At 36.2% G+C, this 72,089-nt stretch overlaps 3 protein-coding genes, 2 long non-coding RNA genes and 1 other non-coding gene across 13 annotated transcripts; 5 read left to right on the top strand and 1 right to left on the bottom strand.

The window, feature by feature from the left end:
- Positions 1-9,354: 9,354 nt before the first annotated feature.
- On the top strand, positions 9,355-9,426 carry TRNAD-GUC. The gene has a single exon. It is a non-coding gene; the product is annotated as a tRNA-Asp (tRNA).
- Positions 9,427-13,951: 4,525 nt separating this feature from the next.
- LOC113304826 (MYB-like transcription factor ETC3) lies at positions 13,952-14,822 on the bottom strand. The gene is made up of 3 exons (XM_026553970.1): positions 14,666-14,822; positions 14,473-14,566; positions 13,952-14,371 (listed from the first exon to the last, which is right to left on the bottom strand). The coding sequence occupies exons 1-3, from the start codon at positions 14,706-14,708 to the stop codon at positions 14,281-14,283; spliced, it is 228 nt and encodes a 75-aa protein (XP_026409755.1). The 5' UTR covers positions 14,709-14,822; the 3' UTR covers positions 13,952-14,280.
- Positions 14,823-32,860: 18,038 nt separating this feature from the next.
- On the top strand, positions 32,861-33,703 carry LOC113301207. Its single transcript, XR_003336094.1, has 2 exons — positions 32,861-33,107; positions 33,320-33,703. It is a non-coding gene; the product is annotated as an uncharacterized LOC113301207 (long non-coding RNA).
- A 7,310-nt stretch (positions 33,704-41,013) lies between these two features.
- Positions 41,014-42,675, top strand: LOC113304816. Its single transcript, XR_003338426.1, has 4 exons — positions 41,014-41,488; positions 41,812-42,097; positions 42,202-42,459; positions 42,585-42,675. It is a non-coding gene; the product is annotated as an uncharacterized LOC113304816 (long non-coding RNA).
- A 1,597-nt stretch (positions 42,676-44,272) lies between these two features.
- Positions 44,273-50,546, top strand: LOC113304815. 8 transcript variants are annotated; one of them, XM_026553959.1, is made up of 7 exons: positions 44,273-44,469; positions 45,304-46,153; positions 46,349-46,443; positions 46,814-47,737; positions 48,316-48,377; positions 48,585-49,795; positions 50,379-50,546. In XM_026553959.1, the coding sequence occupies exons 4-7, from the start codon at positions 47,715-47,717 to the stop codon at positions 50,382-50,384; spliced, it is 1,302 nt and encodes a 433-aa protein (XP_026409744.1). In that variant the 5' UTR covers positions 44,273-44,469; positions 45,304-46,153; positions 46,349-46,443; positions 46,814-47,714; the 3' UTR covers positions 50,385-50,546. The 8 variants fall into 8 exon arrangements, with proteins under 8 accessions (XP_026409744.1, XP_026409743.1, XP_026409737.1 ...); XM_026553958.1 differs by lacking the exon at positions 50,379-50,546 and adding an exon at positions 49,956-50,118; XM_026553952.1 differs by lacking the exon at positions 50,379-50,546 and having other exon boundaries at positions 45,304-45,888; positions 45,978-46,153; positions 48,585-49,937.
- A 16,367-nt stretch (positions 50,547-66,913) lies between these two features.
- Positions 66,914-70,262, top strand: LOC113301242 (ATPase ASNA1 homolog). Its single transcript, XM_026549999.1, has 7 exons — positions 66,914-67,275; positions 67,468-67,592; positions 68,587-68,737; positions 69,075-69,185; positions 69,306-69,444; positions 69,633-69,748; positions 69,838-70,262. Exons 1-7 carry the CDS (start codon positions 67,024-67,026, stop codon positions 70,003-70,005), a joined length of 1,062 nt encoding a protein of 353 aa, XP_026405784.1. The 5' UTR covers positions 66,914-67,023; the 3' UTR covers positions 70,006-70,262.
- The last annotated feature ends 1,827 nt before the right edge of the window (positions 70,263-72,089 follow it).

Raw genomic sequence — 72,089 nt, 5'->3', positions numbered from 1 at the left:
TGGGCTGTGCAATAAAGAAACAAAAGCCCAACTGGGCTGTAAGCTGCAGAAGGAGAGGAAATTGAACCAAGCCCAACTGGGCCTTGAGTGTTGAAGCCAAAGCTTAGGATGATCCAAAGCCCAACTGGGCTTTTGCAACCAAACTGAGCAGCTGGGCTGTGCTCCAAAGGTAAGCCTAAACCCATTAAGAGAACCCAACCTGTGGGCTTCCATTTTTAATTTGTGGGCTTGTAATAATTTTTGTTTTTCTTTATTTTTTTATTTGGGCTTGTAATAATTTTTCTTTTTCTTCTTTTTCTTTCTTTTATGGGTTTGTAATTATTATTGTTGTTTTTATTTTCTTTTATGGGTTGTGATAATTTATGCTAGGCTAAGTTTTAAAAAAAAAAAAAAAAAAAAAAACCAAATTTTCAAATGTCTCCCACCAAAACCAAATTTTTCCCAAAAATCCAAACCCTTTAAAAAACCAAATTCTGAGCTTTGTACATTCTTTACTTAGCTTTGGAGCCAATCATGTCTGGATTTTGGTCTGCTCCTGGGGATGGAAATAAAACTCTTAGAGAACTTGCTTATGGGAATGTGCCACATTATGAACCCTCCACGGACCATGATGTCAATAGTCATAGGAATTATTATGGAAATTTTCAAAGTCCCGAGCCGCAATACATGAACCCTAATGACTATTCATACATGCATCATTCATCGCAACGTGAAAATGAACATTTTTCTAGTGCCTCACTCACACAATCATCACTTATGGATCAAATAGAAGCTCGAATCACAGCTTTAGAAATGCAATCACATGAGGAATTTGTCACATCTAATTTTCTTAGGCAACCTGAAATCTATGCATGTCCCGCATGTGGTAGTTTAGACCACCCTGTTGAGAATTGTCATATTTTGCATAATTTTAGGCAATCTAGAGAAAATCCAATGTATGAAATGCCCATAAATTGTGAGAATGGTAGTCATTGGGACCATAATCAATCCTTTGAGGGTTGCGATCAATATTTTGTAAACCCTTATGACCATGCACACATGTACCATTCACCACAATTTGAACATGAAGAATTTTGTACTCCCATGAATTTAGACTCCCCCACAGAAGCTTTAAGACTCTGTAAGCAAGACTATGATAGATCTACAGCACGAATTCATGCACATTTAGATCAGATTTTGCTTCACCGACAAAAGGAGGAAATTCATGAGGAAATGTATGTTGTCCCTAATGAAGTGTCTAGTCCCAATCATGTAAATAATGTTGAATATGAACCCAATTTAGAGGAACATGAATCGACTAATGACACCACCACTGTTAATGAGGACCAATATGCATGCTACCATGATGATGATTATGATGATTATGATGATATGTTAGAAGAACATGAAAATATTGTGGAACCTGTTGGTTCAATAACATATGGCTTCTCGCCCTCGACCTTCATGAATGCTGTTTTTTCTAATACTCATTGTAATTCATATGATTTTGATATTGACATGGGATTCGTACAATTATTCTGTGAAGATGAGCATGACATAGGAATAGTTGAATCTTCTGTAGACACCAATATGCATAAAAATATATTTGATGTGTCTGATTCTCTACCTAGGTCACATTGTGATATTTCTCCTGATTTGCCGATGCATGAGAATAAATTTGTTGATGATGTTGATGATTCTGATTGTGAACTTGCTAAACTGATTGATGATTGTGAGCATGATGTGACATGTGTAGATGATTTAGGAGATTTTGATTTGATTAATAATGACGCACCTATTCTCCTACATGAGTCACAATCTGTTGGCCTTCCACCCAACCTAGATTTGGTTTGTACCCATATTGTCAAACCGATTTTTCTGAAAATTCCTAATCTAGGATTGGAACTGTATGCTTCCCAAGTCCTTTTGGACTATTTTTCTTCTAAGTATAATATCTTTGAGGAACCACAGTTGGAAATTGCATGTTTGCCCGTCCCTAGCACAGTTCATTTCGAGCTAGACCTTGTACATGATGAACCCCCAAAACTGCGAGATTGTGTTTCCAAAATTTTATACGTTGAAAAATCCAGGTTTGGGGGTAGCTCATTTTGTTTCACAGTTTCACTTGCGTTTCTATCATATTATTATTGTGTGAAGCTGTTGAAACCTTTACACTTTGTCTTTTGGGTTGATCCTCAACTCTTTAGATTGTTAGTGTATGGTGAATTTTTGTATATAATCCAGTAGCTAAAATTTCTTAAAAACCTTTTTGTTCCTTTTGTATATATTTTGCTAATCCAATATGATCTCGGCTGAAATATGTTGGATTTTTTGCCTTGAATAACGGAGTTTTAATTCTGTTTTCGCCGAAATCGGGTATTCTCTCTCCTTTTACTCTACTCAGCATGTCCCTTTCCATATGTTGCATTTTAATTCTTTCCATATTTTGAAACATTGAGGACAATGTTTAGTTTAGGTTTGGGGGTATAGAGTAGATACCACGATAATATGCCATAATTGAAAACGAACTCCTTCTTCTTTTTGAAAAAAATTGAAAAATCAAAATTAAAAAATTAAAAAATTAAAAAATCATAAAAATGGAGCTCATTTACCTTGAAATGTTGACTCTTGTGCAAATATGTATTTTTATTAGGAGTCTTAGTCTAGATATTTAGGCACCCTGATTCTAGCACAATTCACATAGTGATAAGAAATTTGCACGCGCACGATCTACCAATACATGTATGGCCTCGATCTTCAAGGTGTTTGATAGGAAGTTACGATTGCCAATCACTTTAGAATACTGAACGAAACTTGACTAGCTTGTTCTTTGGTTGGTTGGGATAGAAGGTGGAGGTTACATTAAGAAAGACAACCATCGAATTTAACTGGGTGCATCAAAAAGGGCTACCTCTTGCAAAGTGTCATGTAATTTTTTGTTTCCTTTTGTATATGTATCAAAAGTGTTTCCTTGTTCTAAAAAAAAAAAAAAAAAAAAATATCAGAAAAATCAAAAAAAATCAAGTATTTATCAATTCCATCATCTCTTGTTCCAAAAATAAAAAGAGAATAGTCAATGTAAATAAGAGTCATGTAAATAGTCATTTTGTTGTTTCATTGTAATAAGCAAGGAAGGGTGTATGTCATTGATGTACAACGCGAGTAATTGTGAAATACCTCCAACTCATTCACAATTCTCGTAAAGTCCGGACAGCTAGCTAGATTTCGACCTCAGTTCTTAGCCTGAGAAACTATCTCTTGGTGATTAGTAGTCATAACTTCAGATCTTTCTTTACACATGTGTAGATACACTTTACACTCTTATCACATGTCCTTTTTTTGTTATCAGTGCTAGGATTGTGCCTTTGATAGCTAGATTGACATCTCCATTTTGCTGTGAGCTTAACTGACTTGCACATGTCACATTTGATGGAATCTGAACTTATATTTTGTCCTTAGGTTTTGTAGGCACACCTCTGGTAAACCTTCACGAGACTTCAACTCGTCCACTAGGGACACTTAGTGGTTTAAAAGGCTTAGTGCAAACGCTATATGCATTCGAGAGACCAGCGACAGTGGTATAGTTAGGATTTCCTTAGTTTTGTTTTACTTGAGGACAAGTAAAATTCAGGTTTGGGGGTATTTGATGAGTGCCAAATATTGTATATATTTATCCCTTTTTGTTGGCATTTAACTCATCTTTTGTGCAGTAATTCTACATTTTATCCCATATTCTGTATTTTTATTGTTTTCAAGAATAAATATTTTTATTAATTAATTTTGCATTTTTAGGTAATAAATAAAGTCTGGATGACTTGCGGAGCAAAAAGAGCAGAAAAGTAGTGAAAAGCCGGGAGAAATCACGCAAGGAAGCCGCGAAGAATGGTGCGCACAACCTCATTTTCTACACACAAAAACGCCTCCGTTCTCAGCCATCAGATCAGTTCTCAGAAGCATCCGACGGTCGCTCCTTCATAGAGCATCAAAATCTGAAGTCTCTGCCGAGCACCACAGCGCTGAAATTCCAAGCCTTCAGATTAGATGGTAGTTGAATCCAACGGTTGATCCCTTGCTGTTCATCGAAGTTTGATATCTCCGCCTTACACTACAGTACCTAACTCCATCTGGCGTCGTTGATTTTGTTGTATTATATAATCCAGCGGTCGCTACAAGCTTCACTCCATCTCGCCGTCAGATTGTTCTATCAACTCCACATCCCACGGCTCAGCGTCGCAGATCATCAAACTCGATACGCCCGCTTAACACCATAGTACCAGAAACATATAACCCAAACAAACTACCCCTTCTTCTTTCTTCCATCGAGCTCTCCTTCACCACCATACTCTGTTTGCAGAACCACCACCTACTCTGCCGTACCAGTTCCATCGCCACCTCCTTCTCCATCAAAAACTCCCCACAACAACCACAATCCATCATATCCCTCAATACCCCTATCACCTATTAATCTATTTCAACAACTCCACCATCCTCATCACTGTTAGGGTTGGATTTGGTGAATTAGGTTGATAGATGAAGCAATTGGCGCGTGGGAATGGAGCAGGAAGAGATTACAAGGTATGGGTCGACATCAATTGGAAGAAATTGCATCAATTTAGGTGAGGTTCAACAACCCTAATTTCAACTGAATTTTGGGGATTTGGGGAAAATTGGGTGTATGAACCCTAAACTGAAATTGGGTATAAATAGATGGTGTTAGTGTGTGTTAGAGGGGGGATGCTGGGTTAGCCAGCTTCACTCTTGTAGAGAACTGGACTAGCCAGTTTCTCATTTGTTTCATGCTTACACTGTTGGTTTATTGTTTATCATGTTTTTGTATTTGCTCATTATATGTGTGTTGTCTGAATTACTTTGTATGATATGTATTATTGTTTACAAGATTAGCATGAGCTAAGCTGCATTGCTGAGGCTCAGATGATGCTTTAGTGCACTGAATGATAGTGGAATGCTAGGTTAGAGCCTTAGGATGCATTGTTTTTATTGAGTAGTGGGGAGAAACTAGTGCTCACTAGTGACAATGAGCAAGCTGGTTTTCTTCCCACTCTAATTGTATGCTTAAGATCCTAATTTCAACCTAGAATTGCATTGTTTGGCTAGGTCACAAGGGTGGAGTCAATTGCCTTAGTAACTTCTTACATTGCTTCCTGATCAGTTATTTCCTTCACTGTTTTTGCACTTCACATCTTGCTGTGCACTGAAATCAGTGCACTGCCTTCCCTGCCCTTGGCTCATAGCCTTGGTTCCTTGTTGTTTTACCATCTCTGTTTCACTGTCACTGCAACCTTGTGACCTTGCATTTAGTTTTGCATCAATTAGCAGCGTAGTGAAACTTCAACTACATCCCAAGTCCCTGTGGAGATGACCTGTTCTTGCACATACACACTACAATGACAACTGTGCACTTGCAGTTTAACATGTAGGCCTTCTTATCCTTTGTCTTATTTTTCTTACATCTTTGAGGCCTACCACGTGTTTCATCAAAAAAAAAAAGGAAAAAAAATAAAATAAAATAAATGTACATTTAAAGTTTGTTGTTAGTTTTGTTCAATAAGTCCATATGGAATTAGAAATCTATAACGAAGTTTCAAGCAAGAAATCGAAGAAAAGAGTTAATTGTCAAGGTTCTACGAAGTCCAAGAGTTTATCATCAATTGAAGCCGAAGAAGATGTTGTTTCTACTGAGCACTATGAGAGAGTCAAAGAGAGATGCATATTGGTTGCTTTGTCAATCCGCTTTCTATCTGGCACAAGATATTTCTAACACTGGTTCAACTCATCACACGTAATTTGTCCAGCTGTGTAGCAGATGTCCCTCTCATCTTTATCTCTCTCCTAATCTTATCCAGCTGTAAAGCGGATGCATATCATAATGTTTATCTAGTTGTATAGCGGATATCTCTTTATCTAGCAGTATAGCGGATGTGTCTCCACTTTTCTTTATTCAGTTGTAGAGCGGATACTTTTGATTTCTCTTGCATTCTAGTTACTTGGCAATAGGTTGAGAAACGTTATGTCCTCATAGCTGTTTGGATACTTGTTGGAGTAATGGTTTTGTGGGTACACCTATGGTAAATCCTCCCGAGACTATAACTCGGCCACTACGGCCACCTAGGGGTTTAAAGGCTTGTTGCGCGCGCTAAGTGCCATCGCGATGCCTGCGACAGTGAGTTAGGATTCTTATTTATTTTTTAGTTTTGCTGGAGGACTAGCAAAATGTAGGTTTGTGGTTTTGATAAGTGCTTAATTCTTATATATTTACTACTCAAATTTACATTTATTTAGTTCTTTATTTTGTACATATTTGATGGTTTTATTTATTTTTGCAGTTTTTAGTAAATAAAGCTCTATGGACTAAAATGCGGAATACGGCTGGAGAAAGGATGTGATTTAGTGGGTTAATCCCAAAAGGAAATATGAAGAATTATTGGGCCAATTATTTGGATATAATTATTTGGATATGGGCGTGTGTAGAAATGTTCCACGACGTGTGTAAACCATGTGCAAGATATTATGATAAAGGATATTTGAAGATATGAAGAAAATATTTCTTTATGATGTGGAATAATGGAGTATATGAAGATTTGAGAAAGAATATTATTTTTTATAGTTGAAAATAATAATTAAGATATTGATTGCAGTATTTGACACATGGTGCATTTTGATTGGAGGATTTTTATATTATTTGATAAGTGGCATAATTTCATTGGATGATGATGTGGTAGTGGATATGAAAAAGGAAAATGGTGTCCTTTGAAAACTATAAATACTGGTTGAAGTAGATGGAAAAAGGGAGGCCGGTTCCGCCGAGCAATGGCGTAGTTTTGTTTCTTTTTCGTAGCCTTTCTTCTTCTTTTGTAATGGCTAAATAATCTCTCTACTAGGGTTCACGATGAAACCCGATGATGTATATAAGAGAATTTATTTGATTTTCTATAATAATCCTTTTGGTCTCATATTTTCGTTTTGTCACGATAACAATTTTTCTTCATGTACCCTTGTGCTTTGATAAATGATTTTAATATTCTTGTGTAGAGACCAGCATCTTAAAATGAAGAGAATTGTTAGTATTTTGAAAATGCAATAGTTGGTTCAAACGTTTTATCTTCCGAGGCGTCAAATGTGTCCTAAATCGTCTTGAAGTAATTAAAAGAATTTTATAGAGATTATTATATTATCTATCGTATACAATTGTGGTGGAGTTGGAAGCCCTGGTATCCTTCATTATTTTCTACTTTTATTATCTTCTATTATTCTACTTATCATTTTATTTAGTTAGAAATTGAAAGCAACAATTTCAGTCCTTGTGGAACGAACCCGCGTCTATATACCGTCCAATCGGCATCCGTACGCTTGCGGTATAATAAAATATCCCTTCAATGGCTGATTCAAATTTTAGAGAACATTTAAATACTTGTGAACACACGAGTGATATGACAAAAAAAAATTCAGAGTCAGATTTTATATCGTTTGTTTTTATTTATTTTTTATATTTGCCTCAACACGAATCATACATCCACTCAAGTCTATATCATTTTGTGTCTGACTTGCTGAGCATATATTTAACTGAAAAAAAAAATATAAACAAGATAGTATAAAAAGTCAAACTCAGACATAATAAATCAAACTTAGATAAATCAGATTCAAATGAATTAGCTGAATCAGAAAAGGAAAAAAATGAAGGAAATAACAACTCGCTAGTCATCAAGGACGACCTCGATTAACTAGATAGTCTAGATTACAAGAGAAAGAAATAAAGATAAAATTTAATCTGACTAAATTGGGGCCTATAGATTTTTTCATCCACTCCATAAAGAATGATAAGGGGAGTCTAAGTTTGATGAAATTACCATTTTACCCTCTATCAAATATTAATACTACTAATTTATCCCCATCCAATCCTAATCATAAAATTAAAAACTAAAATCAAAATCATAAAACTAAAATCATAAAATTTAAAAACTAAAATCAAAATCATAAAACTAAAAATTAAAATTAAAATCAAAATCAAATTCATTTCCATCTCCACTTAAACTGATTCTTCTTCTATTCTTCTCAATCCAATCCTATAAACTAAGTTTTAGTTGCATAAAATTGCTCAAAAATTGAAAATTTTGAAATCAATTTTTTCCTGGTTTATCAGAATCGGTTAACGTTAATGTATATGTGATCCGATTGTAAATAGAAACGATTTATGTTCATGCCCACAAAGACCGATTGTTCTTGATATGTTTTCTGGTTCGAGAAATTTGAACCAGAATCGGATTACATTAGCACTTATAAAAACCGATTGTTGATGTATAATGTTAGAATCAGATTTTATATGTGTGTCGAGTAAACCGATTGTTGTTCTCAATTTTTCTGTATCTTTTTTTTGTTAGAATCGGATTACATGAGCATTCTTATAAACCGATTCCTGTTGTGCAGTGTTAGGAATCGGTTTTTACATATGTATCGTGTAAACCAATTCTGGTTAACCAATTTTTTTTCCAGTTAATACTCGATCATAAAATGAGTATGAAATCATACTCGATTTCATTTCATTAACTCGGGTATAGAATGAACTTTAATTTTATTTGATGTTTAACAACACATAATTCACAGATAAAAAAGAGAAAATTTACCCACGATCGGTTTACGTTCATGCAAATATAAACCGATTATGGATAATCGGTTGATTTGCATGTCCATACAACCTGATTCTGGGTAGAAGCTAGTTTCAAAAAATCTCTGTATGTTTTTGAGGTTAAAATCCGTATATGTTTTTGACAACATATACTGATTCTGAGTTGGTGTTCTTCAAAAAATTTCAAATTTTTTCATGTTCAGATGATTAATTAACACAAGTTAATTTCACATCTAACACTATACTTTACCATTAACCACTAATTATTTTAATCGGTATATGTTTTAGAATGCTGCCCAATTGATTATTTTCAATGGCAACAACTTTTTACATAAATCTCTTGGTGCAAAACTTGAGTGCCCGAGTCTGAAAATCATCGACACCAACCTTTTTATCGATGAAAAAAAGAAATTGGTTAGAGTTTACAGCCGACTGTCCTTGAAACCCCATGGGGATTCCGCTAGCAGGCATAAACCGAGTCATACCCAAGATTCCATATGGCTGTTAACACAGGTCATATGGAATCTGTAACATCCATAAGGAGTAATACCCAACAAGGAATGGCAGCACAAAGTATCCAATTCCAGCAAACATAGGTCAGCAGTAACTTGATCCTTGCCGTCCACACGAAGCTCCTCCAAAAGATTTCCCCACGAATACATGTAGTTACATCGGGGATTCCGTTTTCAAAGTGATACCTCTTTGAATATTCAGATTTAATTATTAACAACTGAGTCGTTGTAGTATAGTGGTAAGTATTCCCGCCTGTCACGCGGGTGACCCGGGTTCGATCCCCGGCAACGGCGCTTTTTTTTTTTTTTTTAACATTTTCTTTTCACAAGTTAAAGAAGCAATTTTAGTCTCAGATCCAGCAAAACAAAGTAGATAAACCATTTTATTTTTATTTCATTTTTACATCAAGAAAATGAGTAGATAAATATTCAACCTGAAACCAAGAATCTGATGAGATTAAGATCAAACTCCATCTTATTATTTTCCTCCTCTAGACACTGAATCTTCTCTTTCAACTGAGTGCATCCCATCTTCATCAAGTCTGCTTGAACTTCTAATTCCAAACATTTTGTCTTTAACCTTTCAATTTCCTTGTCTGCTCTTTCCTTCCCACACTTGCTCAGCTTACTTCTCCTCTTGTAGACAATTGTATTTGGTTCATCTGTTTCTCCATTCTTGAATTCCTCAAGCTGTTTCTTAACTTCATTACACTCATCTGCATTAGCTTCAAGTTGTTTTTTCAGCTCAATATTTTGGTGTTTCAGTGTTGAGTTTCTTCCTTTTTTGCGCTTCTACTAGTTCCACCCATTGTAAATACTCGGACAATGGTTCAAAAATTTCTCAAAGGCTTGACAGAATCAGAGATTTAAAATGAAACTCAAGTGAAATCAACACTTGGGTTAAGCCTTATTGACACATGGAGGATAATGCCAAGTTGGTGTTCCCTTTTTGCTAACACTTGTCAAGATGAGTTGGCTAAAAGAGATACTTAGTGGCTAAGGGATAGCCTCAGGTAAATGAATATATTGGTAATTGTTGGTAGTGGCTAAGGGATAGCCTCATCCGCTACCACCATCCATGTTCAAATAGCATAAAGTGGTCCTCCTAATAGCAGCCACCTCGAAGTAGTAAAAATACTACCAAACATCAAAATGTTTCATGCTCAGCTCTGCCTCTGAAACTTTAGCATACTATCAAAATATACAAGAAAAAGCAAACAGAAGCAAAAAAGAGAGAGAACGATCTTTTGGAGCCGAAACCAAAATTTTGATCAGATAATGATCAAGATGAACAGCACATACTGCTCTTAGTGGGAATTACTTGTGCAGGGCCAGGGACAACGATGTTCTTGTCAGCATGTCCTCGTAGTTCTTCTAAACACCTACGGATAAGATCAAAGCTTTGGCGTTTGGCTATGTCATAGACTAACACAGCCCCTGCGGCTCTGTAGCATGCACTTGTGACTGCTCTGTATCCTTCAAGAGCTGATGTCTCTAAGAAGAAAAGTTCTTCCTTTTGAGTGAATTCCTTGGCATCCTCGGTGGGGACAGCACGCTGGCTTTCAAGATCACACTCATCACTACCATGCAGAAAACAACCTAGGATTGGTGTAAACAACCTTATTTAAGAAGGAAACAACTTTCGTTATTTATTAAGAATGCTAGGAAACTAAATGAATATCCTACATCATACATTAAGTTAACATACCTAAATTTAGTCATAATCAACAGGAACCAACAAAAGGAGATACAAAGTCTAGTCATACAATTCTGACAGAATCCCAAACACACATCACTTGATTTTATTTTATTTTGGAATAGAAAACCAAACATGGCACTAAGATAACATGGAAATCAGGTAGTTCCATAGCGAACAACAGCCCTTACGTTGCAAATGACTAAAACTAAAAAAGTTAACATAACCTAGACAGATAACTCTACATAATCATTCAAAGGAATTTAAATAAGTTCTCCATTATACAAACAAACCGAAGTAAGAATTCTTCACTATATCATCATCATAAACTCATCAACCAAATTGCCTACTCCTAACATCATAAACCAACATTTATTTTGTCCAAAAAAAACAAACTCCCACAGTTGATCAAGTCCTAAATAAGATTCTACTGTAGTAATGATTTGATTCTGTAATCTAAGATCTTTACTTAAGAACTCAAGATTCACTGGTCCAATCAAAATAAACCTAGTTTTTATCCGAAAGTAGAAAGAAACAATGTGATATAGTTATGAAGAGAGTGTTTAAAAATTACCTTTCTTGGCAGCAGTATCCCAAATCTGAGCTTTAAGATTTTTATGTTGAATAACAAGTGTTCTTGTTTGGAATTCAACACCAATAGTTGCTTTAGAATCTAAACTACATTCATTCCTTGCAAATCTTGAGAGTATTTGTGATTTCCGAACCGACAGAGTTCAATGCCACATACTTCCATAAACCAAGACACATATCAAGTAGTGCGACCTCTTCAAAATGCTGCTTCACAGGACATCCCCTGATGATGCCAAAAATATGTTTATAGACAAAATAGAATGAGAGAACCTTGGAGAGGGGGCTCTCCCTGCTGTCTTCTTCTTCATCCACATGCATGTTTTAGTATCAAAACTGTAAAGGTCTCCTAAAGCTTTTTCACCATCATATCCACCAGACATAAACAAACCCATCCGAGGCCGTTGAATGGGAATGACGAGCAGATGGTAGTTCCTCTGGATGCTTACCTCACTCCACCGCCATTTTTCTACATCCAAAACATGCATGGTAGAATATATTGTTTCATTGTAAAGACCACCAAATACATATATTTGAACCCACTACTGCAGCGGCATAATGGAGCCTGTTTAACATGATTTATATTTTTCAGCTAATAAAAGTGAATGAGGAACAACTACAGTACCGAATTGAAAGGTGGAATGAAATATGCAATGGTATAGTAATTGGTTAATGATTATAGTTCAAATGGCTTTCAGACATAATCTGGAGATGGTAAAATGGTTACTCAGAATTTGTTGCAAGATATTACGCTACTATTGAATCATTTGACAACGAAAGTATTAAAAGTCACCTAGGATGGAACGTAATGACTGTAAACTCCAGCAATCTCCATTCGCTCTCCTTTCTTTGATAACAAAAATACATTCCAAAGATGTGTGTGAGCCAAGAGTGGAAAAGGAGACCCATCAATATTTATTGCCATCAAAGAACCAGTTTGGGCATCCAGAATTAGAGTATCATTTCTTCCAGCATGTCTTCCTACGCCACCACGACCACCAAATACCAGAACTTCATTCAGGTGTATGTCATTTAGAGTACACATTGAGTGACCCCAAGCTTGTCACCTGGTTCTCCAGCAATTGTCGTGTTGGAAACAGAAGTGCAGCAAGGAGCATCTCTCGGTAACCCTGCCAAAAAAAAGATTTAGACACACTAGTAGAGCAAAATTGATATGATACGGATAAATGATTCGCATTTTAGAGTTTGAAGTCACCGCCGGAGTTATATGAAAATTTACACCACCGAAAATGACACTTCACTGTCCACAGAAGTAAGTTCCTAATCTTCTCAACTATCATGTCCCATACTTGGATTCTTCTTGAAGTTACAGGCATTTCAGGCATCTAGTTTCCCCATCAAAAAATTTATTTGGAAACAACGAAATAAGCATGCATTATGGTAACCATTCCAAACCTCAAACATCACTTAGATTTTTTATTTTTTTTAAAGGACAACTAAAAACCATAAAGTTCTTATAGCAGAGACCAGTTGCACCAGATTGTACATAATCTGCGCGGCTGGGTCTGCAAAGTTGCCTAAAGGCTGGACAGTTCCCATGGGAATACATGCACACAAATTGCAGCACTCTTCCTATTCATAATACATGTTACTTGAAGACTTGAAGTTCAACATTATTAGCATCCAATAAATTTTCATCTTCATCAATATGAAGCTCCATTCCACCTAGCTATTACGTAACAAATCAATCCAAGCAATTCAAACAACATAAAGCAATACACCTCATTGTTACCTGAATGATCATCAAGTCCTGCTTGGCAACCACCATCAACCATCAATTCAGCCGCCTCAAAATTCCCTTCCAGGCAAATTATCAATCATCTCTTCTTCATCTTCATTACACAATCTTGATTACCCAAAAACTTAATCTCAAAAACCAGTAAAAACCCATTAATTCTCTTTCAATTAAGTTTTACTTTATCATTAATTAGCAGTCTTAACAAGAAACCCTAAGAGAAACTAAAATCTTTCCAATTGAACACTTCTAACCAAATTGAACATGATAACACGTTTTTGAGCACTTGGTAATTCCTAATTTCTAAACCCACAGGATATCGCCATTGGAACAACTGGTTGAGCTGCTGATATATCTTCTACACATTCAACAGCAAGTACAAAAGGTTTCAAACCTGAAAACAACTTCCCCTTCTTTTTTTTCTTTGTTGTTGAGTCTGGAATTGAAGAAGGTTAATAACTGAGTCTGGATCAACTGGTTGTTCATGTGAGATTATTAGAATCCATGAACTTCCTTTAGCTTCTTCGTACTGGTTGGTGTCGGTAATGGTTGGAGTAGGAGGATTGAAACAAGAACAAGAAGAAATGGTACTGAACTGAAGTAAGATGGGTGTAAATTTTAAGGTTTAAATTAGTAAAAAAAATCGGCAATGCTATTTGGCTCCATAATCTCCACCCCCTATTCTTCTCCCTACAATCTAAACCCCACATTAGATGAACGATGAAAACCTGAATACGGATCTCGATATGGATGTGAGGTTTAGATTGGGAAGTGAAAAATAGGGAACCAAATAGCATTTCCGGGAAAAAAATACCGCCCTCCAATCATACAAAAAGTACAACGGAACACTTAATCATACAACCAGAAACCAAGAGCTAGCAGAACATAGCTCAAAACAAATCCACAATCTGATGATTACATGTAGACTACTAGCAGTAGAAATGGTGTCAGTCAGTACTGTCACCCAGGCGATAACTTAGTTTACATGCTGAAGTAGCTCAGGAAAAAATTTAGGGAATTACATGTTTTATTGTTGTTCTCTCCCGTAATACATTTGTGAACCCATTAAAGAAACAAGCAAGTCCCCAGATTTTTGTTTGGGATTTTACTATCGATGCGATGAAGAATGTCTTGAAGTCCAATACTTCTCAATTTCTTCTGCTGTCCTTCCGGGGATCCTTCCAGCTATCAAAGACCATCTGAGTACAGTACAGTACACGCAACCATAATTTATTAATTTAACAATTAGCACTTATATATTATATATTCAGACGTAATTAAGCAATTTCAATAACCGAACCTGTCTCCGACTAGACTGTGCATTTTGGCAATCAGAATTTCTTCATCCTCCATGAAATCCTGCTTAGAATTCTGACTTGTGGATGATGTCGCATCTGATTCAAGACACCCAAAACAAATCATATAAGCACAAGTACTTTAACAAGAAATGAGAACTTGTAAAAGAAAAAAAATAATGAAAATATAAGTCAGACCTTTAGAATCCTGGGAACTTCTGGAGTGATTCGTGTCACTCATTTTGCTTTCTCCTTATCCTCCCTACAGAATTTGAAACCGACAAGCTGTTTTTTGTTGGATCCAAAGATAGATTTAAGAGTAACGTAGATGCAAGGCTAGACACTAGTATTAATAGGATGAAAGAAGAAGAAGAAGAAGACTTAAAGAATGGCAGTTGGGGTAAGGGAATACAAGACTGTTAGGTTTCCAAGTAGTTGGATTTTGTTGGTTCACTTTTGGGTAAAATCATAGGAAAAAATTGATTAAAAGTACACTGCTTTCTATGAATGATAACGAAATGATGAATTTCCCGACTCCTATGCAACCTTGTTTTTGCTTTAGCATTTGGATGAGCAGCTTCCAGTACTAGGGATCAAAGTTGTTGGTCAAACATACTACAGTCCCATAATCCACACTTCTAAAGAATTATGTGCACTGCACTCCAAAAAAGGCCTACGGGCCTTTAAAATTCTATATGATATGATAAAAAGCTGCTTCTCCAAAAAAGAGAAAGATGTCCGAAAGTTTGCGTTTGTAAGGGCAGTATATCTTATTTTAATTGCAAAATGACCCCAGTAGGAGGGAGGGTCTTCCAACTGGGTTGCAATCAGTTGGATTTTTCGGATATTTCATTGTTCAGGAGAGTTCCAGAGACATTGAAATATAAATATTGTGAGTTTATAATGGAGCTTTTCCGGTTCAACGGAGCTGTAGTTGCAGGAAATCCTACGACCACACTTTGTATAAGAATCTGAACAATATACTAAGAAAATATGGTAAAGATCATTTATTTACCCATTAAAATTTTAAATTGGATACAAGATGATACAAAGGTTTTACTTGCTCTTCAAATAAACTTTCTCTCTCCTGATCTCTTGTCTAACACACTTTAAGGATCTCTCTATTACATGATAGTCCTTCCTTTTATATAGGGTACTAAATAGTGGATGACAGCTAATAGATCCCTTTTTCGGAATCACCGTGCGATACAGTCGCTCATGTACATTCCTTCATCTTCGCACACTTTACACTTCGGACAGATCTTCACACTTTACTTGTGATTATGCTGACATCATAAAATACGTCACCTCCATTTTACTACGTGCAATGATCTTCGCTTACATTACATAACCTTTACTTCGCACGCATAATGAATGTGCGACATTTCACTCCTATATTCTGCCTCTTCTCATTTCGTTCTCTTTATAGAGTGAACGATATGAGAAATCTCCATCCTAAAATATCGCACATGTTCAACTTTTCATATTCTACTTTGCCGACACACTTCCGGAATTTGAGTTTTCTTAATTTATGCTTGTTTTCTTGACCATTCATTATCTGACACGTCCTTATAACTGTTTCTTCCTATCCGTTTATTATTCGCATTAAATGAGATAAACCTCGAAAATCGAGAGTAAATCTTCTTCGTAATCTCCTTATATTCCTTCATCTTCTTCTTTATTCTTTTTACTTCTCCTTTCTTTTTCACCTGTTACTGCAATTATCATCATCACCTTTTTTTTACAGTCTATCATCTCTTCCTCATCTTCTTTAATCATTCTCTGCTTTTTCCTCTCTTCTCCTTATAACTTAATCTCAATCTTACTGATTTGATCATAATCTTACTGTTTTGATCTTGATCAGGAATTTTTTACTTTTAAACCCATCATTCCCATTCTTATAATGGCTCCTGCTGGCAAAAAGATGGAGATAGGATTCAACAGACTCATCATTCCCATCTTGATACCAGAGGTTATTCGCTTTCCCTTCCTTCTGATTCTGATTATTCATCCAAAATCAATCTTGAATTAATCAATTCCGAACAATGGGCTAATCAGAAGGTCATCGTATCACTAGGACAACTTCTGAATAATCTTCCCATCCCACTGTATAATCCAAAAATTCCCTTGTTCTACGAATTCTAGCTGATGATCGATTCGCACTGGGAATATTTTAGTTAAGTGGTGATGTTATTATAATAGCTTTGGAGTATTCGTGTCGCGCAGCAGGATTAGGAACTTCTTATGCTTATGAGGTGCGAAATGAATTGTTCCGTGACAAAGCTATCAATCCTGCTGATTATACTGTTGATAATTTCTTCAAACATTACTATGTTGCGATCATGAAGAACGAATCCACCAAGTGGGCCATTCTCTTAAGAAGAAAAGATGGTATTGCTGAAGATGAGAAGATTATGCGAGACGTAGATTGGAACGAAAAATCCAATAGCACTGCTCGCAGGTCTAATGACACGTGTTGGCTTAATTGTCCTGTCGTCTTAGAAGGTCCTTTTATGTCAGGCAGAGCTGCTGATGGTAGCGATCTTCCCTTGCCCAAGAAACTTTCTGCTTATCAGCCTTGGAAATTGTTTCTGTCCGAAGATGAGATTAAGAAAGCGGTATGAGATCTTCGCAGAAGTATTCAAAACTTCGCATGACTCTATTTTCTTTATTACTTATTTTCCTACCTCTTCAATTCTAGGCTGTTAGGTCAATGACTATGGCTAAGAGGTCCAAAGTTTCGCACGATGCGTCATCTTCACAAAATGCCGAGGTAAGGAATATTCTTTCTAATTTTAACAATATTGTTGCCTCTTTTCCTTATCTTGGTTATTCGCGCAGGTTGAAACTTCTGGTGTTAAAACAATGGGTAAAGCTAAGAATCAACCCAAGAAACCTGTGTCTAAATCTTCGTCCAGGAAGCGTAAAGAACCTGACCCTTCTTCAAGTCCTGAATCCGAAGATGATGATTTTCTTGTTTCTGAAGATCCATCGACCTCCTCCTTCATGAAAGACTTATCCAGTCTTTTCTCTGATACCCTATCAGCTATTAATAATGATGAATTACAACACACCTATGAAATGGTTTCTAAAGTCTGCGATGCTCCCATTTTGGATGACCCATCTCTTCGCGGAGTTGTTTCTGCAATAAACCCAAGTTTCCAATATGCACTTGGTTCTATGGTAATATTTACATCTTCGCACTTTCTTTTATATTATTTCTATTCTTTCTCCTCGTTATATAATTCTTTCCTTATATTTTTGCAGGTATCTCGCTTATCTTATGCAGTTTCCTCAGATTACCAAAGGAAACTTCTCAAGGCGAAGGAAGAAAATACCAAACTTAAAGCAGAAAATACTTCCAATTCTGAAGGTATTCGCGAAATCCGAGAAAGAAATGATGAACTCATTGGTACGTAACTTTTATCATTCCAATTCTCTTTGCTTTATATGATAATTCACACTTCTTATTTTTCTATGTTCGCAGACATTTATAACCTTTCTGATGAGGCATCTAATTTTCCCGATGAGGAAATTCTTTTAGAACATCTCAGTTCTTCTTTACACAATTACCCTATTAAAGGAATTGAGAATATTAATTTGGAAGAGTTAAGGCTGAAGTACACTGCTCTTAGAATGGATCATATACCTCTATTGACTACACTCAATAACTTCAGACGCCGTCTTCATGAGAATAAAGAAACAATTCAGATTTTGGAGTCCAGGAAGAACAAACTCATTAGCGAAAAAGATGAGGTTGCTCTCAAGGGTGCGAAGGCACTAGAAAAATTCCAAGAATCTATCCTTAAAGTTCAAGTTGAACGTGACTTAGCTTTGAGCGAAAAGAACGCACTTATTGAGGAGAGAAATTTAATTCGCTCTCAACTTCTTATAGAAAGTGAAGCTGAAGTTAGCTGGGCTGCTAGGGTTCTGGATGATGCTAGGAAAGGTTTAGCCATTAACGTGAGCCTTCAATCTGAACATTCCGTACTGGCTAAAGACATTATTTCCAATCATGAAGGTCATTTGTTGCTCTGTCATACTTGTCATTTCTTGAGGAAAATACATTTTTTTAACTCTAACTTGCTTATTTGTTCTTCGCATAGAAAGAGAAGAATTATCTTGGGGAGATCGAAGAATTAAAAACACAATTATCTGCTCGCAATGTCAAGTATCAACAGTTAAAGAAGAACTATATCGTCATTATTTCAAATAATGGCAAGGATGCCACTCGTGCTCGTGATGCTTCTGTTAAGAAAGTCTGCGTTGATAATGATATTCCTCTCTCAAAGTATATATTCGCAGACGTTCCCCCAAATGAAGATGTTCCTGATATTGAGGATAATGAGGAAGAATATGAAGAAGAAGTAAGTGCTTCTGAGGCTGAGAAAAATGATGAAGATAATTTAGGCAAAAATTAATCAATTTGCTTGTTGTAAATTCTTTTTCTGCTCCTTATATATCTTCATGTTTGGAATTTCTACTTCAATGTACACCTTTTAAGTATTAGTTTTTGCTCCTTTAATATATGTTTCCCTTGTACACCTTTCTCGCATGTGCATGAGACTATCAGATGGGGCAAATAACATCCTTCTTATGTTTGCATTCCCATTCTTTCCTCTGTTAATTGTCGCATACTGATAGGCTAATGAACATAATGTCGTTCTCTGCTTTATTTCTGTTCTTCATCATACGAATTTATTCGCAGTATAATCATTTTCCTGCAAAATAAAGTTAGCATATATCTTATTTTTCTCATGAGGTCTTATTTTTCCTTCCTAATTAAAGGTCTTATTTTGCCCAAAATTTTATTTGCTCTTGTGCGACGAAATCGCAGGAAGTATTTACACTGTAATGTATCGACCCATTGATCTCTCCTTATCTTTATCCTGTATTATTACCTTTTCAGGTTTCTGATGTGCGTAAATATGACAAGCCTTAATACTCCCGTGAGTAAAAAGCCTCATGACATTTACGTCTTTTGACACAATTCAGCTCCCTAATGGAGGGTGTCGTCCTTATCTTCCCCTGGTTTCCCCTTCAAGGAAGCTTACCTCTACCGGGTTAAGGTTGGCTCCTCTCATCCAGTAATACAACAACCAGTTGATTTCGCAGCCTCTTATCCCTCCACCGATAAGGTTTATGGTTAGAAGACTGCACCCTAAGTGGAGTATCTTCGGACCGAGTGCATCATAGTCAGGACTTGTCAAGAGTGGCAAGGTACGCTCCAGACGCCACGGGCACTCTTGACTCAAACGCGTACCTCGACGCCCTGATCGAGTTTCTGCACTCCTTAAGAAAGATCTTATTACCCCAATCTTTCGATTTAGGTGTCTTTCCTGGATGGGCATTCTCGTTTTTCTCACCCCAAATCTCCATGACTCAAGTTCCAGGATCGATGTAGCTTTCCCTTGAGTCATGCTTACTAGGTTTTCCCCGACTATGACGTGTGATAGGTCTTACTTTTTGCCTCTTGCACTTATGCGAACTAGGTTGTACGCAACATTCGGATGCCTAGTCTCCCTAGTTAGAGTTTTTATTTCTGTTTCCTTCTATTAAGGTCTTATTATTAGGACTTACATTTGCCTTCTCTTGATATGACATCATCATATGCAAATATAATTTTTCATTCCATTCTTATGCTTGAGTTATACAACTCTAGTACATAAAATTCTTATTAATTTCTCACTCATGAAGAAAAACATTTGTGCCTTTCGTACTATTCACTTTCTTCATTCACCTTTTGCATCTCTTTAAGTTCGCAGATGCTTCTCAGAACATTACTTCACATGACTTCATCAGTCTCCACTGTGCGAGAAGCTTCGCACATTTCTTGAGAACATAACTTATGCCTATGCGTTCTTTCTCCTTCTTTAGAAGTACTCTTTCTGGCTCGTTTAGTATTATTATTCGTAGAAGGTTCAGCATCAGTACCCTGCTTATCTGCTTTTCTGTTTTTCCAATTGTAGACACCACATCCACCATTAATCTTTCACCTCTTTGACTATCTTTAACATTCTTCTTCCAATTTCTTCGTTTGCATTCTCACTCTTCACACTTGTCAATATCAATTTCCAGACAGTTTCTATCTTCATTAGTATCTCCTCTTATTATTCCAACACCTTGAGGTAAAGGAAATTTTATGCATTGATGAAATGTCGAAACCACACCCAAGATACTATGCAGCATGGTCTCCCAATCAGAGCATTATAAGGTGACTCCACGTCAACAACACAAAATACAATTTCTGTTGGAAGACTTTGTAGAGGAATTCGCACTGTCACTTCTATCTTTGGCTTATTCGCAGCACCATTAAAGCCATAAATTTTATATGTTGAAGGAATTAATTCGTCATCTCTTCCACCTATAGTCTTGTATGTATGATAAAAGAGGATATCAACAGAACTCCCAGGATCTATGAGTATTCTGTTTATAGCCCAAGTATTCGCTTCATCTTCTTCATCATCTTCTACTTTTTCTTTTGGGTTAATCCCTAACCTCACCACTAATGGACATTCATGTGGTTCTCCTGCTCCTGGTATTTCTTCCGTACTGAATGAAATAATTTGCTTTTTCCAATCCTTAAGTGGTGATACCTTAGCAAGGTTAAAGATATCTCTTCCATCACTATCTCTCGCATGCGCGCGACTTAAGATGTTTTCATGAAAGTCTTCTATATTCTTGAACGAATGTATAACGAATTACAGTATAAGCTTTTCGCCTTCGCACCAACTTCAATTACATATGTATTCTTTCCTTCCTCTGCACCATATGCATTTCCTCCTGGTGGCGGTGGTGGTGGTAAATTCTGTGGTTGCTTTGCTAAGAAGTGGTCCATTTTTCCTTGTTAAATCATTCGCAATATGATTTTCCTCACATTCCTGAAATTATTCGTTGTGTGACCATGGAAGCGATGGTATACACAGAATTCTTTGCTCCTTCTCCCATGTGGTGGCTCATCTCCTACATTATGTGGTTCAGGAATTTCTTCCATTAATATAACAACCTCCCAGATTTTGTCAAATATAGTATTCAACTTTGGCAAGTTTATCTGTTCCCAAACCACCTTTCCAGTTCCTTGTCTTTTATTATAATATGGTTGTTAGCCCCGTAACCTTCCGGTGGATTGTCCATTCTTTGAATCTTATTATTTCCTCCGCGATCTTGAAATTGTTTTTCTTTGTATTCTCTTTCAAATTCTTCTTGATCTGCACTACCCATTGCTACCAGCTTTTGTTCCACCTCCTTAATGTTCTTTCCTTGATTTCCTTGAGATGTACTCGCAACCGCATTTGTCATTCTTGGGAGAAAACTTGGGTTCCCATTATTCGCATGGGGTATCGCAACCGGGTAAGACTCCATATCTCTCTGATTCTCCTCAAGTTCTATATATTCCTTTTGAAATTCGCGCAGCTCTGACATTGTTATGATGTCTTTTATCCTGAAGATCTGTGTATATAATTAATCTGTAGGAAAAAGAGCATTGATAAAATCTGGTATAAGATTTCGTTCATCTACCCTTCTTGCCATTTCACTACACATGGTTCTCCAACGTGTGGTTAAATGACTCAAACTCTCATTGATCCTTCTGCGAAGTCCAAAGGCTGTCTCAATCCCGGGTCTTGACATATTATTACTGATATATTGTCCCAAAAAGACGTTCTATAAATGACGAAATGATATTATGGTTCCTACTGGCAGCCCTTCGAACCATTGCAAATCTTCCCCTGTCAAGCTGGAAGGGAAATACTTACACAACACTGCATCATTCTCTTCCCATTGCAACAAAGATCGAATGTAAGCTTTTATGTGGTGTACTGCACGTGTACTTCCATCAAATATACTTGTGAATACCGGTAAATTGCATTTAGGTGGTATTGTTGTGTTTTGAATTTTCCTTGAAAAGGGTGTTTTTCCAGCTTCCTCTACTGCTTATTCTAGCTGTCTCCTTCCACCATTTCTTCGTGCAGTCATCATTTCTCTTAGTTCTACCATTTTTCTAAGAATTTCTTCACTCATAGTTTGATCTAAGTTCTGTCGCATATGTCTTTTTAATCTCGCTTGCCTCAACCTATTCTCATGATTATTCTGTCGCATGGCTTCTTGGATATCTCTCTCTTTAGCTTATTCTCTTCTTCGCCTACTCCTTTCTCTTTCATCTCTCATGCGTTCACGAATAATATTATGTCTTCCATCCTCTTCTTCGCGTGCATATTGATCTCTCAATATTTCTCTGTCATGCAATAGAATTCTCCCTTGTTCTGTATCATTTTCTTCTTCATTATATGTATCATATGTGTGGGATGTCGTTCGCCTAGATTTTGACGTCTGTTATTCCTTTGGCCTTTTTGTTGGTGATGATGCTCACGCGGTTGTTCGTATCGATCATATTCTATGCGTCTCTCCTCGCGTTGATCTTGTAAGTTATCACCTACCTGTAAGTTATCATCAATATTATCTAAAGGTTGTTCTCGCCTAGCACCTCCTTGGTTGGATTGGCTTCATCTTGATGAACTTTTACTTGTCTAAGTTCTTTATCGTGTAGCGCTTCTTGATCTATGTTCTTGTAATCTAAGATTCTCTTCTCTCAGATCTTCATTATGACGTATCAAGTTCTCATGCTCTTCCTCTTATCTTCGTCGTTGTGCAATTAATCTTTGTCTAAGTTCTGCAATTGTCATAGTTTCCTCGTTTCCTTCAATCCTTCCTGCCTCTCCAGTTTTTTGTTCCTCTTCTTCGGTAGAATTTGTTCGTGCGGTATGAATACTCACTCGATCATAATCAATATCATTATTCTGTTCTTGTGTACGCTGAGGTCTAATTGGAGTTTCATTTCTTTGATTTTCTATTTCTCCTATCTCTGGTTGTTCGGGAATTTCACCTCTTCTTCTTTCAGCAATTCTTTTACTCCTCCTGGATGTCGCCGTTTGTTCAGCTGTAGATCCAATTCGTACCATCTCTATCTCTTTTAAAAATGAAAGTTTTCTTTAAAAAGAATTGAGAGGTTCTAATGATGAAAATATCAATTGTTCAAAGAAAAATATTAGATCTAAAATTCTGTAAACTTGATTTCTAAATGAATTCACCAACAGGGTATGTTTTCATCCCTATTTCTAGCGCCAGATGTAGTTGCAGGAAATCCTACAACCACACTTTGTATAAGAATCTGAAAAATATACTAAGAAAACATGGTAAAGATCATTTATTTATTCATTAAAATCTTAAATTAGATACAAGATGATACAAAGGTTTTACTTGCTCTCCAAATAAACTTTCTCCCTCCTGATCTCTTGTCTAACACACTCTAAGGATCTCTCTATTACATGATAGCCCTTCCCTTTAAATAGGGTACTAAATAGTGGATGACAGCTAATAGATCCCTTATTTTCAGAATCACCATGCGATACAATCGCTCATGTACATTCCTTCATCTTCGCACAGATCTTCACACTTTACTCGTGATTATGCTGACATCATCAAATACATCACCTCCATTTTACTATGTGCGATGATTAGAGCTGGCAAACGGGCGGGTCGGGGCTGGCTTGTTACGGGTTACACGGGTACGGGTTAACACGGTCCAAAGCTTGCGGGTTGATATTCTTCACGGGTCGTTATTTCTAAAACCCGCACCCATAACGGGTAAAGCTTGTGGACTCATGGGTTACCCGGCTTGTTTAACTAAAGTTAAAATTAAAGCCTAATTAAGTTAATTTGTGGCCATGTTTAAGCTTTGACAATCTTCAATCTCTATTCAACACAAAAATCAAATACAAATCATTCATTTTCAACACAAAAATCAAATGCAGATGAAAGATCTATTACAACTCTTAACAGATTTCCTCATAAGCAGCTTCATTACCAGCATCTCAAGCTATCTAACCAAATCAGATAAACATCAAAACCCCTTTCCATAGCTCAACCACATACGAATATAAATTATCCTCCCTTCCGCCACTACCAACCTGAACTCAAGACTATCAGAACCATTCTCTATTAGTAAATTGGCTAGCTTTGGCAATGGCTCATACTGAAATCAACAGTCAAGTGAAATGGTCACCTCGTATTCGACTGCCAATGGTTGGAAATACCACAAATCAACACTCAAGTACCTGAAAACAGACAACATCAGAGGAAAACATGATTTTGGAAACAACAAATGGTATAGAACTCAAACATGATTTTCGAAACAGCAAATGAAATTGAACGCATATGTTTGCTGAAATTGCTCGAATTCATTAACAACAACAGCAACTATAGCAGCTGTAATTCTCAAAAACCCTAATCTCTTCATGAATCGATCAAATCTTGAATTCTTGATTCAAAACAATTCAAACCCCTTAAATCATATAAAACCCATCTCCAATTTTATCCCAGAACTTCATTTTCTCTGATTTATCCACCTTCTTCAGTTCATCTCGATTTCATCAGACTCAACCAAATTCGCCTTTTCTTCACTGCTTGATTTCACTTAACAGTGTAATTAAATTTAACCTTAACTCTCTGTATAGGAGAAAAGAAGAAGATTAGAAGAAGAGGAAGGAGAAAGACGTGGTGATTGCGTGGTTCTAATGGCTGCCGCAGCCGCTGATTTTACTTCACAGGGTAATTAAATTAAAACCCTAACTCTCTGTATGGAGAAGAACAAAAAGATTAGAAGAAGAAGAAGAAAAAAAAGAAGGAGAAAGAGGTGGTGATTGTGGTGGCTCCAATGGATGCCGCTGTGCGTGAAGAAGAAGCCCGAAAATTTTAGATTTTAGGGTTAAGAAATGGGTAAAATTCTTTATATATGAATTCACACGGGCATACGGGTATAACCTGCGAATTTACGGTCCGGGACGGGTTAGCCCGTTTTTCTACAAGCCGACATTTCTCCAACCCTAACCCGGCTTGTTTAGGCACCAACCGAGCCGGGTACGGGTTTTTTACGGACCGGACCGGATAAACCCGCGGGTTTTGGCTTGTTTGCCAGCTCTAGCGATGATCTTCACTTACGTTACATAACCTTTACTTCGCACACATAATGAATATGCGATATTTCACTCTTGCAGGAGCTTTTTCCCACCACCGTTGGCTTTTTCACCACTGCCACCTTATTGAAGTCCAATCACTACATTATCGATAGAGTGGATGGTGGGGGAAAACCAATATCAATGCAAATAAAATTTGGTGGACGGTAAAATCTTAATTATTTCGGCGGTCACTATGCACTAAATGCCCCCTCTCTTCTCCTAGTCGTTCAATTTTACTCGGAGACTCAAAAAAGGATATCCAGTCTTCACAAAATACAAAAACAAAATCAATAAAAATGCCAAACGGACTACATATAAACCTTTTTCAAGGTATGAGAAAAAAAAAACAAATACTCAACTCAATTTAATCCCTAAGTCTTATAGAAAAAGTACCTGTTGTGAGAACATTTCAAATTCCTTTATCGTGGTACATCGTTATTTTCTTGGGGTGCATCATTCTCTAGGGCCTCCTGAGAAGCAAAATTCTCACTACTGGCGGATTCAGTGCCCGCAACTTGTATAAGTGATACCTCAACTAGTTCAGGGGATCGTACATGGATGGCATTTATAGGATTACCAGACATTTCTTGACCAACAAGTGGTTTATTAACCACAAGTACGATGCTGAGGGATTTCAAACGATCAGCTGGTCCAACACCACTTAACATTCACAATTGAGGACTTCCCAGTGCACCTGCTGGGATTATGGTCTCATTGATTTGTTCAAGTAAGCCCTGTGTTTTACGCCAGAAGTGTCGTTGAATAACAAGCCATGTTTTTCCTGCACTGTCACCCAAAATAATCATGTTCTCAAACTGTTTTGGCAACTTAAAAACTGAGTTGATTGGTTTGTGATGACTCAGACGTTTCTACCGAGTCAGCTCAGTTAATGGCCATGGTGTCAGTGACATGAAGGCCTTGTTTGGTAAAATTTATGATTATCTATCTATGATTGATAAATGATTTTGATATAATTATTTTCAAAATAAATTTTTCCAAACACTTTTTTAAAATAATTAATGGCGATCTCAAAAAGGAAAGGAAAGAACAATGATCTAGGATACTTTTTAGTCATACGTTGTTTTTTTGTCTCTCTCTTGATAGTTTAGAGAAAATAAAAAGAAAAAAATTCAATTTGGGCTCTCTAGACAAAATAATTGATTATAATAAATTTCAAAAACAACTTTTTTCTATTTATGAAAATAATGGATTTTTTCAATTATGATTAAAATAAGCAATTATTATAATGGTTACCAAACACATATAGAATCCATTATAATCTGCATAATGGATTATGGGTTGATAGTCCATTAAAATAATGGTTACCAAACAGCCCCGAAAAGATTGAATGAACCACCAACTTTAGTACGATCATAAGTGAATCGGTTGTTCGCTATTCTAACATTGGTGGCTCGATGCCACTCTCTGTTTTACCCATTGATATGATTCAGTAACAAGTCTTCCATCCCAACCAGCGGTCTTTATATACTCAATTCCAGCACGGTTTGTAGAACCCCGCATTCAAACAACTTCAACTACCTTGCTTTATTCCAAGTCTGATATTTACTCTAGTAGACTATAAATCAAGATATAGTTTTTGTCAACTAAATATGACAACAATCTTGATATACCAAAACTTGTGAGTTTGACTGAGCGATGCCCTAACAATAACGTTTGATGATTATTTAGATATTGATATCTTTTTACATTATAATATTACATGTAAATTATTGATATGTGCATGTAGATTATTGATATGTGTTAGTTTATGCTTGATTTGTCATGAAGATATGACTATACTAGAACTTTTGTATTATCTTGTGAAGAAAATGATAACTAAAAGAAAGGGAGAAAATTTGAATCTGTTGTTATTTTTGTGCTAATAAAATACCAAAGCATACTTTATACAGTGAAACAAGATGAAACATGCTATAAGAGAGGGATATTGGAAACATTATTAACAGTACATCGAAAGTATACATATCATTCTTCATTTCTTGTACATTCCGTCTAAGAAGTGATCCCATCTTTATTTTTCGACATGTATTTAACTTAAAATCTCATTAAATGCTTTTTTGAGGAAAGGTAGGAAATTAACGGGAAAAAAAAAGTTAGGTAATAAAACTTTTTTGATAAAAAAAATTAGTCTATGAGACGTGTCAAGATATGAAGATGGGAAAGTATATGGCCCGACCACATCGTAGCACTGTTTCTTCTGAAGCAATGTTATTTGGATAAATTATTCCTCTAAAAAACTTCTAGCTAATTTAGTTTATTTTAGTCGTTCATGGTATTCGGATAAACCTTAGTTTCGAGAAAGTCGGGAAGCGCAATGTTAAATATGTTTGGCCTTTCAGTTATGATAATGAACATGCCTTCACATCATTAATGTTTTGAGTGTATAAACCTCTAATTACATGACTCAATTTTTTTCATAACAGAATTGGTATCAGTGTATTTTTCTTCACTAGTACATTTTGGGTGTTTCACAGTTGGGGAGGTGTATCTTGATACCTTTTACTAAATTCCAGTTCTTTTTGTTATATTTCGCATTGGAATGTAAACAAACTTAGCTTCTTACCTATAAAGCCATACTGGTTTTGATACTTTCATGCTTTTTTCATTTTTAAAATTTTGTAAATGAGAATTAATATTAATTCGATACACTGTAACTTGTAATATGTATATTATTTTAATAACATTTGTGTTATATGATAAGAAATACCACAAATTTTCTCTCTGATTCCTTATGAAGGCATTACTGTTTGCGGATAAGTTACATACATTGAATTATACATCGTGATAAAAAATTCCTAGTAACTCTAGATTCAGAAAATTAAGAATCTAATATGTTGTTTAACATTAAGTACTGCTGATTTCGTCTTCGTTTCTTGTATCAAAATTAAAATCTAGGTTCCATATCAAATCAAAAGCTCTAAGAGTAACTCATTAGCTCATTCATGCTCTTCAACGAAATACATATTTAGAGAAAACACAACAAGAAATCGCATATTAACTTTAAACAACATTTATTACAGTAACTAATATGAGCTTCTTTTTATCGAATCAAGATCCGAAACAAACAAATAGAGAACGTAATTATCTGAATTATGAACTACAATCAAAATCAAATCAAATAATTCCAAGAGAAACTCGATTCTTTCTTGCATTCGGAAAATTCAGTAAAACCCTAGTTTTTCATCTAGATGTTGATTATAAGTGATAATTAGAGTAAATATCGACACAAAATTTTTTTTACCTGATTGGGAATTCTGATGCTACACGGCGGCTGGGCTAAGTTGTCGCTAATTGGACATAATCTTTACCGCGGTCGCCAATTTACGGATTGATTTGAATCTTTACTAGGCCTTTACCACTATACTACAATAAAACCAGAAAGAACATTCAACATATTCCGCATATATATATATGATATGGAGGAAGTATCATTTATAGTCAATGAAAATGTGTTGCATTGGTCTGTGGTAAAACTGGTGCAAACGTCCAAAGTTCAATTTTGTGTGGATATCGGGAACAAAAAGCGTGTCCCAGCGAAATAGAACAAACAAAAGACTAGACGCGAATTATATATATAAAAAACTATGCAATAAAAAATTGAAAGTGATTCGATTTTAAGTTTTCGTATGCACTAGTCTTTTACTAAACATTTAGGGAAGTAACGAAGTTATAGATGCCAGGGAAGTATGTCTACAATATACACATGTGTGGTTATAGTGTTAAAAATATAATAAGTTATAGTTCTAAATATCTAGGGAAAAAACTCTTGATAAGAGTTGATAAATATCAAAAAAAAAAAATCTGCATTATTTTTCATCTTTGGTGATAATAAAGTAAATGTTAAATGTATATTTTCAAAAATTAAACCCTAGGCCCTATCCCTTCTAATTTCTTATGAGTTGGGGGTAAAAAAAGGTGAAAAATGTAGCCGTGGTCGAGGTGAAAAAGGTAGCCCTGCTGATACAAGTGCTCGAGGTGTGTGGAGGTAAAAGGACTCCAATTTAAGGTGGCAGTGGAAGAGGTAAAAAAGTTAGAATTGTAGAACAAGTTGCGGAACATGAGAAAGAGGATGAGGATTTGGATGCGTTTTAGCGCTCGGATTCGGTGTAGTATGAGAAAGTTGGTATTTCTATTCAATTGATAGTGTGAGAAAATTTTGGTGTTTCTCTTAAAAATTTATAGTATGAAATAGTTTACAAAATATCTTCAAATGGTAGTGGAAATGTTTTATGCATCCCTGGTTTTTAGCGGGGTTTAAAATGTTGTTGGATAATAGTATGAAAAGTATTTATTGTTACCGGTTTTAGAAATTGGTTGAGAAATAAGACCGGGTCAAGAAGTAAGACCGAATTTAAATGAATGTTGGGTCAGTTGTGAAAAAACTTCGGACCTAGATATTTAGATATTGTAAATTGGTTTTAAGATGTTTTAAGTGGTGGTTCTGTTGATGAAAGATGGTTTTGAAAATGTTGTTGATGGGTATTGAAGATGTTTTCAGAAGATATAATGGTGGAAATTTTGGTTTCAAAGCTCATCACTAGTTTTGAAGTTGTTAGGGGGCCTTTCAAGTCGCTTTTAAAGAAGATTATTGAATGGATTTGTGTAGCTAACTGTTAGAGCATTACTCGGTCGAACTCGCAAGCGTTGCTTTTTTAAACTTGTTTGTCAAGTTTAGTTTCCAAAACTATAAGCCTTGATTTCTATACTACAGTATTATTGGAGGAAGAGGTTCTACAGCCAAGACAAGAGGACCACTTCAAAATATTTGAAGTTTTGGTTGTTATCTTTCACAAGTAGAACCCAAAATATTGATGAAGCTCTTAGCGATCCCTTTTGGGTGAATGCAATGCATGAAGAGTTCAATCAATTTCAAAGACAAGATGTATGGGATCTTGTACCTTGTCCCTCCAATATCAATGTTGTTGGTACCAAATGGATATTTAAGAACAAGTCTGATGAATTTGGCATCATTGACAGAAACAAAGCCAGACTTGTCGCTCAAGGATATTCACAGATTGAATGTATCGACTTTGACGAAACCTTTGCTCCTGTGGCACACCTTGAGTTCATTCGGTTACTATTAGCTCATGCTTGTTTTCTTAAGGTTAAGCTGTTTCAAGTGGACATAAAATACGCGTTTTCAAATGGAAATTTAAAGGAAGAGGTCTATGTTGCTCAACCAAAGGGATTTGAAAATCCTGACTTCCCAGATCATGTCCTTAAACTCAAAAAGGCATTATATGGGTTAAAAAAGCACCTCGTGCCTGGTTTGAAAAACTAACTACTTCTCTGCTTAGGAAAGGTTTTTCGAGAGGTGGAGCTTATAAAACCTTGTTTACCAAGTAGAGTGGGAAAGATGTTGTCATTGCTCAATTTTATGTAGATGATATCATTAATTTATGGATCAACTTCTAAGAAACTTGCAAAAGATTTTCAAGTCTCTCTTAGAAAGGAGTTTGAAATGAGCAACGTTGGTGAATTAAAATTCTTTTTAGGATTACAGATTCAACAACATTCGATCACTTGAAAATTGAGCAATATAGACCTTTAAAGATTCAGCCTCAAGACATTTTTCTCGAGCGAGAAAACCGCTTTCTCTGTCATAAAAACTTGCTTGCTCCTTGCTTCAGTTACCACATCATGGGTTTCAGGAATGCCAGGAAGTAGGAAGAGAAACTCATTTCTGAGTGTAACGTTCGGAGATTGGAGTTATTGCTACACAAGCAAGAAGGGGACGAACAAACTTCCTGGCGCTCCTGAAATCCATGATGTAGTACACGTTAAACAAAATTGGGACACAGTAGGGATCAAGTAACTGCAACAAATCAAGATTTCTTCAAAGTTGGAATAATGCACCCTGAAATTAAGTTAATAGCACTTTTTTATTTCTTATTCCTAAATCAAAACACCCAACAAAAAAACCCAATCCAATTTAAACCAATAGATTTATGCAACACTGTATACAAAATTATAACCAAATTATTATCTAATATAATTAAACCTCTGGATAAAATCAAATCTCCCTTCCAAGATGCTTTTCTATCCTCTAGACAAATTTCAGACAACATCATTGTAACTCATGAGATTATTCATACTTTCGAAAAGAAAAAAGCTAAAATTGGAGATTTAAAAATGAAAATAGATATTTCTTTAAAAATTTTATGATAAAAAGCTGGTTCTCCAAATAAAAAAAAAATAAATTTGGCAATTTTTTGTGTGAAAATGCTTTATACCCCAAAATGTCACCCCAAATCTTTTTGTAGAAATTGACGTTTAGTCCCAAAATTAGTGGGCTTTGGATGCTCTGGTCCAGCCTCCTCAAGCCTGGTACGCGGAGATTCAAATGTCACATTTTATAAACGAGTTAATCATTTTTTAACGATTCAATCCAAAATAACATTTTTCTAATCGCGAAAATGCCCTTTAAAGGAATCGCACACTTTTCTATTCTATTTTCATTCTTTTTGCGTTTCCCTGCTAGCAAACGACTGATTCTTCTCAAGAAAAAAAAATGTATCTGTTCCCTCAACAAATTTGATCTTTCCTTTGGTAGGAATTACGGGTTAATTTTTCATCAGTCTTCTGTTAGTGATGAAAATTGACATTTTTCTTGATGAGTTTTACGATATTATTAGTTGTGCTCATGGAGATATTCGCCTCAGAGTTAGATTTTTCTATTACGGTTCAGATTCAGATTTGATTACAAATGATAAATGGTTCTTCATCAAATCGTAACAATTTTGTTTTTCTCCGATTTGATTTTGCTGATCTACAACATTGGTAATCCCTTTTTAGTTTTCAATTCAATTAACATTTTTCGAATCCTTCTCTGTCTTCTATAATCGATCCATGGAAACATTATGACTAGATCACCGGGAACGGTGGGGGCCGACGGACGACTCAACTCGATAGCCCATAGTGATCCGATATTGTAAGCATGGAGCAGCTGAGTTGCTGTTACAGCCAAAGGCAATCAGCCACTTAAAAACTGGCATAAAGCCACGACCGCTATTATTATTAGAGGAATGCTACACTTACGGAATTGTCGGTCAACTTATCATTTATCTTATTATTGTTATTATTTTTTCAAGTATGGATCCACAAATATAAAATTCGGACTTCACAATCACATTTTTATTTAGCTTTTTTCATTTTAGGGGAGCTGGACGAGGATATTGTATATTTTTTTTTACGCAGTCGAATAATTGTCGTAATTAGCTTATTTTTGTGTATAGGTTAGCTTTTACTATTCAAAAAAGTGTTGGGCCAACCAAACTATGTATAAATCCTAGTTCTTTAAACTTATTACTATTTTTATTTATTTTGGTAAACCAAAATCATTTCATACTTCTTGATACTTGGCTGATACATAATTATTTTTGGGCCATCTGTCCCTCTCCTATCCACGCAATGGGCATAAAATAAGAACCAAAAAAAGTTCTTATTTATTTATTTGTTTGTGATTTTAAATCTATCTACTGAAATTTATCAATCAAACAAAGAACATTTATCTACTGAACTGAGCTGTATGTGATAAGTGGTCTAAGGTTAATGCTTCCTTAATTGTACAGAGCCTGTTTTTGGTGGAGAACCTGATACCTCTCCTTTGTGTGAGTTTGTTTCTCTCTTCTTTTTGCTTTTATGTGTTCTCTGTCGTTTTTGTTAACTTTAGTTGATTCTATTCTATAACTTTCTTTGAAGCATCCTTTTGCTTACTGATCTAGTATTGTATTGATCATAGGGTGGTTTTTTCACTTGATTTGTTCCCTTGAATCATATTTATGATTTTTCCACACCCATCTCATGATTTCCATTTTTACAGGTGAATCAAAATTGAAAATGAAAATTGCAAAAAATTTCAGTAGATTTGAGAAGCGAAAGGGGCCATGACCGAGTTGATTATCGAGCTGAGTTGAACAGAAGGGCGCGCATAAAAGTGTTGGGTGGAAATAACTTCATCTTCTTCATTCCAATCAACTGAATCAGTCCATATTCGACCCGTTTCTCTGCTAGTGCAATTCGTTTAGAATCCGAATCATTTGATTAATCTAGTGATTTTTTTTGTACATTCTTTGTGACTGACAAAGACTACATCTTCTCGTCACATAGAAGGCCTCCTTAACAGTCGGCCAAAAATTGATTAAACTGATTCACCTACTTCATCATTCAACTTCAATCTCAATTCATTTTCATTTTTTTTTTTAAATCCAGTTTATTTTCGCCTGCAAAATTTAAATTCTCCATAATTAGGTTTATCAATTTTAGTTAGCTAATTGGTATTAGTTACTAGATGCTTTCTCAATTTGAAGACCTAATGATGATTGCTATTACACTAGTTGCGTGTTTGGTTGTACTAATTGGTACTCCCTCGGGTTTTTTTTAATAGGCCCGTTTCTATCAATAAAAATTTCAAAAAATAGGCCAGTTTTCTAATTTGAAAAATCAAATATTATTTTAAGTTTTTGGACCACTTTTTTCTTAACTTTTTTTTGATGACACGTGTCATGGAGACCATTTCACTTCACTTTTTTTATTGACAAGTGTCATGAAAACCACTTTCAATGATTAGTTCTCTTAATTTCCTTAAATTTCGCAAAAAACAAAACTGGTCTATTAAAAAAAAAACGGAGAAAGTATTATTTAGAGAAGATGCATTCAATTGTCAAGCTTCCCATGTAGTTAGATATAAACTCCAAACAACAACTATGTCATATGTACCTAGATATAAACTCCAAACAACAACTATGTAGGTAGTTTTGTTTAAGAATATCAGCAAAGTAGCAAATCGCTATTTTATTGTCTAGTCTACTATACAATAATGTATATCCGCTGTATATTTCCTGCATCGGGATTTGACTTACTTGGCTTTTTTTCTTTTAATGGCACTGGCAATTATAACAAGGATCTGGTGGAGAAATAGACCAGAAGAACCTCCTCGTGATGAATTTAGTTCGGATGCAACAAAGTATGCACATAAATGAACTGAGATAAACACATCTATCTATTGTTTGTTGCCACTAACTGCATGTTTCTTCTCTTTAGTCCAACTGCATGTTTCCATATGTAGATAGTAACTTGGTGTAAGTTTTGGATTTGTTGATAAAATTTGCATATATAGAGTCAGACAGCCATGGCTAGAGTATGCAAATTGTTAGAGAGAGACACTGAGTTTTACGTACGCGAAAGTTGAGTCATCACTTGTCCCCACCATGCATGAAAATGCTCAACTTCTTTTTAAGGAAAAGTTGCGCATTTTTCAACCTAGATGCAAGTCATTGCGCTAATGAAATGTTCATCTTTGTCCCTTTAGGTTGAGACAAGAGACCCATTTGTCTGCCTCTTCTCCATGCCATATAATTCTTTTTTTTTTTTTTTTTTTTTTTTTTTGGGGGTCCTTCTTGTTTTATCTTCCCTTGTCCCTTCCTTTTCAGTATATATCCTGTAATAAATATATGGTAATTTTCGCTTGTCTTTACTGCTTCTCTATATCTTTGTGACCATTAGTTGATTTGTTGCAAGCATTTTCAGGATTCAGTGAGCACAGTCTTGCACTGCTGGTCGGGTGACCAGTAATTTCTCGGTACCTGATTTCCCATCAACTTCAGGACCTTACACTACTGGTTTGCTATAAAAAAATCCAACTTCTAGCTAGATCATTTCGATAGCAAAAGCACTTCTACGAAATATCAATTAATGGACTTACAAAAATGAATATGGCTAGAAGTTAGTAATGCGTTGACTGTAGAATATATTGAGTGTGAGATATATTCCGTTGACTGTTCTAGAGGCGCTCTGACTAGAATATGCATATTTTGTAGTACTTAATGTCTACATGCTTGTAGATATATTGATTCTTAAAATTTATATAATTATACATCTGTTTATTTGTTAATATGTATATAATTATACACATGTTGATTGTCGGTGTGTACATGCTAAATTTAATACTAGACTCACTTCCATATCTAACTTTTGTTCCCTATTTATAACAAAATATTTTCTTTATGGATTCCAGTTTAGGTGATTTTTTTTTTGGCATCATTAGCTATTTTTTATTTGAGTTTAAGTTACGTCAAGAGTCAATAATGTTATCAAGGGTAGTTAGAATACAAACCACTTTGTATCTCTCATTTATTTATATTTGGATGATGTGTTGTATATATTTGGTTCGTTCTCTAAGAAAAAGAGATGCAGTTAATTATACAAGTGGGTTTCATTTTATAATGCAAAGCCTTTACTAGATAGAAAGCTATATTTAGTCATATCTGATTATGGTACCCTGTAAAAGTGAAGAACCTTTTCCATGTCACCCCACCCCCCAGAATCCTACTGGACAACAAAATGTGAACTTTGGTGAAAATGGTCCAGTTGAATCCGTCAGTGTTGACGAGGAAGACGATTAGGAAATGTTTGAACTCGCTCTTGAAGGCTCTGATGCTAATGCCTGGAACACGAAAAGTAGATTACCAACAGATGAAAACGATGGTGATGATAGTACTATTTTAATTGGATTGGAGAACCGTATAAGATTCAAGGTATACATAAGCTTTAGTAATCTTAGATTTTTTTTTTCTTTTCTTAAATCCTGCATTGAGCTTTTATATTTTTCCTTAATCTGACATGGTAATTCTGTCTTCCTATATCTTATTTAATTTATGGTTCTTATCCAAGGATCACATTTGGTTCTAGTGAAAAGCATTATATGGAAACTATGGTGTACATACTGGCGCCATTTGAAAAAATGACTTTACTAGTTTACGCTTGATTAGGGTGTACAAACTGATGCACAAATAAAACTCATAAGCTTATGCTTGCATAAATAATTAGGGTGTACAAATTAATGCACATGTGAAACAATGTCTCTATAAGCTTATGCTTGCGTAAATAATTAGGGTGCATAAACTAGTGCCCGTGTGAAAGAAAAAATGACTCCATAAGCTTATACTTGCGTAAATAATAAAGGTGTACATATTTGTACACCTATGTACACCGGATGACCGTTAATGTATACATAATTGTGCAACTGTTGATTGTTACACGTATTGATTTTTAATGTGCACATAATTGTACATCTGTTGATTCAAGTATGTGCACAAAAAACGATAGTTTTTATACACGAAAAGTAGATTTTTTATAGGTGTGTACATAGTTGTCCACCAATGTGCTATCTCAATAATATTTGTATGTTTTGTGGGTATAAATGATGGATTTTTGTAAGTGTGCACATAGTTGTACATCATTATGTTCTCTCATGATTTATGACTATTTTTGTAGATATGTATGTTGGATTTTTGTTGGCGTGTACACCATTATACAATCTCAATAATATATATGACGTGTTTTGTTTGTATGGATGTTGGATTATTTGGATTTTTTAGGGGTTTACATAGTTGTACACCGTTGTGTTATCGCAATAACATATGGTCTGTTTTGTGGGTATAGATTTTATATTTTTGTAGGTGTGTGCATAATTGTACAACATCATGCTCTCTCAAAAATTATAAAAAGATAATTCTTGCTGAAACCCTAAGTTATTGGTTTTCGATATCATTTGATGATTTCAATATCATGCTTTCTACGTGTTTAGGTACTTTTCGTGGGAGCTTAAAGAGAATGGAGAAGAACATCGGACATTTTTTATATATTATTGAGGTATCAAATTCCTTCTTACTTGATGGTTTAACTAGTTTGTATTGTTATGACTATGATGGTTCAAATTAGATTAGATTTTCCTGGACTTTAGCTTGTTCTCTCCCTTAAAAGTAGTAGTCTCCTTTAAATCTGATTCCACTAAGCACTTTATTTTTGTTGTTGTGACTAATATGGTTCAAGTAAGCACTTTGTTATGACTCATGATTTCCTGGAGTAGTAAGATTATTAGACTTTTGGTGGGCTAGTAACGTCAAACATCTTCTTTATTTGTGGAAGCTTATTTTACTTTTGTTTCATATGATATCTAGAAAAATCATATACATGTTGTTGGTGATTGTTAATGTGCACACAGTTATACACATGTTGATTTTTATGTGCACACAGTTATACAAATGTTGATTTTTAATGTGCACACAGTTGTACAAACGTCGATGGTTAATGTCCGTGGATATGTCCTTGGTACACATGTTTTGGGTACACAACGTATGCATAGTTGTATTGTTACTGTGCACATGTATTGGTTATCTTTAGGGACTCATAAGCTCAAAATGGTAGAGCGCCCAAGCCTATCACAAGGTTTGCGGAGGTTGATGGTTCAAATCCATTTGAGTTTCCATGTTATGTTTATTTATTATGTATAACGTTAGTGGTGCATATGCGGACGATTCAAGTTGTATGTGGTGTAGAAACTGGCACATCTTGTCTTGTTTTTGGATTTTTATAGACGTGTACATGTTTATACACCAGTGTAAACCGAGATTTATTTAAAATGAAAATTATATAGTCATATGGGTACTCTTTTTGTAACTCTTGAATATGTGGCCTATTTTGTACTCCTTTTGTACTCTTTTTATATAGGCCACATTGTCCTGTCTCATGAATATGTGGCCTATTTTGTTGTGTGAATGTTGGATTTTCTGGATTTTACAGGTGTGTACATGGTTGTGCACCATCGTCCCTTCTCATGGATATACTATTGACTGTTATGTGAGTATGGATGTGAATTGTGTAAATAGTTGTACACCAATGTAAATTAAAAAAAATTAAAAGTGAAAATTATATAGTCATATGTGTACTCTTTTTACTCGTCTCGGAAAGGGCTTTCTGAATATATAAAGTTTTCTAATTTTGGACGAGCCGTTCGGAAGATAAATCATTTTTATATTATTTAAAGTTGATGACGTCATGATAAATCACTTTGGACTGAAATGTAAACATTTGGACTAAGTTGTAAATCAGGAAGGTTAGTTGTGTATTTTCCGTTCAACGATGAACTGTCGAAACTGCCCTTCCATGTTTTAGTTATTCACTGAAACTGCCGTAAATGTTTACATATGTAGGGGAAAAAACGAAAACAAAGTTGTAAAAAGACAGATAATAGATCTGAGAAATAAACTCGGATTTCATTCTCATTTTGAATCTCAATCTTCCCTTCACCTCCTTCAACCTTCCACACCACCACCACCAGCAACACCACAACGGCCATTACAGAAAAACATCATTATTATCATCAACACTTCCCACCTTCTCAATTTGATATATTTTCAATTTCATGCCCTAAATTGATATAACCATCTATTCTTCTTTCTTCTGTTGCCTTCTCCCATCATCGTCACCACCACCACCCTCCTCCTCCACCATTACTAACAAGCAACATCGTTATATAGATGTCTAGAATCGAAATAAAAAAAATTTGGTGTGGAATTGAAATTGGATTTGTCAAAATTGGTCTTCATAACAACCTCCATTTCAATTTATAATAATTTGTTTTTCGATTATACAGCAGATACAGCAGCCAATGCATCTTCTTTTTCGATTGTACAAAACCATGGAACTCAACTAATAAGTATTTCGCATCTCAAGTAAAAGCTTCTAATTATGTGATTACATTTTTTAATCATTTCAAATTTATACAAAATAAAGTTATTTTACAACTCACTGAAATAAGAACTTGAAGTTGGAAACAACAGAACCAAAAGTGGATCTTCATCGATATTTCCCAAACAATACCGACTTGATCATTATCATTCTGCGAAATTCTTGTTAATAGAAGATGCAAATTAAGAAATGAGTGAAAAAACGGAAGGAGACAGAGAGACGATAGGATAAGCTGCAGAATGCACATGAAAGCCAAAAAATTACCCCACCTTCCCTTACACGGTATACACTTGCCAGTAGGGCCGTTCATGGTCGGTTTTGGTTCGGTTTCTAGACAAACCGAAACCGAAACCAATACTATTGGTTTCTAAAAATCTAAACCAAACCAATCCATTAATCATTGGTTTGGTTTCCAAATGGTTCCAGTTGGTTTCGGTTTTTCCCAGTGGTTTTTGGTTAACCAATAATTATGTCAAACCAAAAAAAAACAAACACAAATTTACAGATAAAAAAATCGTAGTTGCCGATAGTATTGGTTTACACAAATTTACAGACAAAAAAAAATACAAAAAATATCAAGAATAGTTAAAGCTTGCTCTAATTCTAGAGATCAAAAGAAGATATATAATATATCTTAATTTAGTTATTGAAAAATAAAAAAGAAGGAAGACGGGAAGAAAAAAGTCGAGTAGCAGCGGCTGTAGTTGGGGGTGGAGAAGGGAGGCGACTGAGAGAAGGAGAAAGAGAAAGAGGGAGAGTATCATAATGAAATATTAGATTTAGGGTTTCTATTTATCCTCTAAATTAATGGGTAGAATCTAATACTTATAAATTAACGGTAGAAACTAAGTTTAAAAATTAATCGGTTTTCTAATGATTTTTGGTTCGGTTTTAGAGGTCAAACCAAACCAAAACCAACACTATCGGTTTTCCACTTTCTACACCGTAACCAATCCATTAGTAAATGGTTCGGTTTGGTTTCTTCCTAATTGGTCTGGTTTGGTCCGGTTCCAGCGAAAAACCGAAACCATGTTCAGCCCTATTTGCCAGGCATGCGTTTGTAGTTGTGTCGCTGGGCTGTGGAAGCGTCAGTTGGACATGTACAAATGGGATCCCGACTCTTTTTCGAATAAACATGGGGTTGCACTGGATTGACTGCAGCTTTAGCGGGTGGAAGTGGCTCTAAACCTCCCATGAAATTAGTTTAGCGACCACAATCCTCAAGTTACCACTAGGCAACTGAACTCTAGCCACGTTAATAACATATTTAAACCAGTTGGCTGTCGGTTTGTAACCATGTGATTGTACTGATATTACGTACTTCGAATTTAAAAACCCAAATAACACATGCAAATGGTGTTGAATGTTAAATTGCACAATCTTTGGTTCATACGGCAAGCGCATTACTTTAGCTGTCTGACTGGGATGATTACAACCACCACGCGGCCACAAATATAGTATGAGATATGACGCAGTCATGCAGAAGATTAAAGACCCAGAGACATGTTAGGGAAAAAAAGGTTTTAAGAGACACGAAAACAGTCCAAAGCCGTGCCATTACGGTATGTACCTTGATGAAGACATTCATTACAAGTTACAAATTGGTCCCATTAAAAATGTTTTTGGTGAATATCAACCAAATACACCAACGAAAGCATTAGCCACGGCACCCCTTCCGTCTTATGGCACGGGCAATCCACTAGTCTATAATATAAAGCAAAATGATTTGTTTGGTGTTCCAAACAATTTTCCTTCAACGATGAAATGTCAAGCTTATTCCTCAATGATTTTTCCTGCACTCAAGCTGGCGTAAATGATAGAAAACTAAGGGACAAACAAAACTGACTAACACGCTAAACCAAAAGACGTGATTACCCCTACGTGTTTTTCAACTTCCTACCTGGATCACCGTAATTAAACAGAGAATGTAAGGTTAGGTTCGTAAAAAGAAAGATAATAGATCTGAGAAAAAAACTCGATTTTCATTCTCATTCTGAATCTACATCTCCCCTTCACCTCCTTCAACCTTCCACACCACCATCAACACCACCACTACCAACATTCGACACCACCCACCACCACTAGAACTAACAGTTCACTATCTTCACCTCATTTCTCAATTGATTAAAACACCACTGCTACTTCCAATTTCTTCTTCTTCTTTCTACCCCTGTTCTCCATCGATTAAACCACCACCATCGCCACTACTACCAACTGCTAAACCACTCTTCATCCTCATCTTTATCCTCATTAATTTCCCAACATGGACTTAGAATAATCTTAATCTTTACTTAATTTCGATTTTACGGTTCATAGTTTTGATTTGATTGAATCACTTCAGAAACTGTAACTCTAAATTGGAAATTGGGTGAATAGATTAAATCACTACAGAATTGGGTGAAGTATCCTCAACAAATACTTCAATATTGGTTTGGTATCACTCTCATCTTCTTCACTTCAGGTAACGTTTGTCAACATTAGGATTGAATGGTCGGATTGATGGTTAGATTGAATTGGTTGAATGATATGATTGAACTTATTGAATTTGTTTGATTGAATGAATTGGTTGAAATGATAGGATTGAATTAATTGAATTATTTGGATTGAATTGATAGTAGGTTGATTTAAGTTTGTGAACATCTCCTGTTTGTAAAAATTAGTCCAACTGAATACCATTTTTGGACTGCATTAACTTCTTCTATTACCATTGTGAGTGGTTGAAATAATAGGATTGAATTTGTTGGATTTAAGTTTGTGAACATCTCATGTTTCTATAATGTCCAGGTGAATACCATTGTTGGACTGCATTAACTTCTTCTATTACCATTGTGGATGGATTCATAGAGTTGTCATCCACGTCGAAGTCCGAGACTTACTGATCTAGCTCGAGTTCAAGAGCTAATGGAGACTGATGCTGAAAAAGAAAGGAAGCTGCATCGTGCTCAGTATAGGGCAAAACTAGATACAACTACGGAAGGCGAAAGACATGAGCGGAATAAACGATGTCGTGCTGCTTATCATGCAAGAATTAGTGCAGCAAATCGCCGACCAGATGACCATGAAGCCAGTTGTAAGCTTACTGAATTCAATGATATATCCTTAGTAAAAATTCATCCCATAAGTAAGACTCAAAGAGTATATAAGCTTATATTATATATTTTTTTACATGTGCAGCAGGTGTACAAGTTGCTAATTCAGCTGGGGGGGATAAAGCAGAATCAAGTTTCATTCCCCGCCGAAGCCCAAGAATAGAGCTGTAACAAAAAGAGCTCCAATTAGAGAAGCTTCGTATTGCAAAAAGGGATAGGCGAAATTCACTGACTGAAGATCAAAAAGAAGAGATCCTTGAAAAACGCCGTAGAGCCTACGAAATACTAAGAGCAAGAGTGCGTGAGGAAACTAACAATGAGCACAGAGCTGGACCAAGTAGTGGTAAGTTTTAATATTTCTTTGTAGATGTTGGTATTTCTGTGTTAGTTTACTATTTCCTTTCATCCATGAGATAAAACTAATACAAAAGGTGCAATTCACCTCATTAATGTCACGCGTATTTTCAGCTTCTTGAGAAGGGATATTGGGTTCTCTTCTAGCAATTCCAGATAAGTTGCATTCAGATTTCAGAGTACGCGAAATTAGTAGACCAAATTGGTATTTCACTTACATAGAACACAAGGAAGAAAAACTATGAATTGTTTCCTATTGTATCCATTTACCACATTGGTATTTCACTTTACCTGACATAGGGGATCGTAACTGCTCCACAATGCTAACTGCTTACTTCAATTTACTGTTTCCTTGCAATAATGGATTAGTTGAGGCTTGATCCATTAGTTAACATTGTAAAAGGAACTAATTGTTGCATCTCCAACTTCTGTAGCAATGAATTGTGATAAGGTCCCAACGTCAAGACCCAGTAGAAGCCCTCAAATCAGGGAACATGGTCCTGTCACAAGTGAAATAAAATATCAGAAAATGATGTCCACTTTAACGTTTGCTGTTCGCCGAGATGAGCAAATCTGTGTTGCAGACATATCTATTTCCCGCCGGAGTCCTAGGATTGTGGAACAGCTTCAGTGTCTAGAGGAGCACGCCGTGGAAGCATCCCGAAAGAGGAAGGGAAAGTCAGTTGCACACGATAACCAGGTATGTATGTTCTTATTCGAATGGGGTACATTAAGTTATGTCATCTTGCTACTCCCTCCAAGTTTAAATAAGTATATAACTTGCTTCTCAAAAATATTAATCGAGTAACTATATATTATCCCTTTATAAGCATCAGAATGCAAGAAATAAAAAATGAAACTGAATTTTCTTATTGGCTAACAGAAACAGAGCCGCCCAAATAGTTGCATTTCAGGCAGAAACACTTTGGAAAGCATAGTTACAAGGTGCGACGTTGCTGAGAAAGTCAATACCTGCCGAAGCCCCACACTTCTCGAGCAAGTTCAGCTCCAAGATAAGCTTTCAGCAGAGGCTTCCCGAAATAGGAAGGGCAAGGCAGTTGCGCCTTACCAGGTATTACTTTTACTAAGTTCGGTCTTTAAAATCCAAGACCCCTCATCTGAACAGGCATAGAATGAAATGAAATCCATAACTCTCACACAAACTTTGATAAATACGATAATCTCATTAGTCAATATGATTTTTTTTGTCAAAATACACACTTGGAATTTTTATTAGTATGATTTGCTCCTTAATATTTGCCTTCTCATTGTGCATTTGGTTTTTTTTTCTTCACGCTTGCCAAAATTCTGGACTATAAAACTCAGAACTCATTTTTTTTTGGTAAATAGGAACGGCCCCGAGCAAACAGCTACGTTCCTGGCAGAAACTCACCGAAAGGCATAGTTATTGGTTCAACGGATGGAGAGAAACACAACAGTGATCCAATGGATTATGACACTGATGATGAAGGGGGGCATTACGAGCAACATTACGAGATGTATGTATCCAATCTATTTATAGAAAAAAATTAATGTCAAATACACCTATTCATTCTTCTATTCCTGCTTCATTGCAGAGATACAAGTGATGATGACGATGGGGCAGATGATGATAACGAATCAGTAGGCCTGTCCGTTTACATGACCATGAAGCCGGAGCCAGTACAAGCTTCAGCGTTACTGAGAAAATCGTTCTTCGCTGAAGCCCAAGACTTCTCCAGCAACCTCAACGTCCAAGATATTCCAGAGTATCAAATAGGAGGAAAAAAGGTGTGCGGCATTTTCTTGGGAAGATAGACGTGGTATGTATACATTTTGGAGCGATGCATTTCATGGATGAAAAGCTCACCAAGTCGACACTAACGGAACCAACATTTGGTACATGTTGCCTGGAGGGAAGGATCGTACTACCAAACTTGAGAGTACCACCTGAAGAGTTTATAAAGTTACTCGAAGGAACTGATGAAGTCGCAACGAGTTTTCGGGAAAATATTCGTAGGTAAGCAACATTCACACACTGCCATGCTTTCGTGATAGCATCCTGTTAGAACCTGAACTAAATGTTAGGCCTTACAAAACAAACTCATCCACTAACTGAATAGTTCTTTGTAATGAAACCGACACCGGTACAACACGTCAAACGCATTCACGAGTCTGGATGCACACTAAAACCACGTAAACTCAAGGGAACAGGTACTTTTGATTCACTACATGTATCAATAGATTATTTGTCAATAACTGAGAAAATGTAGGAAGTTTGAGTTTGGTATGTGTATGAATAGATGATTTATTTGTCTAGCATAAGGAATACATATTAACTTAAAGTTAAAAATGACACTGGCTGTTAGTTTCTGCGATAGGTATTGTATTTGGGTATCTCCCTTAACTTCCGAAGTTAGCTGCAAAATTCAGTGATTTCCTTTTGACAATCTCATAATGTCTAAGCATACATAATAAAAGTTCAAAACCAGTGAATGCATTTGACAACTGTGAAGTAATACACACGACACCAGCCTCCATAATTTGATAAAGCACTTACAAGTCTTGAAACAGATTCACTGTTTTTTTTTCTGTGACAATTTACACAATACAAAAGTCATTTTCCCTGTCAATCATTCCTCGAATCATTTCACTCTACAAATGCAGGTGTATGCTTATATTTTAATATGAGCTAAAAATGTCGAAAGTTTCAAAGTTTTAGTTTACTTATGCAATGAATGCTAATGTATATTGTTTGTTTTGATGTTATTCACTCTCATTTGCTTTGGCATGCTACTATTCCCCTATAAATGTATCACTTATGAACTTGGACTGAACTCGATCTTTGAACCAGGCCCACCGTTGTTTACTATTCATGGTCAGCTAAGGCATAGAACTGGAACACTCTTACCTGAAAATCCGCAAAGCGGCACATACTCACAGTTGTACATTTACGATGCTTGAGATTAAAACGCCTTGAGCTAAACCCAAGGTTAAACATTACGGTGCTTGAGATCATACAACAGGTTTTATCTGCCAACAATCCCTTCATGAAGAAATACAGTCAGGATTTTGAATTATTAAAAAGCAATGAGCGGAGGGGCAATGATGTCCATGTTTCTCTCCAATACGAAAAAGGGTCAGATCCGAGACGTTGGAACCTATCCACAGCAGATGAGATAGCCGTTATATTTCCTTAAGACGGACAAACCATCAACTCTGGACCGCGTAACATAGTACTTCATCTGAAAGGAAGTCGTGCTTTACAAAGAATTAATGAGTGTCATCCAGCGTATTTTCCTCTGCATTATATTCTTTTGTACCCATATGGTGAATTGGAATGGGAAACTGGCATGGTACACTGGGATGTCGATATAAGCCTGCTGATACACGGCTCACTCAAATGGAATATTACACTATAGATTATTTCAGAGGCGAGGTGAGTATTCGACGATACTAAGAGCGGGTATGCTCTTTCATGAATTTAATGTCGATGCTTGGGCAGCAACTGAACAGAATCGCCTTCAGTGGATTAGGAAAAATCAACCCAAGTTGCGAGTTCAGAACTATAAAGGGCTTGCTGACCTTGGGGTTGCTGGCAACAAAGCAGCGGAACGTGGTCAGCCAGTTATACTTCCCTCCACATTCATAGGCGGTCCTCGGCACATGTACGAGATATATCAAGACTCAATGGCCATCACCAGGTAGAATCCCTTTTGTTGTTTGTTAATTCTCTGAATTCGATGCCTTTAAACTTAGTTTTTTTTTTATTTGTTGATCTTCAATATTGTCTGAGATGCGAGAACCAAATAAAATGTCATAATAGACGGACACATATCACTATTAGATGAACTTCAGTGAGTAATAATAGTCGCTCACAATTAGTTATATCTCTGCAGGGATGATTTGATTTTGTGGATTGGTTTTGTACTACTCCAGGCTCATAAGTGCACGACAAACCTCACATATTAGAAGTTGTTTGAGTTCTAATCAGGTAATTAGTTAGTCATGTCGGAAAGTAGTTTCATTTCATAACTTGGTTCGTTTTTGTGTGTGCATTCTGAGCCAGTTGTTTATTTAATTTTTTATTAGTTGGTAACTTGGTCGAGAAAATGGCTCCAAATTCTTATCATGTCTATAACAAGAAGTTGACATGGGAATATGGTTGTAGAATTTTCTTGCGCAGTATCTGTCTAATGTTCTGGCCTTAGTATTGCTTTAGTGAGACCATATTGAGTTGTTTTTTAATGTATCTGCATTGTTGTTGTGTGCTTGAGACTTATGGATCATTGTTGTTATTTCTTCAAATCTGAATAGAAATGGATATTAAAAATTGCTAATAAAATTTTTTGTTTCTTGCTAAGGTACAACCATCATCCAAATATATTCCTCACCATGACAGCAAATCCGCGTTGGGAAGAAATTACAAGTGTTGTGTTAGAAAACCAACAACCACACAATAGGCCTGATTTGGTGGCTAGGGTGTTTGAGCTCAAACGTAAGGCGCTGATAAAATAAATAGAAGATAAGAAAGTGTTTGGCAGGGTGGTTGGATATGTTTACACAAAAGAGTTTCAAAAGAGGGGTTTGTCGCATATGCACATGTTGATTTTTCTGGACAAGGAAGATAAAATACACACCCCGGAGCAAGTGGATAAGATGGTATGTACCGAATTCCTAGATGAAAAAAAGGATCTAGAACTTTTTCAAACTATACAGAGATGCATGGTTCATGGACCCTGTGGTGCTAGGAAACCAAGTGCAAGTTGCATGGATGGCGGCAGGTGCACCAAAAACTATCCGAAACAATATGCAGAGTCAACTTCAATTAGTGAGGATGGATACCCAGTGTATCGCCGACGCGATGATGGCCGGGTTTTCCATTATCGCAACCAGTCATACACTAATATAGATGTGGTTCCTTACAATCCACATCTTAGCAGGGTGTTTGACTGCTATATCAATGCCAAGGACTGCTCCAGCATCCTTGCCGTGAAGTATATACACAAGTATATCTACAAGGGATATGACTTGAAGATTATGGTTGCTGGTGATGGCCCCAACGAGATTCTTCAATATCTGAATGCAAGGTATATTGGAGCACCCGAGGCAGCTTGGAGATTACTTGGAAACCGTCTATACAAAGAGAAGCCCAAAGTACAACGGCTAGCGGTACATCTTCCGGGCAAGCAGCGAGTTATTTACGATCCAGATGATTCAGTCTAAGTAATTCAGGACAAGGAAGAAAATGTAGTAACCACTCTGATGGGGTATTTTTACTACAACAGGTTAGTTTCAAATTGGTCTTTCTAATGCATATTATCACGACTAATGTCTTTCTGCCTTTGGTATATGGTTGGTGGTTAGATGTTTGTACCATTACAATGCTCGGGAAGACAATTCCTAATAGGGTGGATTTCTTTTCGAAATTCCCTTTATTAAGCTCTTCAATGCATTGGGATGTAGGAATCATGTACATGTGCCAGATAAACATATTTATTAGCCCAACCACGATTTTTTTGAGGCTTCACCTCGAACCATGTTCGAAGGGTATTATTCTTTATCCCATTTCATGAGATCAACATTTTTATTGTGTAATCACCAGATTTTTGTATAGTTATGTCTTTTGATGATAAATTACCTTTAGTAAATTGTCCAGGCTTTGCGTATAGGAGTTTTATACTTTCTTCATCATTAAGCAGATCCATTTGATATCATTTTGTGAATTTATTTTCACGTCTTATGTCTGTCTTATGTCTTTCTGCCTCATTTTTTGCATCATGTTTTCTCTGTTGCCTCTATCTTGTATCGTATTAGCTCTGTTCAGTTTCTCTTCTTTCACAACTTTAGTTTCTGAAAAATACAGGTTAAATCCAGAAGACGAGGCATACATCTACCAAGACTTCCCTCAGAAGTTTGTATGGTCAGGTAAGATATGGTCTTCAGTTTACATATCCATTTCCTTCTTCAGTTACATTGCTATCAGTTACTGAAATAATGAACGGTTATAGTCTGATTGTGGTAATTGTTAATGAATGATCATAATTACATGTGCTTATTTGCATGTTTTTGAGTATCCACTTGAATTATATTTCTGAAAATAAACATGTTCTGAGCATCATGTCATTTTGTCAGATAAGAAGTGGTCTCCTCTACAGAAAGTCTTTGCAATTGGGAAAATGTATTTTGTCACCCCAAAGAGTGGCGAACTTTATTACCTGAGGTTGTTGCTTACGGTAGTAGCTGAGGTAAGGTCCTTCAAGCACCTGAGAACTACGATGAAGAGTGGTGTTCAAGAGGTCCACCGAACTTTCAAGTCTTCCTGTATTGCACTAAATTTGTTGGAAGATGACGGAGAATGTGATAAATGCTTGAAAGAATCCGTCGTAATCAAAACTGGGCATCAGCTGCGACAACTGTTTGGTATAATACTAACCAAGTGCAGTCCTACGCGGCCAGAAGTTCTGTGGGAGAGGTATGGGAAAGATATATGTGATGATTTACCATTTAGGATCAAAAGACAGTACGTAATTAAAAATCCAATTGAGGAGCAGGTTCTTGATTACGGTCTTTACCTCATGGAGAAAATAGTTCAGGAGGAAGGGAAGGAAATGAAGGATCTTGGAATGCCCCAACATACCGGTGAATGGAGCCGAATTGTTGGAAATAGATTACTATGGGAGCAAAGAGAACTGCAGTTTGAGATTCAAGAATCAGTGGTGGATTCGAATGTGAATAAATTCAATACAGAACAAAGAAATGCGTTTAAGACAATTACGGATTCCGTAGTGAATAATATTGGTAGAACGTTCTTCTTAAATGGTAGTGCTGGGTCGGGGAAGACTTTTGTGTACAACACATTGGCAGCAACACGTAAAAGCAAGGGTGACGTTGTTTTAACAGTCTCTTCTTGCGGCGTCTCTGCATTGCTTCTAACTGGTGGAAGGACAACACATTCTACCTTTAAGATGCCTTTCGAGCCACAACTTGATTCCAAGTGTAATGTCGATTTTGATTCAATCGAGGCGGAATTGTTTCGAGCTACCAAGTTGATCATATGGGATGAGGTGGCAATGCAACACCTATTTTGTATTGAAGCGGTAGATCGTACTCTAAGAGATGTGAGATCAAGTGACCAACCATTCGGAGGGATCACTGTCGTGCTTGGAGGAGACTTTAAGCAAACTTTGCCAGTGGTACAGAAGGGTCGTAGAGAACAAATCATAGACGCCTCGATTAGAAGCTCTGTTTTATGGAGAAACGTGAATGTGCTTAAGCTAACACAGAACATGAGGCTTGAGAGTCAAGATCCTGACAGCATTGCATTCGCTGAGTACTTACTTCAGGTACGTTTTCTATACATGAAATTCTTCTCTTGCCATTATCTATTTTTATTTTGAATTTTATGCTTATGAAACGCAGTGCAATGTTTCTATGTTTGTGTAGTTTGTGTATAGGTATGTTTATCAAGAAGTACAATATTGTAATCGTTGTACTTTTTTGTAGATTGCTTCTTCCTCCTAGAACTAATATTTCCAGCGTATAGTCTAGGAGAGTGGGAAATTGCCAACTCTTTTTTATGGGATGTCTACGCTGCTGGTGTTGTTGACACATACAGTATCTCTATAGTCATCATTGGTAGGGAACTATAGTGGTTTCAGACACAGAAGATAGGATACCACCTACTAAAATGTCCCCAAAAGAGAACCCAAGGACTCTTAACTATAAAATTAGGCTACAAACTGTTTCTTAGGAGCAAGCAAGTCATCTATTAAAGTAAATCAAAATTCTTGGACCAGTCAATATTTGGCAGTGTTGTCTCTGACCAGTTAGGTTCTATCCAACTGCATCTTACATTGTTTTTTGAGTTACAGTAATCTCTACCGTAGTATTCACCCTCAAGATAAGTCTGTTTATGGGCATTTGCAGACTTAGCCACCACATCTGCCACACTAGATATTAACTCCTTCGATATACTTATGTCATTTTGCTGGTGGGGGGAAATCGAGAGCCAAAAGTTAACTTGCCATCTGCTATTTCAAAATCTGCCAATCTACATGAGTTGATTTCAAAGATATATCCAGGAATTGAAGAAATGAGCAAACCCACTGCTATTGGAAACCTCTACTTAAACACTAGCCTGTGGATGATACGGGGTAGCTATCTTACGTGTAATACCATATTTCTTCATCAAAAGCCTAAAAGGTCCATTAAAAAAGTGTGATCCTCCATCACTAATTATAGCTCGTGTTGTACCAAAACGTGTAAGTATATTATTTTTCAAGAACTCAATCACAACCCTATGGTTATTGGTTTTACACGCAACCGCCTCAATCCACTTAGATACATAATCTACAGCGACAAGGATGTATAGGTTACCAAAAGAATTAGGAAACTGACCCATAAAGTCAATACCCCACACATCAAAGACCTCAACAACTAAAATAGGGTTCAAGGGCATCATGTTCCTACGGGAAATGGTTACTAATTTCTGTCAACGCTCACAAGTAACACAGTGATTATGGGAGTCTTTAAACAACGAAGGCTAATAGAATCCACACTGCAATATCTTAGAAGCAGTCTTCTTAGCACTAAAATGACCCCCACAAGCATGATCATGACAAAAGGAAATAATACTGGACTGGTCACTCTCAGGTATACATCTCCTAATAATCTGGTCTGGACAATACTTAAACAAATAAGGATCGTCCCAAAAGAAGTGCTTAACCTCGGCTAAAAACCTAGAACGATCTTGTTTACCCTAATGTTGGGGCATTCGACCAGTAACAAGATAGTTCACTATATTTGCATACCAAGGTAATTGGGTAACAAAAAACAGTTGTTCATCAGGAAAGCCATCCCTTATAGGAAGTGAATCATCAGGGGAATCAACAACTAACCTAGACGAGTGGTCTGCTACTACATTTTCGGCACCCTTTTTGTCTCTAATGTCTGGAGAAAACTCTTGCAACAAAAGGATCCACCTAATCAATCTAGGTTTCGTATCCTTTTTAGACGGAAGATATTTCAAAGCAACATGATCAACATATATCACGATCTTAGAACCTAAGAGATAGGGTCTAAACTTATCTAAGGCAAACACAATGGCTAACAGTTCATTCTCGGTAGTGGTATAGTTCAACTGGGCATCATTCAGAGTTTTGCTAGCATAGTAAATCACATGAAGTAATTTGTTTTCTCGCTGACCTAGCAAAACACCAATAGCATAATCTGAAGCATCACACATGATCTCAAAGGGTAGGTTCCAGTTGGGTGCCTGGACTATGGGGGCGGTAGTGAGTAAATTATTAAGCTTCTCAAAAGCCTCTAAACAAGCATCATCAAAGACAAACTTAACGTCTTTTGCAAGTAAATTGCAAAGAGGTCTAGAAATCAAGCTACCTTAATGAATCGACGATAAAAATCTGCATGCCCTAAGAATGACCTAATATCTCTTACGGTTTTTGGGACCTGTAAAGTTTTAATAAGGTCAACTTTGGCTCTATCTACCTCTATACCCTTCGAAGATACAATATGCCCTAGAAAAATTCCTGAACGAACCATGAAGTGACATTTCTCCCAATTAAGCACTAAATTCTTTTCCTTACACCTAGTCAAAACTAATGACAAATTATGCAAGCACTCATCGAAAGACGAACCAAACACTTAAAAAGCATCCATAAAGACCTCTAAGAACCGTTCTACCATGTCAGAAAATATGCTCATCATACAAAGCTGAAAGGTTGCAGGAGCATTACATATCCCGAAAGGCATGCGTCTATACGCAAAGGTACCAAAGGGACAGGTAAAAGTGGTTTTCTCTTGGTCTTCTGGGGCTATGACAACCTGATTATAACCGCAGAATCCATCTAAAAAGAAATAATCGCTACGTCCAGCTAATCTCTCTAGCATTTGGTCGATGAAGGGAAGGGGAAAGTGGTCCTTCCTAGTGACCTTGTTCAATTTCCTATAGTCAATACAGACACGCCAACCCGTGGTCACCCGGGTTGGGATTAACTCATTGTTATCATTTTGAACTACAGTAATACCATATTTCTTGGGAACAACCTGAACGGGGCTGACCCACTTACTGTCTGAAATGGGGTAGATAATGCCTGCATCTAACAGCTTAAGAACCTCGGTTCGAACTACTTCTTTCATATTAGGGTTCAGTCGACGTTGCATATCCCCAGAAGGTTTGGTGTCACTCTCTAAATATATATGATGCATACAATCAGTAGGACTTATACCCTTAATGTCTGCTATGGTCCACCCTAAAGCTTCCTTGTTATTCTGAAGGATGGTCACTGGCCTACTTTCCTGATCACTATCCAAGTCGGATGCTATAATCACAGGTAAAGTTTCAGATGGGCCTAAAAACACATACTTCATGGAACCTGGTAATGGCTTAAGGTCCAACTTAAGAGGCTTTTCTAGCGAAGGAACTAGGGTAGACTTAGAAACTGTTAGAGGTTCGAACTTAGGTTTCCAGCCATTACTAGTGTCTATCAAATGGGTTTAATCTAATAAAGCATTCACCTCATTAATCACATCGTCATCATCAAAATCAATCCCGAAATGGGTTAGGGATTTCTCTAATGGATCTTCTAACAAAGTGTTTGGTAATGACTCCTCGACTAATGTTCCTATTATGTTCACCTCTTCTATGCTCGAGTCATCTAGTTCAGAGGGTATCTTACTAATATTAAAAATGTTCAGCTCAATAGTCATATTACCAAAAGACAAATTCATAATACCATTTCGACAGTTAATGATCGCATTGGATGTAACTAAAAACGGGCGACCTAAAATCACTGGTATTTGGTTCTCTAGGTCAGGGACAGGTTGGGTATCTAGGATAATAAAATCCACTGGATAAATAAACTTGTCGACCTAAATAAGAACGTCCTCGATCACACCACAAGGAATTTTAACGGACCTATCAGCTAACTGAAGTGTCATCTGGGTAGGTTTCATCTCACCAAGTCCTAGCTTAAGGTACACATGGTATGGGAGTAAGTTCACACTGGCTCCTAAGTCAAGCAAAGCTTTCTCGACACGGTATTTACCTATTGTGCAAGAAATAGTAGGGGACCCTGGGTCTTTATACTTAGGAGTAGTGGTATTCTGAATAATAGAACTCACATGACTAGCTAGGAAGGCTTTCTTCTGGACACTAAGTTTTCGCTTTCGCGTACACATATCCTTAAGAAACTTGGCATAAGCGGGAATATGCTTAATCGCATCTAACAATGGGAGGTTGATAGTAACCTGCTTAAAAACCTCAAATATATCATTAAAGTTGGACTCCCTCTTAGTTGGAACCAGCAGCTGGGGGAACGGGACTCTGGGAACAAAGCCGGGCTCAACAGGATCCTCATTGGTCTCTTTGGAGACTATATCAGTCTCCGCATTTTCTGGGTCAGAAGGGTGAAATACAACATGTTCACTATCAGGCATGGCAACCTTATTGTCAATTTTCTTTCCACTCCTAAGGGTTGTTATAGAATTCACATGATTGTACGATGTCTCTCCTTTAGGGTTAGGATCAGTTTGATTAGGGAACCTTCCATCTTCTCTTTCACTAAGAAACTTAGCTATTTGGCCGAGTTGAAGTTCTAAGTTAGCAAGAGACTGGGAATTATTCTTAAAATTATGCCTGGTTTCTTCTTGAAAACCATAGTGGTTCTTTGATAACATCTCATGGTTCTTTCCTAACATAGTAAGGGTTTCTTCTAAGGTGGAGCTATTTTTCTCATTCTGAAACTGGGGTTGACCTGAAGAGTTCTTAGCATAACCAAAACCTGGGGGAGGTTGAGAATTACTAGACTGTCCTTGATTCCGACCCTTAGACCAAGAAAAATTAGGATGGTTTCTCCAACCAGGGTTGTAAGTCTCTGAGTATGGGTCAAATTTTTGACGGTTCTCAAACCTAGCATTGTTATAGACATCATGAGATTGCTCTTCACTAATCTGACCTTCCCAAAACGAGTTATTGGGTTCTACTCCACAACTAGACACTTGAGAGGCTCTAAACCTATCATCAGGTTCAACAAGAGACATATGTTTAGGATGATTCAATTCCAAAGCTTCTAACCTTCTAGACAAAGCAGCAAACTTAGCATCAGACCCGGAGCTTGTATCTACCACATTGGTGCTACTTCTATTGACCAAGAGTCTTTTGGGGGGTCAACACAAGACTCCCAATATTGGGATTTTTCAGTGACAGCTGCTAATAAGGTAAAAGCATCAACAACACTTTTACTAGTGAACTCACCAGCGCACATAGACTCAACCATGTCTTTGGTTGAATAGTCTAAACCATCATAATAATCTCTACGAGTTTCATCTTATCAAATCCATGGTGAGGACACCGGGATAGGAGATCATTGAATCTCTTTAAAAACCTATAAAGAGACTCTCCCTCTTGTTGCACACTAGCACTAATTTTCTACCTAACAGACGCAGTTTTATGCTTAGGGTAGAATTTCATATAGAAAGCAGCAATAAGTTCCTGCCATGTTTCAATGGATTCAGATGGTAGGTTGTTCAGCCAGGTCTTGGCTTTATCTCTCAAGGAAAAGGGAAACATCTTAAGTTTCAAGAATTCATCAGTAAGGTCTTTTATTCTAATTGTCCCACAAATTTCCTCAAAGTCCCTAATATGAAAATAATGGTTCTCATCATATTTCCCTAAGAATATAGGAATCATCTAAAGAATACTAGGTTTTATCTCGAAATTAATCGTAGTGGGTGGCAATTTAATGCACGAGGCTCGGGTGGACCTAGTTGGGAACATGTAATTTTTCAAAGCTGCCATCGCTGGCACAACTGAAGTACTAGGGGTATTTTCCTCACGAAGAGACAGATTCTCAAAACTGAAGTTTCCAAAAACAGGGCTCTCAAAAGAAGAGTCTCCGAGCTTCCCGCTTCCATAAGAAGAACTACTAGGTTTTTCACTAATCAATCGACCTAGATTATCTCTTTTTCAAGCCCGTTTTCTAATGACCTCGGGCATACACTAGAAAAACAAAAGAAAAAGATAGAAATCCTAAAAGGAAGGGAAGTTCTATGCAAACACAAACAAGGCTGACTCCACCACAGCAAACCTACAGATTTCTAGCAAACAAAAAGCATGATGGTTCCACTTAGATTGTTTCTAGACCATCTTCTATTCCTTCGAAAAGGAATTCGTTAAAATTTAAGCAAACCCCTCTGGAATCAATCCGAGTTAAAGTAAGTTGAATCGAGACGAGGAAAGCTCAGTGGAGCTTTGATACCCAAGGCCTCACCGGCGTTACAAAGCAGTGTATTCAACTCACAGAAACCATCATGAACTTTGAAGCATGCTTAAAAGAGTAACCAATATTTTTTGAATGACTTTCCTATTAAGCTCGTTGCCCTATAGGTCTCGTTCTAGTCAAATTTTAGGATTAGGTTCGCGTTTGGTTTTGTTTTCCTAAGGCGGGAAAGAAGGGAACGGTGATGAAATCCGAACCCTTATCTTGTATGGCCAATCCTTGCCCTTTACTAGGAAATTAAAGCAGCCGTTTTCAAATCCTCAGCATATATGCAAACGAAGGAATACAGTAACTCGCTGATAGGGGATTCACGAGTGTTTCGACAAACTTACCTCCCGTACCAGACGGGGGATGAACCGTTGAAGTCGACTCAGGCCACGACTCCTATGTCATGTACGAACCCGAGGGGCCGAGGCGATATAATAATCGCCGTCCTTCTCTGCAAACAATTGATATTTAAACTACCCTTACGTAGGGTTTAAAAAAAAATAAAGTCCCAAAGTCCACAGTCCAAAGTACAAAAATATAGTGCAAAAGGAAAAGATAATCTAAAAAAAAACATTCTAAAAAAAAATATGTCTCTCTCTCTCTCTCTTTTTTATTCTTTCGTTCTTTTCGCTTTGTCTTTAACTCCAAATCCTTAAGTATTCACCAAAAGCTTTGGCAAATTTTTCTTTCGCTCCAAATTCCAGAATCCGTAGTAAAAAGAAAAAAAACCCAAAAACGTAAAGTAGAACAAACAAATAAAAAAAAACCTAAAAAAAATAAAAAAAAACCTAAAAATAAATAAAAAATAAATCTAAAAATTCTAGCCTAAAGACAAATCCGCGTCGGCGGCGCTAAAAATTGATGTGATTTTCAATTGAGTTGTAGTAAAAAGTTCATTGAGACTTGTGAAAGCAAAAGATTTTAGATTTAATGAAATTTAAAAACAAACAAAACTTAATTCAAGATTATTAGGAATAACCAAGACACTGATTCCACTATCACACATGAATTAATTATGGCAGATAATCCAAAATTCTAATTATCTTTTAAGTCCCTTATTTCTTAATTCACAAATAATCAAACATATTCTCAAATGTTAATTGTATTCCCCAAGCATAGACTATCAATTGATTAAACAACGTATAATCTATCAAATTGAATCACAAGTAATTAAGAAAATTATGTAAACATTTAAAAACTCTGCAAAAGCAGTGATTGAGTGAATTATAATTAAAAATTAGAGAAAATGAAATAGTTACCCATTACTCATGTGTAAATAGATTCATCCATTGCCTTGGTTAAGCGAGAATTTAGCCTCTCATCATGTTGGAAACACACTCAGAATTCGATTTCATTGCTCAAAAATGGTTTACAAATGATGAAAAGGGAGAAATAATTCAAAATCGGGTTTGTAACAATTATATTTGTTACAAACCAAAGAACGATACAGAAGATGTGCCACTGTTACTGTAGCTCTAAGACTGTCACTGAACAGTCGCAAATACTATATCAAAATAAGACTGCTTCTTGAGGTCTTATGTTCTTCGTGTTCTTCAATGAAAGCAGCAGCAACAGGTTTCTCTGGTGATCGTATTTCGCCTCTGTGATGTTCCAAATACTTCCCAAACTCTCTGTAACCACTCTATTACTCCTCAACTCCTTATATAGCCTCTCATGCACAAGAAATATCCTCCATAACTCCATGTAATTCTCCATTAATGACCTTTATTCTCCACGGAAGTTCACAGGGAATAGTTACCATTTTTAATTCCTTCACGCGTCTGTTGTATGCAGATTCACTCCTACACGCTGGCAAAATAACTTAGATTGAGTTTATGTCTTTGTAGCACACGGAACCTTCCAAAAGGAACGACAAAATCCCATAATATCTCGAGTAGATATTCTTCCCTGTTTTAAAGAGAATACGTGTAATCATCCTTCCTTTTAGATCGTACAACACATACAAACCCTGTTTAAGTGTAACAGGGTGTTTCCACTTCAGAATTGCATCCAAATCCGACTGAAACTTCCCAAATTTATCATTAACAGAGACCGAAACTTCTCACTCTCTGTTTTTCTTCTCCCGAATTATCCAGCCCAACTGGATCAAATCCATCGAGCATACCAAGCCTGTTAAGACGAAACAGGCCTATCACAATAGATTCCAGTGATTGAATCTCTTTAAATCCAGTCCAGGAGATGAATCCTAATTTCAGCCAACTTCACACACCGTTTTCCCGCGAAAAATATTCAAACCGTGGGGAAGAAAGGGTTGCCTCCTAATCAGAGTAGGGGTGCGAATAGTAGGTGCCTTCAAGGGTGTAGATAACAACTTAGGTGCCCCTTAGTAATTGAGGTACCCCTTAACCAATATCGAGAGTTCGAATAACATGTGTCCTCCGGGTGCAAATAAAAACTTTTTGAGCCGAACTTTCCAAAAATGTTTATTTCCCAAAATTACCTACAAACACATAAAATACCATAATAAGTACGAAATCGAGTACCAATAATACAGAACATTGAGGACAAATTAGACATAAAAATGTGTCTATCAGTTCCAGGGTTGGTATGGCTTTCCCTTGAGTCATGCTTAACTAGCTTGTGAATTATGATGTGCTTTAGGTCTTACTTTTTGCCTCTTGCATATATGCGAACTAGGGTGCACGCCACAATCGCATAGCTAGGCTCCCCAATTGGAGTCTTTATCTCTGATGCTTTTTGTCAAGGTCTTATTTCTGTCTCTTAGTATAACAGAGAATCTCTTAAGAAGAAGGGAATCTTCAATCTTATTATAATCTCTTTCATGGAATTATACCATCATGAAGTTGTAAAGTTTTCTCTTTCTATCGTTACTTTTGAGTTATGAAACTCTCAGTACATTGAATTTTTATTACTCATAAAAGAAACAATTATTTATTCTTCAACTACTTAATCATCTGCGTAGCTTATGTGATATTCTTGAGTTTACAGATTCTTCATAGGGAATTAATTCACATAGTTTCTCCATATTGTGCGGACAACCGCACAATTAGACATATTTTTTTTCTCCATTTTATCCTTTAAGATGTAGTCTTCCTATGTTTCTTGGTGCGAGCGTTCTCGGAAGATTCTACCTCAGTATCATTCTTTTCAGTTGTTTCAACTCTAGACACCACTTCCACCATTATCCTTTCACTTCTTTGATTGTCTTTAACATGTTTCTTCCAGTTTCTTCGCTTATTCTCTCTTTCTTCGCATTTGTCCACATCAATTTTTTGGCAATTTTTCCCACATTTGGATCACCTCTTATCATTCCAATTCCTTGAGGTAGTGGAAATTTTATGCATTGATGAAATGTCGAAGCTACCCCCAAAATACCGTGCAACTATGATCTTCCAATCAAAGCATTATAAGAGGACTCTACATCAACAACGCAGAATGTGATTTTTGTAGATAGATTCTTCAAGGGAATTCACATTGCCACCTCTCCTCTCCTTTAGGCTTATTAGCAGAACCGTTGAATCCATAAATCTTATAAGTGGACGAAATTAGTTCGTTATATTTTCCTCCCATGGTCTTATATGTGTGATAAAAGAGGATGTCAACCGAACTTCCTGGATCTATAAGTATTCTGTCAATTGCCCATACGTTTGCATCATCTTCTTCCTCCTTATCATCGTCTTCTAATTTTGATTTGGGATTAATGCCAAGTTTTACCACTAATGGACTCTCATGTGATTCTCCTCCTCTTGGTGTCTCTTTAGCGCTGAACGAAATGACTTGTTTTTTCCAATCTTTTAATGGCGATATCTTCGCAAGGTTAAGTATCTCTCGTCCATCATTATCTCTCGCATGCACTCGGCTTAAGATATTATCATGAAAGTCTTCGATGTTTTTGAAAGAGTGAATAATTGAATTGCAATATAAATTCTTGGCTTTCGCATCCACTTCAATCACATATGTGTTTTTTCCTTTCTCTGAGTTATATGTGCTGCCTCCAAGTGGTGGTGGTGGTAAATTCTGTTGTTGTTGTTGTGCTAAGAAGTAATTTAATTTTCCTTATTCTATCATTTGTAGTATAATCTTTCTCACATTTCTACAATTATGCGTTGTGTGCCCATGAAAGTGATGATATGCACAGAAATCCTTACTTCGTCTACCTGATGGTGGCTCATTTCCCAAATTAAAGGGCTCTGGAATATCTTCCATTAAAATAACAGCTTCTCATACCTTCTCTATTGTTGTATTCAATGGCGGAAGTTTTATTTGTTCCCAAACTGTCTTTTGGTTTCCTTGTTTCTTATTATAATATGGTTGCCGCTGTTGTTGACCTCCATAATTTTCTTGTTGGTTATCCATTCTTTGAATTTTGTTATTTCCTCCCCTATTTTGAAGTTGTTTTTCTTTGTATTCTCTTTAAAACTCTTCTTGATCTGCGCTTCCCATGGCTACTAACTTTTGTTCTTTCTCCACATTTTTCTTTCCCTGACTTCCTTGAGATGTACTCGCAACTGCATTTGTTATTCTTGGAAGTAAACTCGCATTCCCACTCGCATGGTTCATCGCAACTGGATAAGATTCCATATCTCTTTGCTTTTCTTCTAAAGCTATATATTCTTCTTGAAATTCACGCAATTCTGACATAGTTATGGTATCTTTTATCCTGAAGATTTGTGTGTACAATAAGTCTGTAGGGAAAAGAGCATTGATAAAAGATAATATAAGATTTCGTTCATCTACTCGTCTTCCCATTTCACTACACATAGTTCTCCAACGTGTTGTTAAATGTCGCAGACTCTCATTAATCCTTCTGCGAAGCCCAAATGATGTTTCAATTCCTGGTCTTGACATGTTATTGCTGATATATTGCCCCAAAAATATGTTTTTTAGATGATGAAAATATCTTATAGTTCCCACAGGCAACCCCTCAAACCATTGCAATGCTTCTCCAGTTAACCTGGCTGGGAAATATTTACACAATACTGTATCATTCCCTTCCCATTGCAGTAAAGATCGGCTATAAGCTTTTATGTGTTGTATTGCGCACGTAGTTCCATCAAAAATATGAGTAAATGTAGGTAAAGTACACTTAGTAGGTATTATTGCAGTTTGTATGTGCCTTGCGAAAGGTGTTTTTCCAGCTTCTTCTACGGCTTCTTCTAACATTCTTCTTCCACCATTTTTTCGCACAACTATCATTTTTCGTAATTCTGTCATTTCTTTAAGAATTTCTTCACTCATTGATTGATCTAAATCGTATTGCATAGGTCTTTTTAATCTTGCTTGTCTTAACCTATTCTCATGATTACTTTGCCGCATGGCTTCCTGTGTCTCTCTTTCTTCAGTTTCTTCTCTTCTTCGTCTACGTTTTTCTCTTTCAGCTCTTTCACGTTCACGAAGTTCATTATTTATTTTCTCTTCGTCTTCACGTGCATACTGATCTCGTAAAATTTCTCTACCATGTAATAAGACTCTCCCTTGTTCTGGATCATGCTCCTCATTATTACCTCGCTCGTGAAGGATGTGATGACGTTCTACAGCATTTTGATACCTGTCAATTCTTTGATTTTCTCTTCTATGATGATGTTATCGTTGTTGCTCATATCGATCATGTTCTTGTTGATTGTCATCTAACTGCAGGTTTTCATCAATAACTCCTAGATTTCGTTCTCTTCGAGTATGTCCTTGGTTAGATCGACTTTGTCTTGATAAACTTCTACTGTTTCTTGATCTCGATCTTGTACTGGTTGTACTTCTTGATCTCCGATCTTGTAATCTAAGATTCTCTTCTCTCAAATCATCATTTTGTCGTATGAGGTTCGCACGTATTTTATCTTCTCTACGTCTTTCTGCGATCAATCTTTGTCTCAATTCTGCGATTGTCATATTATTGTCATCTCCTTCTATCATTCCCGTTGCTACAGTTCTTTGCTCTTCTTCTTCAGTTGAATCAGTTTGTGAAGTATGTAGGCTTACTCTATCATAATCAATAGGATTGTTCTGTTCTTGTGTACGTTGAGTTCCAATTGGATCTTCGTTTCCTTGAATATTCTCTTCTCCCATCCCTGGTTGATTTGGAATTTCATCTATTCTTCTCTCAGCAACTCTTGTACTCCTTCTCGCCGCTATTGGTTGAATAACTGATCTAATTCTCGCCATCACTCTTGTTTTTCTGAGGTTGAACTTCTAAACAAATTCACCACCAGGATTTATCACTCCGAGCTGTTTTCTAGCGCCAAATGTAGTTGTAAGAAATTTCACAACCACACAAATATAAGAATCTACTAGTAATTAACCAGCCTCAAGTGAGTCATCTTTTTATTTATTAAAATCACAAGAACAATTACAAGGTAATGGTAAATTCAGGTTTACTCTTTCTCACTTTACAATCTTTCTCTCTCCTAATTTCTTGACCAAAGTCCCTCTAAAGAACCCCCCTCTCTATAGACCAACTACTCTTTATATAGGATATCACATAATGGATGACAGCTAAGAGATCCTTTATTTTCGGAATCTTTGTGCGATATTATCGCACACGTACATTGGTTATTTTCGCAGACCTTATAAACTTCGCACAGTTCTTCACACTTTATTCATGATTAGGTCACATCATTCAATTCGTTATCACATCTGAGTGTATGCGACGCTCTTTGCACACATCTAATTATTCCTTACTCGCATATAATACATGTGCGATATTCTATTCCTACAATCGAAGAAGCATCGTCCTTTAGTGATCATCACTATTATAAGCGTCACCTCAGAAAATACAGTGATGAATTAAGAAATAAGATATCCGAAGAATGGAATATCTTCAAGGAACGACTCCGCGGTTCAATCTTCGTCAGGGCTAATAGGGAAAGACCCGATCTCTTGCGAGCTGTAATCATTGGACCTCAAGGTACTCTGTACCATAACGTTCTTTTCTTTTTCGATATTCAATTCCCTTCAAAGTATCCTAATATACCTCCCAAAATTCGTTACCACTGTTCTGATGTTGTACCTATGAATTGCCATATTACAAACCGAATTTCCTTGAAGGCCTTAACAGGAGATAATAATCCTTGGAGTTCTTCTACTTCAACGGTTCTAGGACTTCTTCTTTTGATTCATCAAATCCTTGTTCGCGCTGCAAATACTCGTGGACCCGCGCCAGAACAATTTTAACTACATGTAAGGCATATATTCGTGGGAAAGTAAACGCTGTTGATCTTCTAGTTCCGACACAAGATGCTTCTGGTGAAATAGAAAGCATCTATTACAAGCTTGTTCCGACACAAGAAGCTTTTGATGAAATGGAAAGCATCTATTACAAGCTTGTGATTGCGTTTGAAAAAAATGGATCTTCTTTGGAAATTTTATATAAACTTCAAATATACTTTCACGGTAAACCAGCTTGCTCCATGCGTGAGAGTATTGCTTTTGGGGTAGTAACATGTCTTATTATCATAAACATCGTTCTTCTTTTGTATTATGGCTAGACATACCATGTTGCATCCTGTGGAGAGATCAGAGATCTATTGGTGGTCTGGCCTTCCACTCTATTATTGGGCCATCTGCGGATAAAATGGGGTCAACTACTCTCTTCAACGGGATGAGCCAAAGGTGAACGTATTCTCCTTTACGATAAAATAAAAGTTACTCCTTATCGCCAAAAACGTGTAAAAGTGTATTTGATATTCCGTCATGTTTTTTAATATATGGTTTTGAGAAATCTTTGAAATTATTATGCAAAAATGATTAGAATATGTGACTCCTTTTCCCTGTTGGCTCGTTCTAACTTGGTGATTTTGTTAATAGTAGTCACAATTTATCTTTTACCGTAAAATGTTTGATATCCGTCACAACCATTAGATAACTTAATCATGATATTCGCAAGCACCATGCACTAAGATCAACTTCAAATCCAAAACGGCGCCCAATATATCGCAGTACGACATCATCGTAGGTAGAGGAACTGCGGGGTGTCCATTAGCTGCTACTCTCTCTTCAAACTACGAAGTCTTGTTAATAATAGAAGGGAGTGGAGTAATGTATGGAAACTCAAACATCAGAAATTTAGGTTTATTGGTAGTGCTTTCGCAGATCACCTTTGCAACATTTTATATCAAAAGACGGAATAATTAATGTGCGGGCACGAGTTTCAGGTGGTGGAAGTTGTTTAAATGCTGGGTTCTATGCGCGTGCTGGAACGGAATATGTTAAGACTGCTGGTTGCAATCGGGAAAGAAACTAAAAATATAGACAGGGGTGGACTCTTAAACTTGGAGTACACGTTAAGAGGTAATTTTTAGATTTTTAGAAATAAAAATATCAGAAATCAGGTTGAACACGAAAATGATTTCTAGAAGAGTAGTGGTGGTGGACATACCTCCTTTTTAGAGAAGTCTATTATTGGGGTGTCGCATTCCAATACAAGGCTTCACATTTAAGATAAAATAGGGTTACTAGTTATTAAATTCAAAAGCCCCATAACCAATTAATTTTTGTAATGGCCAGGTAGTCCTCGTTTAATTAGTGTTAATTATTTAATTAGGTTAGGCTTAATTAATTTAGCTAGGTTATATAATTTGCCTTTTAGATTAAATTGCTGATTTTTTAGATTGATTAGTGATTCAAACAATGCGTTTTTTTAAATACGGCTAGGATAAGAATCAATTTTTCGGCCGTATACAAATTCCCTTGCTATTTATGGCTAGGAATATAAAAATCCTAACTGTAATTGACATTCTTCTTCTCTCTTACCTTGTATAAGATTTGAACCAAAAATAAGATTTGTATTTTCTCACATTAGTGAGTTGATTGGTGAGATTTGCCGCATATATAATGGATGTCATGTTTTTTATATGGAATATAAACATTGACCTTATTTATTCCTTTGGTCACTACCATTAAAGTGGGTTTTCAAGAAGAGATTAAATACGAAGCGGGATCCTGTGTGTGTGTGTTTTTTTTTTTTTGAAGGAAAGAAGAGGATATACCTCTTTAGATTATATTAATTGGAAACCATGAACATGCTAATTCAAGTACATCAAATAGATACAACATAAAAGTACAAAAGCAAAATATTACAACAACATAAGAACTGTAATATAACAAAAGTACATGATTGTTGATCATAGAAGTAATTGATGTAATTGGAGGGACGTTGTTTTGATTCTGCATCCACCGTTTGGAAACTTCTTCTTCTTCATTAAGAAAAAATCCTTCATAAAAAGGATAATTTGTACTAAACATCATTATCATAACCAATTCCAGTAACCATTAATCTTGCTTGATTGAATCTTGATCATCGTCATACCGAAATTGATTGTCTTCGAGGATATACTTGAATACATCACCGAATTCCAATTGAAAAGCCCAGAGGCTATAGGAAATCACATAAATGGCGCATATAAAAAACAATCACATGACATGAAATAGCCATGGGATATCAACAGATAAAAAAAAAAAAATACAAACCCTAAAACCTAAAATCACAAATGATGTGACTTTTTTATTGAAAACATGAATTACTAATTACAAAACCCAAATCTACTCGGAAAATCTGACATCTCAGATCCGAATAGATTTAGGAGATGAAGAAGTATAGAAGAAGAGAATTTTTGGATAGTTTTCTGGAAAAAAACGGTTATGCAGAGAAAAAGAAGACAGATGGTCGATCCAAAACAGGCAGGGATGTAGAAGAGCTTTCTAATTCAGGTGTGTGTCTTAGGATTGTTATCGTTTATCCTAATCAAACGGAGGGATAAATTACATAAATCCTTCTAAGATTTGAATAAATCTTCCTATACTGTAAATCCTTTTTTGGCCAAAGCTAATTGCGAAAAGAGTTTCAAAAAGAATTGAATCCTAGATTGCCATGAGAACTTACAGTAAATTTTGGTATAAGCCAAATCAAACCGTAAAAAATATTACGGTTGATTTATATCAATCAAACTTAACCGTAAATTAGTTAAATTTTATTTTTTGTGTACAGAATATTTTACGGTTAGGTTTTGTGAGAGTCGAATCCAGCCGTTAATTTACTTACGGTTATGAACCTAACTGTAACAAACACATGTAACTTCTTTTTTTAAATTTACCGTTAGTCTTTCTTTGTTCCCTAACCGTAACAGTTTCAGAGAAGAATTTTACGGTTAGGAAATTAAGAATACCTAACCGTAACTAGTTCCGAAAATATGATTTTTTTTTTCTAATGATTTAAATCAAATGTAATTAATTGATTTGTTGTTACGATCACCTCTATCAATTTGCTTCTTCCACATCTTTAATGGAGATTTCAATCGATGATTATGAATTTTTCGAATTGTCAATTAATCGAAGACGATGAAATGATTTCAATTGAAAAAAGAGGGAAAGATATGTGGGGGGAGTTTACAAGAGCAGATTTTTGAATTAGTATTAGGTTTTAACTTTAGTTTTTAGGTTTTTATTTTAGATGGAGGGTAACTTAGACATTTTCTATAGCATCAAGACACCCCATAACCAACTTTTTAGCCATTAGAGATCCATGTGAAGCCCCTCTATTGGAATGTGAAGCCCCAATAATAGGCTTCTTTTTGAACCACTCCAAACCTGCACAGACACACGAATGATGGGTCCTGCCCTACTGGAAAAATAGAGAGTCCCACTTTGGATTTTCGTTGAAGTTTTGTGGTGCAGTATGTTCGGAAGTCAATTTTATGCGAATTTTTTTCTTTTTGACTTTTGCGATTGGCTTTTGGAGAAACAAAAACACTTTTATTTCTGATAAAACATGCTAAAAATCATTGATAACAAACAAATGGAAAAGCAAGAACACTTCTATTCCATTGGAATTTAATATTTTCGTGCACGATCGATAAATAGCAATGGTTAAAAAGGAAAGATAAAAATAATAACAAGTGTACCTGAATGAGAATCTAAAACACCATAATCTTTTCCCGTTTTTATTTTTTTTTTCTTGAAAAAGAGGCAAATCATGCAAATTGTATCGATAACTCTGATTTGGAAATCGGAAACGTTACAGCATCATAATACATTCATCATATTCTTGAACAATTCTATCTTTACAAACAAAAAAACCATTTTCTTTTCTCTTTTAAATTCCCAGATGGGCCAAGCAACATCAGCGGGCCAAATTGATTTTGAAACAAAATCAGCGGGCCATATTCTTTTCTTTCCTTTGGAAACGCTTCTTAAGTTTTCCATGTGAGCGGTACTCTTTTCGCCTTCCAGGTTTAACTCGCAGTCATATCATCCTTAAACTACCAGTCAAATTTCAAATCTAGGGTTTTCTTCAAAATTCGTCGAAAATCCAATTAATGGCGAGTGAGCACGAAGGATCAATTGCGAATATATTAGAACAAGATACATTAAAATGGGTATTCGTTGGAGGAAAAGGAGGTGTTGGTAAAACGACATGTAGTTCAATAATATCAATACAATTAGCTCGAGTTAGATCTTCTGTTCTTATAATCTCAACTGATCCTGCTCATAATCTCAGTGATGCTTTTCAACAGAGATTTACTAAAACTCCTACTTTAGTCAATGGATTCACCAATCTCTTTGCTATGGTAATTATCTCTTTTCCTTCGATTGATTTCATATTGAGAACTGAAAGTTTGGCTCAATTTGGTTTAGGTTAGAGTAATTTTGTTAGGTTTTCGATAAATTTGATAAGGATAATGCTGAATTTGGATTAGGGATTGGATATATTGTGAAGCTAATTTAGGGTGATAAATTTTGATGTCATGTGTATGATTTAGGAAGTGGATCCTAATGTAGTGAATGATGATTTGCCGAATGCGGAAGGAATGGATAGCTTTGTATCCGAGCTTGCAAATGCAATCCCTGGAATTGATGAAGCTATGAGTTTTGCAGAGATGCTCAAGTAAGTTCTCTCTTATTTTCTTTTTATTCTGTCCAACACTAGGTATTGCAGTAATGAAGTGTTTAACATTTTAAATAGTATAGAAAAATATCTAAGTGCAATCCCAGGGGTCAATTATTAGTGCCCTTTATTTTTCTGTCGAATAGCAATCGCAGGGGTTCAACTTTTTGCAGTCTGAGTAATACTGCAGAGTCTTTTTTAATGATCAAATAAGCGATAGATGGCTCCTCCTCCTAGTGATAAGTTGAAGATAACGTAACCCTTGTAATACCCAGGTCCTTGCTTCTTTTAATGGTTTTGGTTTGCTGGATTTTGCACATTCGCCTTGATGGAAAATTGATATATCCTAAATCTATTTCTTTGTTCAGTTAGTAGAACATGCTTTTTGAAAGATACTGCAGAAGCCTTTGTTGTGGGTATTGAGGCAGTATTACTATTACACATTCTTAAATCTCTAAAACCGGGAGTTTGTAACTGGGAATACGTACTTGGTAGTGTGTGCAACAAATAGATATTAAGTTAAAACAATATGGTAATGAGTGCAACAACTGTAGTGTGGAGCATACTGTTAGGAAGCGAGAAATAACATGATACTCTCTTACAGTCATACTAGCAATTAGGATGTTCACTTAGTTGGATAGGAAGCCAAAATCATAAGGCAGAAATGAGCCTACTTTATTAACCTGATAGTAATATAATTTATAACTGAAAGCGTAATAGAGCCATTGAATGAATGCTAATGATCACAAACATTGGCTCAGTCTTTTCTAATGAGATGAATGTAAATGCATGGAGATGGCAATTGGCTAAAGAGGTAATGTACACCAAGAAAGACAAGGACTGGCTAAGATACTTTTGATGCCTGTTATCTAATTGCCTCATCCCTTATGGTATACCAATATAAGAAGTATGTTTACCTGATCTGTTTGCTGAATCGGAGGTATCATTTTGTTTGTAAATTACTGACATCGCTGTTGAACACTATTTTCTGCAGGTTAGTTCAAACAATGGATTACTCTGTGATAGTATTTGATACAGCACCAACTGGCCATACTCTGCGGCTACTGCAGTTCCCATCAACACTAGAGAAGGGGCTGGGAAAACTTATGAGCTTGAAGAATAAGTTCGGTGGACTAATTAGTCAGGTATTTGTTGATATGCCTTTCTCCCTCTCTCTTTTCTTCCCCGGTTCTCGTTACCATTTGATTTTCTAATAGAGTAGGTCCCGCACAATTGAACATGCTAGTTTTTCTATCATATGCGCTAAGAGGGGGGAAAGGGGTGGAACTAGGATTTGGAATTAGGGGTGGCTTGGAATTTTTTTTATGTATACTTGTAGTTTTCTACCCTGGCTTGACAACAATTTCAGCTGGGTTTGCATTGGTGTGGGCTAAGCTCGACCACCTATTTTAAAAAAGTTCCTAGGTTTCCTTGGGGTAGTATGTTGCTGTCGTGGCTGGCATTGATACCTTTTCATGACAGATGTCTACGCTTTTCGGAGTTGGTGATGAATTTGGTGAGGAAGCAATCTTAGGGAAACTCGAGGGTATGAAAGATGTAATTGAACAAGTGAATAAGCAGTTTAAGAATCCGGTATGATCTCTCATTCTCCACTCTCCTGTTCGATACCTTGGACTTGTATCCAAGCATTTTTAACTTACATTTTTTTAAGGATGTTAATTTATTTATTTACATCTGTTTTTCTTTGGACAGGACTTAACAACGTTCATATGTGTTTGTATTCCTGAGTTCCTTTCCCTCTACGAGACAGAGAGGCTGGTCCAAGAACTCACTAAGTTTGAGATTGACACGCATAATATCATCATAAACCAAGTACTTTTCGATGAAGAAGGTTTGTTTTACCTTCTTTTGTTTTTGCCGTTGCTGTTATATTATGCTCAAAAATCAGTTTGATTAACCGTGAATTGGGTCAAGAAGATACATCACGTGAATCATTGCATTGATTGTGAATCAAGAAGTACCGTCTTTTATATTCCTAGTACTTGTATTTGATTCTTCGAACTGGTGCTAATCTTGTAGGTGTTGAATCTAAGTTGCTAAAGGCACGTATGCGTATGCAACAAAAATATCTTGATCAGTTCTACATGTTGTATGATGACTTCAACATCACAAAATTGCCGTTGCTTCAGGAGGAGGTCCGATGCTGGCTCCATTTAAAACCACCGTTTTATCCATTATTAGTACTTGTTGTTTTCGCATTGATGACATAATTTGATTTTTACAGGTATGTGGAGTTCAAGCTCTGAAAGATTTTTCACATCATTTTATTACACCGTACCAGCCTGCCATCACTAAAGGGACAGTGGAAGGAGTGGAGAAGAGAATAGTCATACTAAAGCAGCAACTAGAGGAAGCTGAAGCAGATCTTGAGAAACTGAAAAAAGGAAAATAAAACGTATGATCCTTTATCCCGGCTAGTACCAACATTACCATTCTTCAGCTTGTGCTCGATTATGTGTATACTATTATTAATTAGGGATATTTAGACTTTGGGTCTCCAATTTTGTGGCCAGTGTTGCATTTGGGTCTATAATGTTTTTTAATTAGAGTTTGGGTCCCAAGACTGTCGATGGCAGTCTTGACTGTTAAGATAATATATTTTGCTAATTAATTTTTTTATTTGATTTTTAATTATTCTTTATAAAAAAAGATTTCTCAGTCATTTTATCAAATTTTTTGTTTACATAAAGCTCAATGAGTTGAGAAAGTGTAGTGGTAGCTCCAGTAATACTACCATTTATCGTTAAAAGTGAACTTCCTATTCTGCTGAATTAGAAGCTTCACATTAGTGACACCATTAAGAATATTAGTAGAAACCAGCTTCAAATGTACGAGAAAATAACCCAAAGATACCTTTTTAGCTCTGATTTATGCAATTGAGGATAATGATGATTCTCTCTGACAGCGAGATACCAAAAAACAACCCATAATTAGACCAAAAAAAATAAAATCAAAAGAACCTACCAACCCATCATTGAATTAATGCATAATCAAGATCAAAATCACGAAAACTGTTCCTTCCTCAATTTTCAAACTGGAGCTCACAAAACGTATAATCATGAAAAACTATACCTCACTGGGCTTAAAGTTTTGAGACAAAATTTACTTAAGGCGCTTAAGGTGTAGGTTTACTTTCTTCACGTCTCAAGCTCCAAAACAAATTGATTTATTTTTCCAAAATAGAGCCATAACGTGCGTTACTTGTCATGTTTAATCACTTCAAACTTGTTAGTTCGTCCGAGGAACTCTGAAATGTGTCTCTTGTTTAACTTTGAAATGTGTCACTTCTTTAAAATGTCGGTCACTGAAAAAAGGGTGTCATACCGGCTATTTGTCGCTTGTTTATTTTTGTGGTGGAAAAGAAATAAAAATGTCAGGCATTATCCTTGGTCAATGGATATTCTTTAGGAAAAATATGGTTTGGTCATTCTTCTTTACGTGGTCCCATGTTTATTTGGTCCTTTTAAAAATCATCTTTTCTATTTAGTCCGTAATTATTTAAAAATATCTAAATTATGCTTTCTCTTTTTTTTTTCCTACTCACTACTCACGTGAATCATTTTTCTGGTATTCTCTCTCTTCTATATTTTTTCTACTAATTTCTCACTCCTTAACCTTAATAGATAAAAGTTTAAAAATTAAATATCTCTCAAAATATAAGTCAAAAATTAATAAATTTTATATATGCGGAAAACATTCGACGATAGCTTTCCAACAAGTACCATTGTCGCTATGTTTCAGAACTTTTAATTTTTTCGGTATAATAGTAGTTCATATTCGAGAATGAACACTATTTTATAACATGTTAGTTCATTCTAGTTCTAGCAGTTCATTTGTAGAATGAACTCGTGTACACTAGCAATTTATTTTGTAGAATAAACTCATAATAATTGTTCAATTTGAAGAATGAAGTCGCAATGGTAGTTCATTATTATAGTTCATGTTGAAGAATGAACTCGTGATAGATGTTCTTAATTTCGAATGAACTCATAATAGTTGTTCATATTGTAGGATTGATAATTCATGTTGTAAAATGATCTTGTAATAGTAATTAAAAATGGTAGTTCATGTTGTAGAATGAACTCGTAATAGTTGTTCATTATGGTAGTTCATCCCGCGTGGGTATTGTCCACCCTAGGACCAAACAATGATTTTTTGGACCAAATAACAATTTATATTTTTAAAATAACGCGCGCGTTATAACATCATTGGGGTCATTATCGAGCTAAAATAGACCCAACAAAACAAAACCAACACATTTACCCCATTTTACCTAAACTGACTAAATAGCCCTTCCGTCTATTTCGCTACACCTTCTATTTTCTTCCCTATTCGATTAACCGACACTTCTTTTCACTCAGAAACTATCAAAAACTTCCCTCTCTCTTCCCTCAGAAACCAGATCTGAAACCATTTTTGATTCCTTCATCTTCTTGCTACAGAAAATAGTTAATCGAACTCGTAACAAAGAAGTCT

This window comes from Papaver somniferum, chromosome 8 (assembly GCF_003573695.1).
Source record: "Papaver somniferum cultivar HN1 chromosome 8, ASM357369v1, whole genome shotgun sequence".
Lineage (NCBI taxonomy): Eukaryota > Viridiplantae > Streptophyta > Magnoliopsida > Ranunculales > Papaveraceae > Papaver > Papaver somniferum.
This window is presented reverse-complemented; position numbering and strand designations above follow the sequence as displayed.

Coding starts and splice junctions, on each gene's coding strand:
- LOC113304826 (XM_026553970.1), bottom strand. CDS start 14,708: ATGAGTGACACGAATCACTCCAGAAGTTCCCAGGATTCTAAAG. Junction 14,567..14,665: donor AAGTTCCCAGGATTCTAAAG/GTCTGACTTATA, acceptor GTCTTGAATCAG/ATGCGACATCATCCACAAGT. Junction 14,372..14,472: donor CACAGTCTAGTCGGAGACAG/GTTCGGTTATTG, acceptor TACTGTACTCAG/ATGGTCTTTGATAGCTGGAA.
- LOC113304815 (XM_026553952.1), top strand. CDS start 47,715: ATGGGGTATTTTTACTACAACAG. Junction 47,738..48,315: donor GGGTATTTTTACTACAACAG/GTTAGTTTCAAA, acceptor TGAAAAATACAG/GTTAAATCCAGAAGACGAGG. Junction 48,378..48,584: donor TCAGAAGTTTGTATGGTCAG/GTAAGATATGGT, acceptor TCATTTTGTCAG/ATAAGAAGTGGTCTCCTCTA.
- LOC113301242 (XM_026549999.1), top strand. CDS start 67,024: ATGGCGAGTGAGCACGAAGGATCAATTGCGAATATATTAGAACAAGAT. Junction 67,593..68,586: donor AGTTTTGCAGAGATGCTCAA/GTAAGTTCTCTC, acceptor TATTTTCTGCAG/GTTAGTTCAAACAATGGATT. Junction 69,186..69,305: donor ATAAGCAGTTTAAGAATCCG/GTATGATCTCTC, acceptor TTCTTTGGACAG/GACTTAACAACGTTCATATG.